This window comes from Dermacentor andersoni, chromosome 3 (genome assembly GCF_023375885.2).
Source record: "Dermacentor andersoni chromosome 3, qqDerAnde1_hic_scaffold, whole genome shotgun sequence".
Taxonomy (NCBI): Eukaryota; Metazoa; Arthropoda; class Arachnida; order Ixodida; family Ixodidae; genus Dermacentor; species Dermacentor andersoni.
In genome coordinates, this window is record NC_092816.1 from 116677253 (window position 1) to 116749341 (window position 72089).

The window sequence follows — 72089 nt, forward strand, 5'->3', positions numbered from 1 at the left end:
TGAGTGTCAAGTAATTTCTTTTGATGCAGCGGCTATAAAGCGGTAAGGACACTACATTTTCAACAATTATTTTTTTTGCGTTAAGAGAAGGACTTAGACTTCTAAGCTCTAGAAAATATTGTGAAAGCCTCACAGTGCTCTTAATATTTTATTATAATAACTTTTCTTTAGCCAGTTTCGGTGTCTTCCGTGGAGGATACAGTGTTTGATGTTATCACACGGTAAGCGGCCACGTAAGAGCAGGACATTGTGACGTTTTGACACTTGCTCTAGCTTACTTGGTTGCTTCATATGCCGTTACTAGTTCTGAGAAACGATGCAGCAGCATAATGGATGGCCGAGTGAGCCGCAGCGAGTGTTGAAACATCACGATGTTCAGCTTTGACATGACGACATACTATGTCAGTATGTCACAACAAAGTAGAAACGAAACCGAGAGTAGCGGTAGAAAAGGTATATATTAAATCATGCAGAGTGCTCCGAGGCCTGTCTATTTTTTTCTGTGGTTTTCAGTTACCGCGTCTTCGCTTCACGAAAAAAAAGAAGACTTGGAAAGATTGAGTCATTACCTTTTCAATTGTTCTAATGTATGTGCACTTCGCTGCTTGGCATTTTGTAACTCGTGCTTTAGTTCCACAGCCAGCTAGTGAGAATCTACTGCTCACTTTTTATACTCAAAGATATATATGTCATGTCAAAGTGCGACATATACAATTACTTTGTGGCAGTAACAGCGCCCAGTTTGCACTTTGTGATATTTCTTATTTTGCCAACACATGTGAATGTCTCTAGCCAAAGTGTCTTTAATACATCATCCCTCTCAACTTTACTCTGTGACATGTGGCTTCATTCACAGCCTAGTGATTCTCTTTACGTTAGATCACATGCGAAGTCCTAAACTATCCATGTTAGCATCACAATCTATTTAAATTAACGTGTGGTAAATATCATATGTAACCGGCAGCAAAGTGGAGCTATCTGTGTTCGCCAGGGGCCTCTCATAATTTTAAAATTGGGCTCAGTCCGAGTTGTGATATCTGTATGGCTTGTGTAGTTCACCAATTGCGCTGGTTAGTCACTGCAGCAAATTTTATGTTGATGCCAAGACTTGTTCTGTGCTTTGCAACGTGGAACTTTCGGAAACATTTTTGACAAAAGAATTCATCTCTATACCTGTCCTAATAATGTCATGTAACAAATGTGACTTATTTATGTGTTTTAGCAACTTATATGCATACCGCAATACATACCTTAATGAAATGTTGCCTGACATAAATTGTTATTTAATTTAAATTCCATAGTTGGAGCAAACTATATGTACGTGATGCGCACTTCAGCGCTTAAATGTGAAGTCAGTCACTCAGTAGCAGGATAATTTTAATACTTTGTGCTTAAGCATGCGGCGTAGGTGCAAACGTTTCTGCAGTATTGTTTGATGCCCCAAGCAAATTAACGGTTCCATTATTTTTAAAGTATCCTGCATGATATCTCGTATCTCTTGCGTTTAGTCATCAGTGAGTTCTACGTCAAGCTATGTCATCTGCAATGACATTAAAGCGTACTTTGTAAAGTTTTCAGCTAACAGGTTTTTGTGGTAACCTGCCGTGGTGGTGTAGTGGATACGGTGCTGTGCTGCTAAGCCCGAGGCTGCAGGGTCACATCCCAGCAACGGCGCCCACATTTCCACGGGGGTGAAATGCAAGAAGGCGTACCTTGCATTGGGTGCACGTTAAAGAACCTCAGGTGGTCAAAAATTATTCCGGAGTCCACGCAATACTGTGTGCGTCATAATCACATCGTGTTTTTGGCGCGTAACACCTCCAAATATTTGTAATTTTAACACATCCATAGTTTTTAGTCAAGATCTATAAAATATATTGTGCCACTGAAGTTTAATATCTGATTTATCGTACCTCTGATGTGCAGTGATCCTCGTCGAGCAAGATTTTGTGCCACATTTTTACCGTTCGTGTTTGTACCCTATTTTGTTCTCTTAATTCACTACGTGCTACAATTTCGTTTACAGTATACCTGTTTATTTCTGTGATGTAGTTTATGATGAGTTTTCTCGCCGTTACCTTTTCTTGTGAAATTATACCATGTGTTCAATCACCCATGTTTGTAGTTTCTTTGTGGTCAAGCGTTGAGCTACTGCCCATCTAGTCGCAATACACCATGTATTCAATACTTTATGTCTTTATGAAGTTATGCTTTACTGTGTGGCTGTTCACCTTTTGCTGTTGCTGGTTTTTACTAATAAAAAGAGGTCTATATGTTTTAGCCTGCTGATGCCTTATTCATGGCATAAATGGTTATTGACATGTTGAACAAGTTTGCGCAAGCCAACTGTGCCCACATATATACCTGAAATGGGACAGGAGCTCTAGTGATGAAGTAAGCTGCACTGTAGGCTGTAAATGTTCAATAAAGATCGGAGAAGACCGCTGCTAACTAGGAAAAAAAAATCCTATGTACTTTAGAAAAGCAGACGAAATCTATTCACATGAATGCAAATTCCAGCAACATTGAAATTTTTCCTCTCACATATATTGACGGTTACTTGTAAAATATTCCTAGTGATGACTGTATGCTGGTTAAATAAATGGCACAACACAACCCGTAAAACAAGAGACACAACAGGGTATGACAGAGCGATGACTGATATAGCCTTTACAGTAAGACAGTGATGTACAAAGATAAAAACTGGTGTTCAAGTGGTAAAAATTTACATAGAAACTTAAAAAAGAAACAATGACAACTATTCAGGTTACTGCGGTCGTTCTGGCGTGTGAATATTTGTATTTAAATAATAAATTTATCAGTCGGCAGCTTTCCTGTCGATTTGTTGTTGAGTTATACAGGGTGTATTTTCGGTGCATACGGATTTTTTTATTAAAAGAAGCTCTGAGCGTAGCGAACTTGGCATTTCTGTAGAGCAGTCTACTACGCGAGGCGACATACTTTGCCCGAGTTTCAGAACAGTCAACAAATTCGATCTAATATACTATTCTATTAGTGCTTTGAGGGCAGTTCAAATGGCAAACTTGGTGCCAGTCACATTAAAATGCACCCCCATTAATAAGAAAGGACCTTGAATATTGCGCCTCATTCACGTTATTCGTCAAGGAATTTCAACGCTCAATGCAGGCAATATCGAAAACGAGCGCACTGGGAGCACAGAAAAGGCAGCCCCGCTATCATATCAGATAGAAACCCCCTGCAACTGAAAGTGCGACAAAGTTTGAAAGTGAGCATCGCGGCACACACTGCTACGCCACGTTTCGCTTGGCAAACCTATGCCACAACATGTTTATAATTATTTGCCTTGACATGTGATCATTCAAACTTAGTCACAGGACGTTTCCCTGCGACGTAGCGGCGAGGCATGCTCGCTTTTGTAATTGCTTGGATTGAGCTTAACATTCGATAAAGAAGTGACAAGATTTAAAAATGGGGGGTGTATTAAAATTTGACTCTCTTGGAAGTTTTCTGTTTAAACAACTACCCCCGCAGCACTAATACAACAATTATTACTAATTTTGGGCAATTGTATTGAAATTCGCGTTATTAGCGGCAAAGTACGTCTACCTTGCCTAGAACCCCTTTACAAATGTTCAAAGATCCGCTATATTGACGGTCTCAGGATGTCCAACAACCACAGAACGTACTGCAGCTCGCGTGCGGTGGACATTCGGACATCACGCGGTCGTCGGTTGGACGCGGCGAAACGCGATAACAAAACTTGTAAATGTCCAAACGTTCGTTTTTGACTTCCCACGGACCAGCCAGAGATGAACAATTCCTTTGCGCCTTATAGTCCTCCTGATGTCCGCTACTACGTCCCATACATTTTTCGCGGGTCCTGCGGAAGTTCTTAATGTTGCGCAACGTGGTCCGGAGGATGTCCGAGGGCATTTTGTTGCTCATTAGGATCGAAGTGAACATTAATGAAATTAGTGTTGCAACAAACAGAACTCACTGCGCGGATTTGGATGTTTAACTTATTTAGGAGAGTTTGTATAAAATATTTTGAGGTGTTTGGTATCACGGCAAGCCCAGGCCAAAAAACAAATCTGTCTGGGAGATGAAAACTGTTTGTGAACGCGTTATAGGGGATTAATATACCCTTAAAAATGATTGTAGAGGTAATAACCCAAACCGCGTTACAAGAGAAGACATTCTAGCTTCCAGATATAAAACTTCATTTTCTACATATTTGGCTAGTACTAAACATTGTATCAAGGCTTGCCTCTCTAGAAGAACAATGGGCGAAGTTTATATGCAGATGCTACCGAGTGCAATACGCACCCAAATTCCAATGATATTGTTTGTTTGTATTGTGTTTTTCACCGTCTTCGGGGAAAAAAAACTTATAATCTATAAATGCTTCACGGATGCTCTTTTTGCCTACGTCACGTGCGTACGCACATTGTCCATCACTATGATCATCACATTTCAAGGTGAGCACGAAGAGAAAGAAGAAGAAATGATCTCGTCGAGGACGGAAGCAATTTTTATCATCGGCATACATACCGTAAGTAACGATACGTATTGCCATTCACGTCTTATCCAGACGCCTGACGTTGTCCGAGTCGCTTCTCTGGAAACGTTCGCAGATTATTTAGCACGCTTTCCGTTGAATGGGAACGTCTGTCTGTCGACGCAGGTACAGAACATCATAGGCCTACTCCGCTTCTCGTACGGGTTCCATAGAACGGGCTCAGGTAAGTGATATAGAGACCACGAGAATTTCTCCCTCGCCACGAGTGCCCGCTTAATGCGCCTGCATCTACGGTTCAGAAAAGAAAACTTATTTTAACGTCCACTGGTTACTTCAATTACAAAAAAAAAGGGGGGCCAGTTTCAGCCCGTGAACTTTCTCTTTTTTGGAGAGGGAAGACGCTTTCTCTCATGCACGTTCGACATGCAGGCATCGTTATACGAGTAGACACGGCTTCCAGTTACGCTGTTAGCATAAGACTGCTAGCTTACGATAGCATGCTGTACATTACTACGACATGTCCGCCGTACTAAGCGACAGTACCGTATCGTCGGCGCGCCTCGGCTGGAAGTAGCAAGGCCACGAGACTTACTTGTAATTTCAACGAAGTATGAGTGCAGCTCCAGGTTCCCCGGGCCGCCAATGACATATGAGACGCAGGTTCAAATGTAGGAGTTGAGACATGCAATTTGTAGGTCCAGTATCAATAATCCTGCGTCTCGGCAGTAATGTGGCCCAGTGCGTGCGAAATGCCGTCCCTAAATTTGTGTGCTAAGTTACGTACCTCCTTCGCAGCTGGTTGGCTACGCTTCGCACTAGACAACCTGGTCTCTTTTGGGCTTCGTGCGCTCTCGTCTAGCGTGCTTTTTATATGTTTGAGCATTGCGTGCAGACAGATCATCACCAGTAAGCTCTTTGGAAGCTTGTGTAGAAGCTGAGAGCTCTTCTTTTTCTTTGTTTTTTTTTCTGCAGAGAACATGGGACTCAAGCTAGACGTCTGTCTCGGAACCGAGTCCTTCGCAAACATCCTCAGCGACGTGATCATCATGTTCCTGCTCTGGCAAGAAGTACACCCCGCTTTTCGCAATGCCATAGCTTACGGAGCGGTATCGGACAGTGCTGTTGCTTGAAGCATGAAAGAGCACCTACAGTGCGTATCTGTGCTAACTCGCGTGGCTGTCTGCTCCTAGGAAAGAAAGAAAAGAAAAAAGAAGCCACCGATGTTCGTTTAATTAAACTTGAGCGTGCTAAACTGGGCAACAAGAGGAGGACAGAAGGGAAAGCTCAACATAAGCGTTAATGACAGTAACGCTATTGAAGCAACGCAGTAATATAGTACGGAAAGCCCCAAGCATGTGTACAATTTGGATCGTTCAGGGAGGATATCAGCCAGTGGCAGTGATGACAAAACACACGCGCGAACATTCTTGGAAGCTGCAAAAGAGCGACGATGATTGGCTCCAGTCCAGTTTTATACCTGTTCATCTGTATCATTTGCTGCTGCCGTCTCAAGGCTCATAAATTTGCCTTAGATCCCCCTCTACCAATTTCAGTTATGCACTTTATATTTAATTATTTATGGTATTATTTGTGCAGTGTCTTATCCAACAAGAGATATCCAACACGCGACAAAATATAACGCATTTTTACCGTTACCCTATATAAAAACTTATACGTTCATATCTTTTTTTTTTAACACGCGAAATTGTATCTCAATACGAGTTTGACATTTTTTTGAAACAATGGTACGAGAGTTTTTTGTTATGCTGTAGCAAATGCGTGCCTGTTTTGGCAACAGTTTAGAAAATATTAAACAGCCTTGAGCAATGTGTTCGTGTGCGCTCAGTCGGGCGCGAATACACACTAATCCAATCGAATTTCTTCTGCAGGGGATTACAATGGAGCCAACTTTCTTTTTTTATCTGGTCTTTATTTCTGAATGCCTATAATTTCTTTTTTTCACTTTCAGGAAAAAGCAGCTGGAGCGGACGTACGCTCTGTAAGTGCATCACATGATTTTTACATCTCCCCAAAATTACGTTTCTTGACGATCCGGTTTACGGTTTTTTTTATTTATTTCATATTTCACAACATTCCTTAGCATCGTGAGTTCGTTGGAGAGCGCAATCGAACCAGTGAACTCGTTCTAATCAGCGCAAAGCCTTAGCCACTTTGCTACCGCGGCGGCTACAGCTACACAAGTAACGTTCTAGGAGTACGTGGGTGATGCCCATTATCGAAATGGAGGTTTCTTGTTCGTTCGTTCGTTCGTTCGCTTGTTTGTTTCTTTCTTTCTTTCTTACTTTCAAATGGTCGGTTGCTTTGAGGTGATTTTTTTTGTCAATACGTTGCAGTTTTGTATCAAGGCTTTTGATCCAAATCTTGCGGTGCGTTATGTAAACCCCTAAGTTTCTTCGCAAGACACGATCAACGTTACCTTTATAGAGCTCACGGCTCGTACAGAGGCTACGGCTGAATGCTTCACGTGACATATATGGTACATTCATTAACCGTAGAAAAATACGGTCGCACTTTATTGACGATGAAGGATAAAACACTTACAGAACTGTGAGCTCACAATATATATATATATATATATATATATATATATATATATATATATATATATATTGTTGGTCAACCTTGTCTTCCTAAGGACAAGTAACGCTCATATCATTGCGATAGCGGCGACCGCCGTCGTCTAAATTGAAACTGACGAGTCAAGTCTGTCCACTCTATACTGACAATATACAGTGGACATGAAAAGTTTGCGGACCACGCGAGCGCGTACCAAGCGGCCTCTCCGCCATGCTTCCAGCACGTTAGCGGCCACCGAGAGAAAAGCGAGGTCGCAAATATTTTCCTCTTCTTGTTCTCTAGTGTGCCGCTTTTCTTGCACGGCGCGAGGCTTTTTTAAGTTTCTTTTTCTCACTCAACGCGCTTTTCGGCAGCCGTGGCGACCCCATTCTGTGTATACCGCAATATCATGGCAACTGATACCAGCCCTGAGCGACTGGCGGATATCAATCCATGTCACTGGGTCGTACGCTTTTCGTAGGATGATGAAGTAGAAAAGCATCCAGTGGCAGAAGACGCGGGAGACGTTGGCGTACAGCTAGATGTCATAATTCCCACATATAGCGCTGCCCTCCACAGCAGGTGTTTCCACGGTAGCTGGCACGGAGAGTAAGTTTGGCGCACGCTCGGGTAGGACGTAAAAGATCTCTGTCGACTTTAAAACAGCGTTCGCCGCACGCGTAATCTCGTCAACAAGGATCTTTCAATATAAATTCGCTAACTACGTTCAGTAAATGGGAATATGACAGCCGCTTCTGCCGCCGAGGAATAGCTCGATAACAGCCACAACCCAGTAAAATAGGGCCACCGACAAAAAGAAAAAAAATAAAGCAATGTAGGCATGACAGCATATGAAACTGCTTTTTTGAAATGTTTTTCGACACGCCTGATGCACTTTCGCTTTCAGGTGCGAAGCACGGAAACAATTCGAGGAAGTTTGACCTACGTGAGTATAAACTGACTCGGACCCCGACGTGTCTGGTGTCGCCTGCTTGGGGGGAAATTAAACGGCCCTTTCACTTACTGTCCTTCGTCTCTCAAAAAAATTGATACCATGGTTCCCAAATACACTCTAAGCAAGGTACATAACATGAACCACTGGTTAACATTACCAGTGGGCGTCACTCTTGTTGGTTCTGTTAGAGGAATTCAGGCTCAAAGCGTGATGAATATCTTTAAGGCACGGCGTAAGAAATAATGAGCAACGCACGGCCAGTATAATTTCAAAGGTTAACAACGACCGCCCCTTTTCTTGCATAGAATGTTATGCATGCAATTTTGAACGCGCCGGCCTTTGATTGATGGATATACTAATGTATTATTGATGGTTGGCTGGCTAATGGAACTGTTTCAAATTCCTAAAGCACTACATATAAACTGTCACCTTCATTAGGCGGTAGAGGGCAAGATACCCTTTTTACCACCACGTGGTATAAGCGTCATAAACAGGGATAAGGTGCCTCAGAAAGGCTGGCCAACGTTTCGATAGGAGGACCTAGTTTCGTTAAAGGCGGCTTCGTCATCCTCGGCATGGTAGCTATAACGGGTTAGTAGAGTGACGTCATCTGCGCTTGTTGTCAGTGGTGGCTGGTTGTAAAGGGAGAGACTGGAAAGAAAATGAACGTTGTAGACTGACATCTGGTAAGCGTGGTTTCTAAGACGAGGGGACAAGAGCGGGAGAGTGGACAGGTGGAAAGAAAAGAAAAAGGAAAGAAACACGAAGGGGGAACAAAAATGAAAAACAAGAAAAAGAAACGATGGAACCCAGCCTTTAAGACGCAAACAACAGCACAGAAGTAGACAGTGTTTGCGTCTTAAAGGTTGGGTTCCATCGTTTCTGAAAGTATGTACCAACAGGCCCAGCAACAGACTCTTCTAAGCAAAATAAGAGCACAGGAAGGTGTTGCGTCAGCGAGAGTTTAGGGAGCATTCAGGGGTGGTCGTTGGCGGCACGCTTTTGTGGCTTTAGGAGACCCGGTCAGCCGGCCAGTGCGCGAGTATAATTTTTATACCTCAGTGTGCTCCTCCATACACATCTCTCAGCTTCATTCTCAATTTTTTTTTTTATTTTACCACCACCAATTCTTAACAGTGCACCTAAATTTTGGTGCACGTACCCATTCAGTCTTACATGCCTTACTCATTCAGTCACCGCAATCAGGGGTAGCAAAACCATCGCATTTCTTGTAAAAAAATTGTTCCTTCCGTAGTGCTGACGGTGCTTATTAATTTATGGAAGAAACGAAAGCGTTAATTAGGCCGGAGGCTTGTGCTGCACCACTAGCCGATAGAGAGGCAGCGGGGCGCCGAGCACAGTAACTTATGCTTCACCCTTTATTGCTTCGTTTCGTATTGATAACAAAATGCACGATAACTTTGCTTACAGAAGGTATTTGATAACAGAATAAAATCCTGGGCAATATTTCGCAGTATTAGAAAGCGCCTGTTCTAACCTCTGCACCAAACTAATCAATTTTTTTATGTGCTGCAAGTTTTTCAGAATCTAGATCTAAAAGAAAGAAAAATATAAAGTACAAGAGAGTCAAAAATACTTCTCTACCCGATTATCCTAGAGCAACCTTTGCAACGAAAAAGATCTCCAGAGGGATTTCTTCCTGCAAGGAACATTAATAATTGCCGATACTGCCTATTGTTTAAGGCTTGTCATTCTAAACTAGCTGTACACTGTAGTCATTCTAAACTGCTAGCTGTACACTAAATAAATTGAATTTTTTTTCGATGATTTGTACGCAAGGTATAAAGTACGGATGCCTAAAAAATGCATTTCTTTTTTACACTTATCTAAATTCGTGGTTTCGCGCCACCATTTGGACATTGACCCTGTTTACATCATTTTCTTTTTATGCCAAAACAAGGGCGTGCATCTAAAGAGTAAGCTCAGTTCCAATATGCGGAGAGATGTTGCTTTCTCATATAAAATGTTGGTTGAAAAAAATATGTGAGCACCCTGTGACTGTATTTGTTGAACAGGCGATGCTCAAATGACGTGGTTTATGTGGCTGAAAATGGCCCAACCTATGTCGTTAGAGTACAACGTGCATGTAGCGCGATTGTAATAGGACCGCTAGGGTCTCGAGAATAAAAGACAACGTTGATAGCATGCATTAAAATAACTAAAGAAGCGCAACCACCGGACTTTACAACCACTGTGACATGCGAAGTTAAACTGGATGTCCGTGGCCTCGTTATATGAAACATAAACCAAAAGAGTGGATTCCTGTAGTAAAAATCCTTCATTCTTACTATTTATTATATTAGCGTAGCATTACACAGGTTACATAGATTTAGCACAACCCTTGTCAAAGTGGACATACTGGACAAAAATACCGTTTCTTTTTACGCATTCCTTAAGTCGTATGTAATTTTGCCACATTGTAGAATTCAGGCCTGTCGAAGTCGAGCAGCGAAACTTCATCGATGCCGTTTCCGCAAGATCGCTTCCGTGCATCATGATTCAAAGAACAAACTTTTGAGGAGCACAAGCACGCTATAGCATCTTCTGCATATATGGCTTGGTCTACATCAACTGTTATGGAAACAGTGAAGAAGCGAACCTTTGCAAAGTGATCCTAATTTTATTCGTAAATACCTCTCGTCAAATTAAAATTATCATTTCATTGTTGAAAAAACCCTAATTACGCGAGGAATGAAAACACCGGGCTCTACGTCATCAAAGAATGCAGATAATCAAAAAATAATGAAGGCTGTGACCTGCTTAGCGGCCCCAGTTTCCGTCATTGCGCGCGTTTCTCAAGTACTGGGCAACATTCAGGCAAATACTATTCGCTTTCTCTCGTCCGCATGCAGAAACAAATGACTCGAGTTCTCGGCTTCTTCGTTGCATGGAACGCTATTGCGGTGCATCTCTGCGCGTTTGGCAACTTGGCAGGCCTGTTGTACCCGCCCAAGTGGGTGAGTATTGTCATGCCTTCCTGGCGTCGCTGCGACACAGAAACGACGGCAAAACCTTTCGACGATCGCTTCCGAGATTTTCGGACAATCGGGCCTATTTCAATTATTCATCAAAATCTTAGCGTGGTGCGCGACCTGTACAACGAAGGTGACCTGTATAACGGATGATTACGGAGGCCCCAAATAATTATATATAAAGTCGCTTCACTGTACTTGCAACAGTTTAAAAACCCGTGTCTGTGGCTGAAAACATCCGGAAACGACTCAGCACATTGTAATAGATGCGATGGCGTCAATCCTGCGAGCACCTGCAGAAACGATTGAGTTTATGTTTAATAAGAGTGTTAGTGAGTCAGCATGGATATAGCCAAGAAAAAACTGCTAGCAGAAATTACAAAAAAGGTAATCAGCAATAAAATGTTCACTGACCATTACGATACCCTCTAATGCGAACTTGGAGCGCAGCCCTATACGTGTTTTCATTGTTATGTTTTATGATAAGGTAAACTGTTTATGTTAGGAAGAGAATGGTGTGAGTAGGCGCAGCTGGCGCGGACAATCTGTCAAACTGCAAACGGAGCGAAGTGTGGCGTGACTGTCTCGCTAATCAGGGAATCGCGAGAACCAGCCCATGGGTGACGCGTGGGCGCAATTCACAGCAGCCGCCGCAGGCGGACCTTCGCTCATGCAACGCTTTCTTTCCACATATGGTATCAGTGGACGCGCTAGCCGCATGCCTCATCGATGACACCGTCGGTTAGCAGACGACGTCGCGTTAATGTCGCACCATCTCCTACCTGTCGTCGCCGCAGAACCCATCTTGTGCGTCGTTACGCTTTTCTACGTACGCGTTCGCCACACCCTCCTCCTCCACTTTCCGTCTCGCGCTCACTTCGCTACACGGTGTAAGAACTATATAGAAAGTTGCTGACACTCTCCCCAGAACGCTCGGGAAAACGCGGCTGGCTCGCGGCCACATTATGTCCGAGTCGATTGCAGATGGTTGCAGCTCGGTCGGCGCCGTCATAAAGGGCGCTGCGAAATGCAGTCCCATTATGCAGGCAATCAAATTGAAGCTTCAACCATGGGTCGAGAATAATGGCATTTTGGGAGAACAGAATGACTTCAGAATAGGTAGGCGTTTAGATGATAACTTATTTGTTCTTACTCAATGTATTGAAATATCAAAAGTAGAAAGCAGACTGTTATATGTGACCTTTTTAGACATTACAGGAGCCTATGACAACGTAAAAAGCAGCATTTTGTGGGATATTCTGGAAGGGGAAGGCTTAGGTGACAATTGTCTACAGATTTTGATAGAGATTTACCTAGAAAATACCGTTTGCGTCGAATGGGAGGGGATGAGGAGAAACTTCATATCAACAAGGGACTGAGGCAGGGGTGACCTTTATCCCCACTGCTGTTTATGATGTACATGGTGAGGAAGGAGAGGGCGCTAGAAGGAAGTAATATCAGTTTTATTCTCTCATACAAATAGGCGGGTACAGTAGTAGAACAACACCTTCCAGGTGTATTTTGCGCAGACGATATTGTGTTGCTATCTAACGAGCAAAGTGATTTGCGACGTGTGGCTAATATCTGTGGACAGGAAGGTAACAATTGAGGTTTGAAACTTAGTGTTCGAAAATCAGGTGTTATGGTATTCAATGAAAACAATGCACCGACCGTGGCAATACAGGGCAAGGTAATACCTCGGGTAACAGATTATAATTACCTTGGCATATGAATAAACGAAGGCAATAGATATATGGAAACACAGGAAAACAATAACAATGAAGGGGAAAACAAATGCAGCCATAATGAAGCACAGAGCGCCATGGGGATTAAATAGGTACGAGGTGCTCTGAGGCATGTGGAAAGGTCTGATTGTTCCAGGACTTACTTTTGGAAATGCGGTTGTTTGCTTTAAATCAGGGGTACAATCTGGACTCAATGTGAACCAAAGGCCTGTGGGTCGCCTCGCATTGGGCGCTCACGGGAAGACTATAAATGAAGCTGTGCATGGTGATTTGGGCTGGACTGGTTTTGATTTGAGGGAAGCTCGCAGTAAAATTAAGTATGAAGAACGACTGAGAAATATGGAAGAAAGTCAATGGGCTGGAAGAGTGTTGAGGTATCTGTACAGGAAAAACAATGATTCATAGTGGAGGAAAAGAAATAGGAAGCTTACCAGCAAGTATGCGGCCTATAGGGTGGGCAACATAGCAACAAAGAACGTCGAGTGGAAAGTCAGAGAGGCCGAAATAATCTCATGGGTGGGGAAAGAAACCTGGCATGAGTAACTACTTAAGAGGAAAAAAACGAAATCAGGAAAGAAACAAATTATGATAACTCAAAGGGAAGGTCATTACTTTTCGAAGCGAGATTGGGATGCCTTAGAACACGCACCTATAAAGCGAGATAAAAGAAATCAGAAGAAGCATGCGTTTGCTGCGGTAAAGCTAGGAAAACTATGAAGCATGTTTTATTAGAATGTGAAGACATCTACCCATTAACCCACTGGCCTCCTTGAAGCCCTTGGGTTCAGCGAGAGCAGTGGAAAACTAAACATGTCCGCAATAGGGATTAGTAAGAGGCGATTGGAGGACTGGTGGAATAAAAGTAGGCAAACGACAAAAAATGCAAGCGTACAAAAGCACAGTTCGCAATAGGGGATCACAAAATTTGGTTGCGGGAGTTCATAGTGTTTTTTTTTATTTTTTTATTGTTTAACTTAGGTAGGACATTAGGCAGTATAATAGCAAGACCTTGGGGGCGCAACTTACCGCCCCGTCCCAAAGGAGTCGCTCATAACATCCATCCATCCATCCATCCATCCATCCATCCATCCCTCCATCCCTCCATCCCTCCATCCATCCATCCATCCATCCATCCATCCATCCATCCATCCATCCATCCATCCATCCATCCATCCCTCCATCCCTCCATCCATATATCCATCCAACCATTACGGTCCCAGTCTCAGCGGCAAGACGCGTGCTGCGTCTTTGGGCTTGCGTGTACGGCTGTGCTGTTTTGAAGGCCCGATTTTTGTTCGCGTGCGTTTCATGTGCTTCGGTAGTGTCACCACGGGCCTCCAACAAAGGTGGCAGTGGCATTCCGAAGAATGTGTGCAATGGGTAGGACGTGCTTCGTTCCGAACTGCAATTCTGTATGCCAGACTTGTGTGGGGCGTGTGCTCCTACTTAAGGTTACCTTCTTTTTTTAGATCCTGCAAGATTCAGTCGGTCCGATATGGATTAAAGCCAAATCAATTATATGCACGGTCTACGTTAAGTGCAATTGAAATAAAACAGGCATTTGCTTACGTTTTTACCAGTAATCTGTATTAATGATGCTGTAATCCAAGACGGCTGCCTTTTGTCCCGCCAGATGAGTTCCAATTTGAAAAGTTTTCACAGAGCCATGTGCATTCACTTCATAAGTTATCACAAGTGTGTCAGTCCATTCTCATCATAAGCTTGCGCTGTATCATTTCCCAGTTTGGTTGGGGCCACACTGTATTCGCACAACGATCCGTGAACGGTTTCCTGAGTGTGATTGGAAGCAGCGATAAGCATGAAATACAACACTTAACGTGCTGTCCCTATTTTCTTCTCATCAAGGGGTAGAACCTGGGCGAACGCTTTTTGTTTATGCTTATGTTGTTGGCTAGGTCAGGCGAACGAAACTGTGCGTACGAGCAGAATTTGAGTGAGCTTCGACTGCTGTCCGATTGATTCATGTTCACGTCATTCACGCCCTGAAAACGATACCTTCATGTTAGTGAAGCATTAGGCATAGTACACTTCTCACTTTAATGTGAAATAACGAATTTCTTTCTTGCTTTGACTTTGACTTACTCCACTGTGCACGAAAATTCAGGGGAGGCGGAGGCCGTTCCAGTCGCCGGCGTTCCCAAGTTGAGAGCGCTGACAGCGGCGCCATCTATCGGCTCGCCGCAGACCTACTAGGTGCGCCAGGACGTTAGTGAACATATTTTAAACGCTCTCGCGGGCGCAGTTTCAGCACCGCAATATATTTTCTTACACCGTGCTTCGCTATCGCTATATTTCATCCCCCTCTGCGCTCCGCATTCGTTCTTTCATGTTTCACTGTGCCTGGGATGCCAAGAGACGCCGGCGCTCAATGCTGGTACAGGGGCCTCAGTACAGGGGCCTTCTCTCAAACATGGGACGGGGTCGTCCCAGCCATAGATAACATTAAAAGATAGCAATAGGCAAAGTGCTAGATTGGGATACATATCGTATAACCTAACTGGTTCGCGCACGATAGAAGACGACTCATATTTGTCGCCGCCAAGATTTATAGGCGATCCCTTCAGCAATCGTCATTGCCACCGCTAAAAGCCCTGCTCTGCGGCGCCCTTGCCTCCTCGAAACGGCACCAATGTCGTCAACGCTCCGTGCGGCAATGCACCTATTTCGAACCTCGGATAATAGGCAGTGTTAGAAAATGCGTCCCCATACGTTTTTGCGTACGCCAAATTACTCATTTACACCCCTCTCGCACTTTTTTGCATACACTGTTTGAGCTTTATATCTCGTCGATAGGCGTTCTCTAAATTTGGGGACTTTGATGACATGCGTTTCACGAATCGTGGCTGGTTTCGCCATATCATTTCGGTTCAAATGGCCCAGGGGTGACAGCCTCTTGAGGCTCCAGTGTGTGTTTAAGCAAAGCTTTCTTTGCTTCTCTCTCGACTTTTCCACTGCTGCTGCTGCTGTCTGGCACTCCGCATCGGGGGGCGGTTCAGAGCGTGTGTACACATAACAGGAGTGCGGCAGAGAGGAAAGGCTACGCGAGAAACTCGTTTGGACCTTTGCGATGTGCCGAATGTGCACAATGCCCTCTGGAGCTGCATGGTCGTGGCCACATTGGCCTCTTGACAGCTGTTATTATCTGTGACCCCCCGCAGAAGCATTGCAGATATTGCAACGCTTACCTTTTTACTAATACGCAAATCCAGAGGATAGCTAGAGAGAATGGTAGAATGGTAGAGAAAAGGGGCGAGAGGAGGCAGAGAATGAGTAGAACTGACGCAGTGGAGAAACGAGTGAATGACAGCCTCGCCACTCTTCTTTCGCAGTTCCTATACAAGTGGGCGGGCGAGGTGATAGGGAGGAAGTGACGTGAGGATACGACAGCAGTTGCGGGCAAGCGGGATATATTTAAGCTCAAGGCAGCGTACGGTATGTTTCTGCATTTCCGATAAATTGAACACCGTGCAAATTTTCCAAGCGGACAGCTTGCGCAGGGCGTGCAGAAGCAGAGCCGCATTAAAGCACACGGTAGGGTATAGGCGACGCTAAGGAAGCAGTCACGCCTGAAATGAAGACTTCTGTACTAGCGCTGGTAGCATTGCGGCTATGTCATTGCTCGTGGTCGCGGGTTCGGTCCCGACTGCAGCAGCCACATTTCGACCTGGGCAAAAATAAAAATAAATATGTTCGTGCATTTAGGTTTAGGGTCACGTAAAAGAACATGGCGTCAAAATTAATTTGCGGCCCGCCACTACGGCATGCCTCATAATCCGATTGAGGTTTTAGCATGTGCAGTCCCATAATTGAATTAAAAAGTCACGATGCGATGCGATGCCACGATGCGATGTGTCAATTGAGGCAAGGAATGTGCTCAATCCTGTCAGAGGTAATGAAGTATGGTGCACCCTAACGCTTCAAGCAAACACCTCCCCCATGTGTTCTGTGTACTACGCAGACAAACAGCAGTGGTGCACCGAAGGTAACGTTTAATGTCGACCCACTACTCTCGTGTTGGACTAAGTCTTGAAGAAATTAAACATTCACCTTCAACATCACCGCTAATTATTGTCAATCAAAGCAAACGACACAGGAAACTTCACTTACATCGAGTCCCACAGTGCGTTGGATCCAGATATTTTTTTTCTAGCCGTTCTGTTCCTGCGGCGGTGCGAATAACTAGCGCAGGAAAGGCTGAGAGTACGTTTAGAAGGTGCCATAGAACGGAGAAGTCAGTGGTTTAAGGCAGCATTGGAGTAAATAGACAAGCGTGGGTGGTGTGAGTGCGGTTTGGGAAATCATAATCGTATCAGTAACTGGCTCGCGTAGTTTGTCTCGAAGATCTGCGGAAATGGAGTGACAGGAAAACTTGGTATGTCGAGCATAAACCACTTATGAACACAGCGTACACCTTGAAGCACGTGTTCGCTAAATTTAAATATTGGAGTATCATTTAGGAAACCAGAAGGACGAAAAACTTCCACTAGCTGCAGTGTACCTCTGCACTTTTTTGGAGGGAGCGTAAACTGTTATTTTGAAATCAGCAAGATTCGAGTCCGGCGTCATTTTAGTCGGTCTGGGCACCAGCCGCGGACGCGGTTCCGAGACCTTGTCTCGAAGTGGCTTCCTCGGCTCGCTGGACGGCCCAGAGTTGCGCTGTCAAGTTCGAGCTGAGCAGTGCGGTCTTCCTGCGCGAGCGGAGGCTGGCGGTGGAAGAGACGGAGAGGTCGGCGCTGCCCGACTTGCTTGTTAAGTCCCGACACTCCCATAGCATGTGATAAAGTGTGGCAACTTCGCCACACAATGTGCATGTGTTTGTAGTGTACATGCCTGGATACATGGAGTGCATGAGTCTGGGGTTTCTGTAAAAATCCATTTGTAATTGTTTGAAGTGTGCTGCTTGTGTCCTGTCTAACCTAGCGTGAGGGAATGGGTATACGCGTCTTTGTAACTGGTAGTGTGTCGTGATGTCGTGGAACCTGGTCGTATGATTCTCGCACGCCCAGACGTTAGCAGTACCCCGCGGGGGCTCATCCTCCGATGATGCTCGGTGAGTTAGGCCTCGAGCAACGCGGTGAGCCGCTTCGTTGGGGGTGCTCGATCCAGTGTGTGCCGGGATCCATAGAAAATGCCTTCGGTTATCGAAGTCGGCCTCTCCCTGGTGTATGGGATGTCGCTGAAGTATGTGCTACGCCTCTTGCGAGATGCGCCTATTTGTCAAACTGCGAATTGCCGTTTGCAAATCGCGGATCACGTATGTAGCTTTCGTTTGTGTGAGGGCCAGTACTATGGCCGCGTCCTCTGCCGCTTCGGCATGTGCTGTGTTCACAGTGACGCTCGTGAGGTGGTTGCCTCGGTGGCTAGTAACTGGCACCACGAAACTCTTCCTGTCTGGATAACGGGCTACGTCGGTGAAGACCGCCTCCTTGTCGTTGGAGTAACTTTTGTTCATGTGTAGTGCCCTGGCTTTACGCCTCCCCGTGTGGTGCTTGGGGTGCATGTTGCGAGGCAATGGGACTCATAAAGCATTTCTGCAGATAACTACTTAGTTAATAGGGCTGGCAATTTGTTGAGTAGAATGTCGACTGGTATAAACGTGCATGTTCTTTAAGTCTACCAAGTTGTCAAAATATCAGCACGCTCCGTTGTTTGGTTATTCATCCAGGTGCTCATTTTCGGTGACGTCTGTATTTGAGTCCATGCTTAGCTTCTAGTTTTCTCCTCTTTTTAGCATTTCTACTCAAAGTTACAGCTGAGATGGAAAAGTTCTTTTTTTCTTTACAGCGTATAGACTTCTCCTATGATAACGCGATTGACGTGTTTAAGAATTTGCACACTTAATTTTGTCACACTGACCCCACTTTAACAGCACCTGCCACCATGACGGCTGGTGTGCGACAGTATATTGGAAGCAGTTTCGCCGCTTTCAGACGAAATGTGTTGTTCATTTTTGTACGGCAATAGAAATATGACATGTGCGCGAGATACGAGGGCCAATAGGAACGTTTTTGTCCTTATTTCTTATTAGCCAAAATAAGGTACATAAATGTAATTACAAATGTATGTACTGTTATACATACCTTACACTATTCTTCCACATAGTCCCCACACCGGTTCAGACATTTTCCCCATCGCAGCAGTAAATTTGAAATACCTTTGTGGTAGAATTCGTCCGGCGGGCTCGGGAACCACAGTTGGACTGCTGTCTTGGCTTCATCGTTGCACGTGAATCGCTGTCCTGCCAGGAACTTCTTCAGCTGGCCGAAAATGTGTAAATCACTAGGGGCGAGGTCCGGACTGTATGGTGGGTGGTCCAGACTGTCCCAATGAAATGGCCGGAGCTTATTGCACGCACGCGCGCGGCAACGCAAGCGGCCTCCCCAAACGCTCATTGCCATGCAAGTATTCATGTCTGTTTGCGAACTCACAACAGCACCACCTCACACTTATCAAAGTGAGGCACTTTTCACAATACGTGAGCTTCACCATACCTGAGAATTTCGATGGACGTTCGTCCTTTGCTCCATAGAAAACGAATCACACTCCGTTGCACGTACGCCGTGGACGTGTCAAGCCGAAGCGCCATCTTCAACAACTGACAGCAGCGCCATGCTACGGAGCTACCGACAGATGAGGCCGGGCTGGTCCATGAGAAATGTTTACGTCGCAATTACAGCAGTAATTTGCAAGAGAATAAATAATCAGGGCAAAGGCTTTGCGATTCGTCCTCGTATACCTCAAACTTGCGGTGCATAGAGCCTTTCATAATAGCTAGAGAAAGGGCTTATTTTCTTCGATATGACGCTTTTCTTTTGCCTATACATAAGAATCTCCTTATAACAAAGTTGAAGTAGTAGCCAAAATTTTTTCGTTATATCCATTATTGGCACTTACTGCAATGTATTCGCAATGGGGTGCACAATTGTAAACACGGAAATAAGAAGACAGTCTTGAGGCCTGCGGAACCGCTACACGGCGACGCATGAGATGAAATCTGAATTAAACAACATAAGAATCTTCGGCGTGTGAAACATGAGACTCCTTAGCGCCTGACGCGACAGCCTTTAGATAGCTACCTTCTGTTCTATTGTGGTGGTCTTTCGCGTCTCCTTTCCGCTTAACTCGTGGAAGTCGAGTAGCACGTGGCGCATAACACAGCGCTCCGCTGTGTGATCGACCAGGCACGCTAACTTTAGCTCGTGGTCTCCGAGAGTGCACCAGCGCCAATGCAATCTCGGAGGCCACGCCCAGCTGTCAGCCCGCGTGGCATGGCGCAGAGAGAGGGAGAAGTGAATGCATAGCCTGGTAATCCCCTCGCATATTTCGCCGAGGAAATCTTGAAGGCCAAAACCAGCTGCCTACGCTGCGCGCTGTTCTCAAAGAGAGAAGTCAATGCACTAATCTTTCGCACCGCCGCGCGTAGACGCACAATATGGCGCGACTCGTGCAGGCGTGCGTGTGACCCCGCAGATTGCGCCAGATTGCGAAACACCAGTGTTGCTCACAGCGTGTTCGACGCGTCGCCGCGGCAGTTCTGAACTGCCGTGACGAACGAATGCCGAACCCTGTGGAAAATTATGAACTCGGCGCGGAAGGGTCGGGTATTGTTTGGTTTTCGGAGAGGAACATAGTTCGTTATATGCATTGTAAGGACAATTTCACTTCGATAAAACGAGGTTTTAAATGTACGGATCTCCATTGGCTTTTCAAGTGCAATTACGTTTGCTTCGTTATATCTATTATTCGGTTATATCCCGTGCGTTAGAACGAGGCTCGACGTTATATCTAAATCCTGTATGTTCCGCCATGACGTTCTACTTAGTTGCTACCGTACGAGCGTGTACCAGGCTGACTACAAGTATTCGATGCACGGAAAACATAAAAAATAAGCTTCGTCGCCGTGCTGAGAGTAAGCAGGGAATGAGAGTGGCTTATGGCGGTGTTCACAGCGCACATTTTGATTTTCAGTTGAACAAGTTCGCTGCGATAAAAATGAAATTTTGCTAATTTAATACTTCGGAGACCCCTTCAGTGGAGGTGCATGATATATGTAGCATATGACATTGAGCTAGATATTAGCGATGGTCGAGCTCCCTGAGCTACGAGTACGTCACCAATCATAAAGTTTCAGTATTCATACGCTTGTGCGATATTCTCTCACATTATCGTTCTTGCATGCATTGTTTCTAGTACACCAACGTGAATGCAAACGAGCTATCGGCAAGAGAGAAGGCAAGTACTGCATGCATTAGTGAATTCTTCATTGCGTGAAAAAACAGTGCGCCATGCACACTACCTGAGAGCCCTTTCTAAAGAGAGATTGCCAATGCTTTAACAAACAGGTGAAGATTGTGGCGTTTTGGGCACCGCTGATCATCTTCCTTGCGTTTTGGAAGGTAAGCGCGACTGTTACATTTTGGGCGCATTATGAAACATAAGTAGAACTGTTGAAGGCTGCGGTAGAAAATCTATGCCCGCGAACTTGAAATTAATTATTATTGGACAGTCGCGCGCATGTTCTACACTGTTTCATTGTTTATCCGTCACACTCAAGCACTTAAAGCTGTTTATTCTGATATCGCTGGCATAAGTTTGCAGAGACGGAACAAATTGTTTATCAATAGAAATCTAACACTTTCATGACAATCCTATGTGAAGAAAGAGGGCAACACTCTCTCTTGTCAGATTATTTTGATGATGGTGCATTTTTTTACTGAGAAGTTTATTACCATAGCGAGTATGTATTGCATTTAATTTGCGAATCTAGGGGTGCTTGAGCAAACGTTAACCATTCATTCATAGTATGACAGCAAGTACCTTAGATTCACAAATAATCGTATTCCCTCTTCTCAGCTGTGTGGAGGCCACGTATTTTCAAGTATGCATCTGAGAGTTCCGAATAAAGTTCGCAAATTATTAAATTCTTTTTCCTCATAAGTTTCGATAAGGTGGAGGAGAGTTGCCTCAGATATCTTGACTAGCCAGTGCTAGGGACATGGCAGTGGAAATACAAAGTGCACACAGTGAGGCATAAAATAAGCTCCATGGAACATGGCGAAGGAAGCACTTGTGCCTCTCTTCGTTCTGAACTAGAAAATAAAGGTAAGCAACTAGTACAAAATTTTCTGTTCTAAACCCTGCTTGCGCTGTCAATAAAGGAGCTAAATGTCTGTTCTAAATTGACGAACACCCTAAGTATTGAAATTGTGCTCCTCAATACATAACCTTACATTTTAGTTCATCATCATCATCATCAGCAGATGCCTGGTTACGCCCACTGCAGGACAAAGGCCTTTCCCATACTTCTCCAAGTACCCCGGTCATGTACTGATAGTGGCCATGTTGTCCCCGCAATCTTCTTAATCTCATCCACCCACCTATCTTTCTGCCGCCCCCTGCTACGCTTTCCTTCTCTTGGAATCCACTCCGTAACCCTTAATGACCATCGGTTATCTTCCCTCCACATTACACGTCCTGTCCATGCTCATATCTTTTTCTTGATTTCAACTTAGATGAAATTAACTCGCGTTTGTTCCCCCACCCAATATGCCCTTTTCTTATCCCTTAACGTTGCACCCATCATTCTTTCCTTAGCTCGTTGCGTCGTCCTCAATTGGAGTAGAGCCCTTTTCGTAAGCCTCCAGGTTTCTGCCCCGTAAGTGAGTACTGGTAAGACACAGCTGTTATACACTTTTCTCTTGAGGGATAATGACAATCTGCTGTTCATGATCTCAGAATGCCTGCCAAACGCACCCCAGCCCATTTTATGCTTCTGATTATTTCAGTCTCACGATCCGGTTCCGCGGTCACTACCTGTCCTAAGTCTAAGTATTCCCTTACCACTTCCAGTGCCTCGCTACCTATTGTAAACTGCTGTTCTCTTCCGAGGTTGTGAAGCATTATTTTAGTTTTCTGCACATTAATGTTTAGACCCACCCTTCTGTTTTGCCTCTCTAGGTCAGTGAGCATGCAATGCAATTGGTCCCCTGAGTTACTAAGCAAGGCAATATCATCAGCGAATCGCAAGTTACTAAGGTATTCTCGATTAACACTTATCCCCAATTCTTTCCACTCCAGGTCTCTGAATACCTCCTGTAAACACGCTGTGAATTTGCATCGGAGAAATCGTATCTCCCTGCCCGACTCCTTTCTTTATTGGGATTTTGTTGCTTTCTTTATGGAGGACTACGGTGGCTGTGGAGCCGCTATAGATATCTTTCAGTATTTTTACATACGGCTCGTCTACACCCTGATTGCGTAATGCCTCCATGAGTGCTGAGGTTTCGACTGAATCAAACGCTTTTTCCTAATCAATGAAAGCTATATATAAGGGTTGGTTACATTCCGCACATTTCTCTATCACCTGATTGATAGTGTGAATATGGTCTATTTTTCAGTAGCCTTTACGAAACCCTGCCTGGTCCTTTGGTTGACAGAAGTCTAAGGTGTTCCTGATTCTATTGGCGATTAACTTAGTAAATACTTTGTAGGCAACGGAGAGTAAGCTGATCGGTCTATAATTTTTGAAGTCCTTGGCGTCCCCTTTCTTATTGATGAGGATTATGTTAGCGTTCTTCCGAGATTCCAGTACGCTCGAAGTCATGAGGCATTGCGTATACAGGGTGGCCAGTTTTTCCAGAACAATCTGCCCATCATCCTTCAACAAATCTGCTGTTACCTGATCCTCACCAGCTGTCTTTCCCCTTTGCATAGCTCCCAAGCCTTTCTTTACTTATTCCGGCGTTACTTGTAGGATTTCAAATTCCTATGGCTGCCTGTCCGGAAGCATGGATTCTTAGGACCCTCTGCTGCGTCGCAGGTCTGACCGCTGCCGTGGTCAGTTGCTTCGCAGCTGCTGGGGACTTAGGGGCCGGGGTTTGATTGTTGTGTTCATATAGGAGATTGTGGCCAAGTACTGCACCAGGGTGGCCAATCCTGCTCCGGTGAGGGAGTGCGTTACCGGTTCTGGTCACCGGGATCTAGCCGCACTGCAGGCCTTTTTGTGCAATTTTATCAACATGCGTATTTTTTTTAATCCGGTGGAAAATTGCGCGGCACCGGGATTCGAACCATGGTCCTCTTGCACGCGGGGCGGATGCTCTACCGCACCCCGCTGCCACATTTTCGTTATGTAAGGTTAGATATTGACAAGCATGACTTCCATATTTAGGATATTCGTCAGCTTAGAACGAACAGTTAAAATTGCGTTCCATTTTCAAAATCGCATTATAGGCAACTCGTTTTTTTGTTTATATGCCAAGCAGCTTAATACACTGGTCTGTAAGGACGTCTTTATGCCTTTCCTAAAGCTCTGTTACCCGCCATGGTTGCTCAGTGGCTATGGTGTTGGGCTACTGAGCACGGGATCGAATGCCGGCCGCGGCGGCCCCATTTCGATGGGGGCGCGACATGTGAAAACACCCGTGTACTTAGATTTAGGTGCACGTTAAAGAACCCCAGGTGGTCTAAATTTCCGGAGTCCTCCACTACGGCGTGCCTCATAATGAGAAAGTGGTTTTGGCACGTTAAACCCCATAATTTGTTTTATGGCTGTGTTTTAGGTTCTTCTAATATACTCTCACAATAACAGGCCGTATGCTTCAGTAGCAGGCTTTGCATGCGCTAGTTAATAAGCTGTACAGTTTTTTTTTTCTTTTACAGGAACAGGTGCTTCTGAAATTTTAGTTTATTCGCGAATGACACGAAATGCCCCACATCCCACATAAGGGCTATCTGCAGTTGATGATATACTCGGCGAATAACACCATAGATTTATTGAGGGACGCGATCGCCAACGGTAAAACGGAAGACTGGTGATTGAATCAGTCTTTTGATGTTGACAAGAAACAGAAGCTTTCTGAACTAAGTTTGCTCTAGACGTACCACTTGTCTACGATTTCAGTTGTGCTATTTTAGCAACCGAGATGTCCCTTCAATTCTTAAATGGAGTCGTATTAGGTGTCATTGATACTTTCCGTCTACCAAATAAAACGCACACTACGTGCTGAATTGACACTTTAGGCAGTTCATCAGGAATCCGAAAGAACGTGTGACACCGTTATAAAAAAAATGTAGGCGCGAAGAAAGTTCGCCTAAATCACCGCTTTCGATTTTTCTTCCAGCTGTACTACACGAGTCTTATCTACGAGTTCTACTTGTACTACAAGGCTACCAAGGGCAGGCCTTTCGACTTCGCTACCACGCAGATAGGCAGCGTGTCCCACGCGTCCGTCGCCACTGAGGATCGCAGAACCTTGAGCCCTAGCAAGACGCTCAATCTGTTCAGCGGCCCAGTGCGGCGACATTCCATAGCCTCCGAGAACCGCGCCACCGTCCATTCGAAAGGAAGGCGCGCGTCCCGCGCTGACGGACCACGGCGACTCTCAGCCGCTGCCGACGAGCGAACCGACACAGGAGCCATAGAAATGGCGCGGAGGCACAGCGTCAGCTCGCGGAGACAGTCCGTCGTCGCTGACAGTACCGCTGCCGGGGGTGCCGCAAAGCGACGAATGTCCTATGGCGGCGGTGCGCGACGGCAATCCGTTCGGGAGGACCAAACGTCCCCCCCTGTCGCAGCCCCAATCTCGAAGCGAGGGACAGCAGGCGGTTCGCGACGTCAGCCCACTGACACCGCGGACGGTGGAGCTGAATTTGCCCAAAAAATTCTTTCACCCGAAGATAACGATCCGGGTCAGCGTCCGCCTCCGAAAAACCTCGCAGCCACTGGCCCTTCGGCAAGAGCCAGGAAACACGGCAGTCATGCTCGGAAGTCCGTGTCCGGCGAAGACCGCTCGGACGTTGGCGCACCAGGCAGGCGGCGACGGAGCACTGGCCGTCAGCATTCCAATGCGCCAGAAGGCGAACTCATGGGAGCCGTGGCAGGGTCAGCTAAAAAGACCCGCGAACGAACTCGGCGGCAGTCAGGCGCCGAGGACGATCGTCCGTAACGTCAGCCCGAAGGAAGACCGGCACCTTACATGTGACCGGACCGTCCCTTATACTTAAGCATGTGGCTGTATTGTTTCTCTTTTTTTTTTTTTGCATTCCGTCGGCCTTTCAATGAGTAATTTGAAAGGCTCAACACACTGGTTATCTTATGATGTCGCGGCTCTTAATGCTCATACACATGTTTGCTTCTCACTTTACCGTTTTCTTTCGAAGAAATGTTTCCTTCTTCCGAATGGAAAAACATGTAAGCAGTCGATGGGATAAAAAATAGTCGCTATAGCGGAAGTGACAGTGCAACTCGAGCTTCGTCATTCTCGGTTGTTTGGAAGCACAAACACACACCGCGAAGAAGAACGAGACAGAACGAGCGTAATCTTGAATTACATTTTATTTACGCAAGGAATAAATACGTGAGAAAAACATAAAAAAAGGAGGAAAAGGAAGACAAGGGAAAAATTATACTAAGTGCACGTGCCGTCCGGACAGGACATTTCTCGCTCTGACAGATATATTGAATGCTTCAGCTATTGCCTAGTTCGCGAGTCCTGTTTGATAACTGTTTACCAAGAATTATCGCGCACCTCTATCCTGTATCGCAATCAGGACTCGCGAACTATAGAGAAAAGGCTGGAGCTTTTTTTTATCAAAAAAAAAAAAAAAGAAACAGTGACACTTGCGTGAGTTCACCTTCGACGTCTCTGTTAGAGTGAGAAATTTCATTTCTGGACGCGACGTGTTTTATTACGATTTTCCATTCCGTTTTGTATCTAATTCTCCATGTTTTTAGACGTATTTATTCTTTGTGTGAATACAATTTAGTTCCAGTCTACGCTCGTTGCGTCAGGCTCTCCTTTCCTTTGTGCATTTTTGCTTCCAAACAACCGTAAATCTATACCAACTCGCCCGGTTAACCATGTTCATTCATTACGCCCACTCTTTACTTCAATTGGCACGGTATCCACGCTAACTAGCTATGCATTAACGTGCAAAGTGCTCAGCCATTCCAACTCGATGATCGCGTTAGACGGTGGTCGGCGCTTTTTTTGCACCATTGTTGAGCTCTGGGTGACCACTAGGCAGCCAAATCATGTCACACCGCATGGAAAAGGCTGTGATTACCTAATGGATCAAAATTAATCGGCTCGGTGTCCCCAGCACCCACCAGTGGTGCAAAAAAGCGCCGGCTGTAATGCAGGCCGGATGTTGAGATGTGATTGATCAGCACGTGCTTACAGATAGTGCTGAGCTGTCCACTCTTCTCAGTGCGAAATTTTCTTTGCTTCATTATTGTATTTGAGATATGGAGCTGTTTCCCAGGTGTTGCACCTGTTATACAATGGAGAGCACGTGAATATAATGGTGCCACGTGGTGCCCTTACGGTCGAACGTCATCTTTAATGACGTCATATGAAGTGCGCATTTGCGCACAGGAACGTGTATATACAAAAACTGGTGCTACTTTGTTCCTCATCCGCGCCTCAATAGAGCTCAAGCATTAACGCTCCGTCTACTACAAACGAATACCTATCCGAATCCGTCGCTCTTACATAAAATATATCCGAATACTTACACCAACGCTACCTGCCACGATTGTGGAGATATAGCCACATTAGACCATATGCTCTGGCGGTGTGCCCGGTCACGCTCTATCATCGCTAACAGCTCGGCCAGATGGGAGGCGGTCCTCCTCAGCCCTCTTCTGGCTGACCAACTCTGGGCTGTCCAGCAGGCCCACGATGCGGCCGAAAGGCTCGGCCTTCCGGTTCCCACGTGGGAGCGGCCCGCTTCGTGAAGACTCACGATCTGCAGGACTTCTTTAAAGTTTCACCATACCATACCATACCAACTAATTATGGGACAGCACGAAATGCCACCTCCTGACATCCGCCCGCACCCAGTATTAGAACGTAACTCGTGCAATCAATGCACGAGGGTGGTGTGTGGGACCGTCAATTTCCCTTCAGTGGATGGTGTTATGCAGCATCTACGGCGACATTTAAAGTGGCTGTAAAGAAAAAGATAAGCGTTGAATATCTGTGTCCTCTCGTTCATATTGTTCTGGGAGCTACGCCTACTTGTTCCTACTAAGGAACAAGCCGGGTCTCCGTTCTAATACATTAATTACTTACTCTCTTCACTTTCGTCCTTTTCATCAGGTTTCTAATAATAATTCTTACGCACGATGATAAAAAATACTAGAATAAATGTAATATATAGACCCCAATATTTATAAATTTATCCCGTGACTGTGCCGCCATCGCGGCGGCGGGTTGACAATACCATGGTAAAAAGGGGTAAAAGCCGCCGTGCAAAGTTCATTTGTGTTCCATCCAAGTCTTAAATCAATTCTTATCAAAAAGCGGTTCTTCGGAACCAGAGTACATTCGACTAAATTAGGTGGATTCATATCTGTACGGAATGTTCCAACAAAATATGTGCGGCGGTATTTACCGCATCACATTGATGGTGAGTCGAAGGACTGTAATGGTAAGTGTTGTTCAATATGGGCGTTCAGGCGAAGCCGATAGTATGCCGTCCCAAGGTGCGCTAGAAGTCGAACTGGAACGCTTGATTTTAAAGTGAGTGGAGGAAGTGGTACAGATAAAGCAGGCAATTTCACAGGTGATCCTTTCCCTGTGGGCGTTCTTTTCACTATTGCTTACGCGTTGCATTTGGTAAAATGAACTGACCAGAATGTTTATCAATGTCCATCTCGGCAGGTCGCTTGATCCGTTTTATTTCATTTTTGCGTGTGTCATGTTCGTAAGGAACCAAATGAAACATACCTTGTTGCTTTGCTGAAAATTGTTCACCCGTGTAATAAATAAAAGAAAGAAGTGGGTGTGTATAGCCTAGGGGGTAAAATAGTCAACTTCTGAGCGCGGTGTCGTAGGTGCGAAACTCGCCCCTGCCAACGTTGTTCCTTCGAAATTTATTAACTTTTGTACTAATTTATTTGTAGTAATTTGCTTTACGTGACGGACGGACGGGCTTCCCCGCTGGTTAGGCATACAAATGCTTACGCGTTTATAATGTGTAGCGTGTGTAACTAATGTGGTACTACAATTGCGAAGTCAAAGCGTAGGTCAAACAGTCTACTTAGCGAAACTCGAACGACTAGCTTCACCTTTGAGGTACCCACTCGCAAATTATTGTACAAAATAAATAGGGGCTACAGTTACTATACGAATACCTCGTCTAGCAGTTCATACGATGTTTACTGCAAAGCGAATGCATAAATGTGTATGTTAGAAGGGTTTGAGGATGGCTATATCAAAATTGATGCTTGTCTCTCAATTTCAACTCACTAGTATACTGTACTTCTTTAATAGGCCGCTTCATTTCCGCAATGGCAAATTTTTAAGCTGAGTTATTAGAACTTCAATTGGGGAGTCATTTAAATTTGCTACCTGAACATTGTAGTTAATTATTTTCGCCATCTAACAAAAATCTGTCTGAAAATGAAGAACATCGGTGCCTGCCAGCATAGAGTTCCCTACGAAAATTACTAGAGGGAACTCTGGCGCTAGTGTCTATGGGAGCTGCAATGGAGGCGGTTGTCCCAGCATGGGAAGTACATGGATTTGCCTAAACTTCGTCCTTTTGGCTTCAAACGGCTTTGTGACTTTGCAAACTCGTCATTTGCAACAGTATATTGCGCAATACGTAATTAAATAAACATCATAAAAATTGCCTGACGGCAGGATTCGAACACAGGAACTCTAGCACAGAAGCCTGATATTGAAACTATCAAACCGCGGACGCATGTATATCGACAAACGAATGAAACGCCCTTACGAGTTTATCGCGGGCATGCCAGTGCCTTGAGACGCTTGGCGCGTTTCGATTTGGCCACCTGGACAAGCTCAATCGTTGCAATTAATAGCAATTGTACGCGTTCCGGGCGTCTTCTGCACTTTGAAGAATATAGATTGCGCTGAAATATACGACTATAAGATTTATATAGAGTAATATACAAAGCCACAAGAACGTCTGAATCCACAAGCACGAAGATCAGACTTCCCATCATTCCCACGGTAGGACAACGACTGCAGCGCCAGAGTTCCCTCTAGTAATTTTGGTAGGAAACTCTATGCCTGCCAGAGGGTAATTCTAAAATTGTGTACAATCTAGAAAAAGGAAAGGTGGCATAAACTCGCACAAAACACACATTGAAATAATACTGAACGAACCACGGTAGTAACACAGTAGTCAAAGTTAAATTATCAGTGATTTTCATAAGGAGGATATGCTAGCTATGCAAATGATAATTGCACCAGTGGTTTATGTGTTTGACGGACGCACGTATTGTGGATATATAATAAAACAAAATTATTTTTTATATAAACATTATTGTATATGCCCATAGTAGAGAAACTTCACAATAGTATTCGAGGATGGCAAAATGCTTCTGTTCCAAAATATTCATTGTAAATTTGACGCGTGATACGTAATTTCGCATTAATAGCCGGATTCGCTATTCAAATAATGAACCGCCTCTCCCCGCTTCTACAAATCACTAAAAGAAATAGGAATACAAAAAAGCGGCAGCTGGAGAAACAGGTTGCGTTTGAATTTCCGCGTAGCAGAAATACGTATATTTGTATATTTTAATTACCATCAAATATTATCATGTCTGTAGTTTTTCTGCGTAAGTGGTAATTTACTCATCTTTTAACACATTTCACTTTAAGAAATTCAACTAGGTCAATAATGCACTTAGGCCAGGTGGGGGGCCCGAAAACAAACGGCAGCTGGAAGGCTTTGTGTTTGAGTTCCCGCGTAACAAACATTTGTTCTATCGTATATTCAAATTAGAATCCGATGTTGTCATGTCTGCTGGCTCTATGTCGTACTTTAGGAATTTTGTGAAGTATCTTACTTTGAGAAATTCAATTACTTCGATAAGGCACTCGCGCTAAGCGGCGAGCGTACAAGAATTACGATCTATGCTGTGTTAACGGCACCGCGACCTAACGGCCGTGGCCACAAGGGACTAGGAACAAGCTTGCTTACTTACATACTTACCTAATTACTTACTTACTTACTTACTTACTTACTTACTTACTTACTTACTTACTTACTTACTTCTTACTTACTTACTTACTTACTTACTTGCTTATACCCCTGTCAAGCGGGCAAGTTAAGTGCACTTACGGCGAGTGCACTCGGTTTTTAAGTGCGCTTTCTCAAATCTTAACGTCGCAGCGGAGTGTACTCTTAGACGAGTGCACTCAAGTCGGAGTGCGTTCACGGAACGCACTTTGCTGGCCGAGTGCGTAGCCTCGCCGCCAACGGTTTGAAGGAGTGCCTAGCCTCCCCGCCAACGCTTTCAACGACGCAAAATGTAATGCATAGAAAAAGGACACAGAAGTTCATTTCAGCTATTGAACAGCTTTTAACAGTATAATTTGCGTTTAGCGAGAAGCGAAACAGCACAATGAAGAAACGAATTTATCATGTACGCAACTAACGGCTCCAGAATGATGCGGCACTGCGGCGCCGCCATGTTCATTCAGTTCGTGTTTATTTTGGTGTGAAAGCGCGCTGACCACGCCGGTCGTGCTTTGAGCCGTGTGCGTGGCATTTTGCAGTGTACCTAAATATCGAACTTGCACCGCTTTGGGTGACCGCTCTTGGAAGCTCGCCGTCGCCTGTCCTCTGAAATTGTGCGCCGAGTGTGTCGTGAATATGGCAGCTCAAAATGAGGATCAACTGCCGCCTCGCTGCACGCTGCCATCTTGTTTTGGATTGGCTAGGCATTCGTCTTGGCCAGAATCGACTTGCAACACACTTATAATAAAAAACATCTTCGTTTTTTGTCGAGACAAATAGATGAAGTTTGTTTTTGTATATAATTCTACTTAAAACAATCGCTTTTTAGCAGCCTTCTCTTGTTAATTTATATCTTTAAAAAACGCGCTCTTAATCTGTCGCCATTTTTTTTTTTTTTTTACTGCGAGTGCACTCTGTTTTCCTTAAGAAGCGCGTTGCCTAAAGTATGACTCAAGGTCCCGAAGTGCACTCCCCGTGTGTGCACTTAACTTGCCCGTTTGACAGAGGTATTACTTACTTACTTACTTACTTACTTACTTACTTACTTACTTACTTACTTACTTACTTACTTACTTACTTACTTACTTACTTACAGACACTCCTCAAAGGGCAGCTGGAAAAGGGCTTTGTCTTTGAATTGCCGTGTAAGAGATGTATGTTTTCTCGTATATTCGAATAACAGTACGAAGCTCTCATGTCTGCAGAGTCTGTGTAATTAGTAGTTGACACATTTGCTCACGCAATAAAGTTTTAAGCCTTAAATTAGTTAAATAAGGCACTTGCACTTGGCGGACGGCATAGAAGAATGAGGATGTGTATGCTGCCCTTCCGTACGCGTGCGTGCGCGCGTGACGTTATTTCTCTTGTGCTGGTGATGCTTGTGTAATGTCGACTAGCGTCATTTGGGGTGGCTACGCTTGTCTAACGTTCGCACCAGCTTCGCTGTACATCTACTTTCACAGAGTGTATAGAGGCGGACTTTCTTGCTTTCTTTTTCTTTCCTGCGTTTTTTTTTTCTTTTTTTGCTTTCATTCTTACGTTGTATCGTGTTTGTCACTCGTTTAATTTCCATGCCCTTTATTTTCTCGTTCTGCGTCTTGAAATATGATAAGAGCGGTGTGGAATGCGCGTACCGCCTCTGCCGTGGTTTGCGCGAGTACCCAAACGGTCCAAGGGCATCGACACCTTTCGTGTCGACTCTGAACTGTTGATTTTAATCGACTTTGTTTTATTTTGCATTAGAGTCGTGTCGTGAAGCGCTCGCACTAGCACACGGCTGAGTGTGGTACAGCGATGTGAGCGGCGCATTAACTGGGCAAGTGCCGGCACGAACCGAGAGTCACACGACGACGCGATTGCGCGCGTGAACTTCAAGTGCGTAGGGAGCGGGGTCTCCTTTAGGTGCGCGTGCAAGATTGCTGTGTTGGGTTGTGAATGTTATTCTGACAACATTCTCGTCGTCTAGGTGGTGTCACAAAGTGCGTGCCGGCGTGTCCCCCTCGACATGGCCGCCATTGCAACCGCAGCCAGAGCGCCACTTGGGCCATGGTCAGTGGTGTAGCCAGAAATTTCGTTCGAGGGGGGGGGGGGGGTGCTCACTTTCCAGCTCGGCCTCCTTATTATAAAATTCATCGAGGTACCGAATACATGAATAATAACTGCATTGCCAATACCAAAGGTGCTGCAAACGAATTTTTGAACGGGAACGCACCGCCCAGACGAAGTATATAACTTTTTTCCGAGAATGATACACTCGTATGTCTCAAATATTGTGCCCGAAATAACTGATACCAATGCTTCGATGTTTTCTCTCTATTTTATAAGTCAAGAAAATATCACACGAACTTTATAACTATATCAGTTTGAAACCAGCAAAGCAGTGCATGCCGCTGATATAAAAAAAATGTAAAGGCCATGAAATGTACAAGTGAGTGCTCGTCCGATGAAGAAAAATTGTGTCTGTTTGGTAGTGCTCACCCAGCCAACTACTCGAATGGTTCTGCAAGCACCCAGGAAATTCAAATTAGAGAAGTAATTGAAATGAGGTATTGCTCCTGGCTTGATGCTGTTGCTGAGGTCCGGGAAAACTTAAGGAATATGCAGGAGTGACAGCCCGTCACCAAATGTGTTGCAGACTCAACCCTGGTCGATGATTTCGCGATAGTGGTCGAAAAGGCGTTGTCAAATGCTACGGAACGACTAACATCAACGCTGTCGGAGACTAGAGCTCAAGGGTTGATATCCCAAATGATTCGGCCTTTCACTTCTAAAGCGAGTTCTAATGCTAGCTCGCAGAATCCCACTGATCTCCTTACATCGAACGCTGAGCAGCTGATCAATCCTTTGCCAGTTATAGAAAACGCTGAAGATACAACGTCATCAACTTTAATTCAAAAGAGCGACAGCGGATGTTTTTCCCGATCAGTGTCGGAAAACGGAAAACAACCAAGATGTAGAAACGCACAAGATCACATAAATATAATTAAACGATCTCTGTCCCGCACCCAAAACCAAACAGTTGGTGAACGATAGTCTTTGCAAGACAGGTGCTAATTATAATTCTTCCCGCTCTGTCCCTCAATCAAAACCCACAAAGTATATTAAAGAAAGACTTCGGAAGGCATATTTTTAAAAGAGAGCATTTTAAGAGCAAGCGGTTACTAAAGTAGACATTTATTCATTTTAATTTATCTTATGATATTATAGTGGAACTACCGTTCCATTATTTCTGCAGGTGCAGATGAAATATCTTTGTTCACAACCTGCTCCCTCATTATTCTTTTGCAGAATGCTGGACTCAAGTGGCCAAGATTTCCAAATAAGAAATTATCGCTGTTTTTCATTGGATGGTCCATCGAGAGGCAGAAAATTGGTGACTAAAATATGCCACAAAGCAAAAATAGCCTATGAGTATATGCCTACGGAGTGCGGGATGCTAGCAATAGGTGTAACTTGCATTCCTGGTTGTTCCCTATTTTTCTTAGTTAATACGTATTTTCCCACAGATGTTCAGGACATTCGTAGACTTGATACCTTGTCAAATTCTGTAGGAAAAATGTGATAGCCGGAGACTTCAATTCGCATCATGTGTCTTGGGGTTTCAAAATGGATTCATGTGGAAAGCAATTGTCGGATGGCGCAAATATTCAAAGTTCTTGTTGGTTAAATACAAGAACAGTTAGGTTTATTCAAGTTCTTTCTAAGTCAGCATTGGATTTTGCTAACATTTGCCATTTCGCTATTTCTGTCACTGCCTGGTCTACGATCGACTCTGCCTCAAACAGTGATCCCCTCCTTATGAGGTTTGATATTGTAAGCCCTCTTCTTTCTTTTTAAGTCTCCGGCGCACACTTTTGTCAATTGCCATAAATTTTAGAGTGTCTTGAAAATGTTCCTGAACACCCTGATAGCGGTGCTGGATGACACCAAAGCCAGGAGGCCCAGCTCTGCACTAAAAATTTCCTTTAAAAAGTGTCAATTTAATGTTAACATAGATAAATGTACTACCTCCCCTTGGTGTATTTCTGAGTGTACGCAGGATTATTGATGGCAAAAACCCTTAGAAGAAGCTATTTTACAATCAATGGTCCAGTAACTGGAGTGACTATAAGTTCGCAGCTGCTACATTCAAGAGAAAAGTATCGAATGCTAAAGAGGAGTATGTTGAAAAAAAATAATGACTTCTCCTCTAAACCCAGCAACAAATAAGCTCTGTTCAGATTCCTTCGATACAAGTAATTCATACGGACACCAGCGAACATTGCGTCGACAATGATTTCACCACGCGAGATGTCTGCTTTTTTTAGAATTCACAGGAAAGGGCTTAGCCAAACGCTTAACATCACGTTTGCCGAATTGGCCATTAATGCCTCCCATCACAGGTGGCTTGGGGGAAGTCACGTTGTCAGAGCTTCCAATATTGTTAGATCTCTACCGGCCTTAGCCTCAGTTCCTTACGGCATTTCTAATGCCAGGTTAAAAATTTTGCTTGCAATGTCTCCGGAACACCTGCTGAACACGGTGAATTATTCTGTCTTAAAGATGCTTCGATTTCTAGCAAACAGAGGACTGTGAAAATAATTCAGCTACTTAAAAAACAAGGAGCTTGCTACAATCTTGACATTATTAGACCTATTTCTCTTACGTCATATATGGTAAAGCTTATTAAAATAGTTTTATATGAGTGCACATAGATCATATACCTCAAACTTTGTTACTGAGCTCTGGTCTCTCCATTTGGTGTGCGTATGTAGACTTGGAAAGTCGCATCCAGCTTGCTGGGCATAGAAAAAAAATTTTTGTTGTACTGCCTCGTGACATAGCCAAAGCTCATGATAGCTTAGGATACTCAGTATACTTCTGGACAGACGGCAGTACTACACTTTTGCAGAGATATACGCAAACATGAATTTTCCAGTCTCTAAGAAGCAGAAATTTTTTTTTTTTTCAAAACGGCTTTTGTTAAAGAAATTTAGACCAGACAAGAGGGGTGGCTCCGGGGCTGTTCCTTTTCTTGTACTATTCCCTTGTTGATGAGTTCAGTTCCACTACGCCAGGATGTGAATATGTATGTATCTGCAAACGACATGCATTTTTCGCGACAGCAAAAGACAACAATTCCCTTTACCTCTATGCGCAATTGTACCACTGCATTCTGGAAACGAGAACCCCGCAGGGGCGTCTGCGAAAGCAGGCGTTTGGTGTGTTGCGACACCACGTACCCGAGCACACGAGGGTTGGACCCTCCCGCGTGTAGCCGTGCGCGGCTTAGCCATGTCCGGGGAAAGGGGGATCCTGGAGGTTGAGCCGATACCGGGTGGATGCCAGGCCCCCCGGCGGAGGCAACACACCTCTTTGGCCTCTGCCTCACGTAGACGGCACCCCCGGACTGACCCACCCGGGGGAAATCGGCAGTCGCCTCTTCCTGTCTCTCTCTCTCCTCAAACCTTCACTTTTATGCGAAGCATATTACGAGAGCTCAACCCAGCTCCTCAGGCGCGGCGTTGTCGCCTTCAATACCACGTGACACCGTGACGTCACGACAGAGGAGAAACGGGGCTCCAACTCGCGCCGTCGCTCGCGGCGTCGCGGCAGTATATAAGCAGCTGCGCTTGCCTCTGCTAGACACTCACGAGGTGAGATGCCTCCTGGAGACAGAGCTGTTCGTTGGAATGAGAAGCGAAGGTTGCGGCGTGCTACAGAGACTGATTTTCTAGGCGGCTTTGGCTCAACTCTTGCAAGATGGGCTGGGTGGGAATCGAACCAGGGTCTCCGGAGTGTGAGACGGAGACGCTACCACGACGCTTCAAAGCGGTACAAAAGCGCCTCGAGTGAATGCGGTTTTGCCTTAGAAACGAGCTGTTTCTAAGGCTCAGGCGTGCGTCGCTTGCTCAGGCGCACGTTTCGTTGCCGCGCCGAACGCTGCGTTGCTCGACGCTCACCGCGTCCAATGGGGGCGCGTAGTCGCTGCGTCGTAGCCCATTGTCTTACACCCCTTGGCGGGTCGACGGGAACGCTGTCGCGTTCCACTCTTGAAGGCGAAGCAGAGTAACGCATGAGTTGTTTCTTCGTCTAGCCGAACCAAATATAGCCAAGCAACAGCAGTTCACCAGGCTAAACAGTGGTTCAACAACTAAAATAAAGGCTAGTATGCTTCGCATCCTGGGCTTAACCTTAGCTAAGCAACAGCCATTTTTTTTGTCTTTCCTGTCTTCTTCTCTCTTCCAGTTACTTCCTTTCTCCACGACGGCAAGGGTTAACCTTGTGTGGCTATCCTACCTTGTGTACACCATATTTGGTTATAGCGACGGCGTACGACTGGCGTCGTGGAGACTTGTACACAAGCTCTGCCGCGTCCCCGCGTTGGGCTCCGTGGTGGGCGGTCGGCGCTGTTGCCGAACATACACATTTTTCTCATGGCAGCGCAAGCCTCTATTCTCTATGATCGGCGTCTGAAAAGATGCCGCACCGAAGCAACGTTCTAGTTCTCTTTTCAGAGCAACGCTCTATCATTTCCCAAGTTCTATGTACTGCACAGCGAAAACAACATACCAGTGAGAAAGCTCTCTCCCTTCCTTGGGGCCAAGTGCCTAAAAGAAAACATCGGACCTTCATACAAAGCCTCAAAATGTTTAGCGGGGACCTCCTCCTAGAACTAAATGACAAAGAACAAGCGCAAAAGCTCACAGAACTTAGCAGTATTGGTAGCGCAACAGTGACAATTTCACCGCACAGAACACTTAATACAAGCAGGGGTGTGATATCAGAGGAAGACTTTATTGGCTTGAGCGACGAAGAACTACTGGAAGGTTTCCAGGAACAAAATGTTACTAAAGTCCAAAGAATTATCAACCGTAGGAATGACTAAGAAATTCCCACAAAACATGTTATACTCACCTTCGGAACAAGTGTAATGCCTACCTCGCTGGATGCAGGTTATGTAAAGGTAAATGTTAGACCATATATCCCGAACCCCAGACGATGTTTCAAGTGCCAAAGGTTTGGACATGCTTCGCATGCATGTCGAGGACGAACAACTTGTGCTAAATGCAGTTCGAACGATCACCAAACTGACAATTGCACCTCTTCGCCACTTTGTGTCAACTGCAAGGGAGATCATCCCGCTTACTTGCGGTCCTGCCCTTGCTGGAAAAAAGAAAAAGAAGTAATTGCTCTAACAGCCAAAGAAAAAATCTCGTTCTATGAAGCCAGAAAGCGGCTATCGTACCTTCCGCGAAGAAGTTACGCCGATCTGACGCAGATGGGGGCAGCGTCACAGAGGCTTCAGGAGTCCTCCGAGCCCACGCGCAGTGGTCCCGCAGTGACCCCTCCCGCCCCCGTGATGGAAGCAGCCGACGCTGCTCCGTCCTCTTCAAACGCCCGGCAGACACCAGTCCCGCAGGGCCCTAAGATCAAGCGAACCCCAAGGCCCGAGACACGTGTCTCGGCGCCTAACTCTCGATCCTCCAGCGCCTCAGAGAGAGCGATGGAGGTCGACGCAAAAACCCCGGTGTCATTGACACCAAAGGACAAGCGCTCTCTTGGGCGTGACAAGAAGGACAAAATCCCAATAACCACTCAGAATAAGAAGGCGATAACCTAAAGGTTATCGCTCATTTGTACAAGCTTGTTAAAATCCATGTCACCTACCATCTCACCTCTTATTCTTTCCGTAGTGGCAGTTCTTAACTTTCAATTTCAAAATGGCTTTTATTATCCATTGGAATTATAGAGGTCTCATACACAATCTAGGTGACATCAAAGATATCATCAACATCTTTTCACCAGTTGCTGTATGTCTTCAGGAAACAAATCTAGGTGCAAGAAATTGTCAATTTCTCAAAGGTTTCACCGTCGTCCGAAGGGACCGCGAATGTTCCACCCGTTTGTCAGGCGGAGTGGCTATAGTCGTGCAGGGCGGCACTCCTGCCCGAAATGTCCAATTGAATACATCCTTAGAAGCCGTAGCTGTCACCATTCTATCTTAGAAAACCATCACCATTTGCTCACTGTATATTCCACCCCACACCCACTTCACTACTAAACAATTAGAAAATTTAGCAGATCAATTACCGGAACCATTTGTTCTAGTCGGGGATTTTAATGCTCATTGTACTTTTTCGGGCAGTGTCAAAACTGACCAAAGAGGACAGCTAGTTGAAAATTTTATCTTATCCAATGATATCTGCCTTTTAAATTCAGGTGCCCCGACATACTTTTCACCAACTGCCCGCAGGTTTAGCTGTTTAGATTTAGCTTTTTGTGCACCATCACTTTTTTATGATTTTAAGTGGGAGGCCCTCGACACGTCCTATGGTAGTGATCACTTTCCAGCAGTCATTAAACTCCTAACATCACCACCAACTTTAACCACTAGGCCACGCCGATGGAAACTAAAGCTCGCTAACTGGCCGTTCTTTACGGAAAATTCGAAACTGGAAGATGTCTTTTCGCCAGACCTAAGCGTTCATGAACATAAAAAAAATTCACTGAGGTAATAATCTCAGCGGCAGAAAAGGCTATACCCCAGTCCTCGGGTATTGTGAGCAAAACGCTAAACCCCTAACCTAACCTAACCTAACCTAACCTAAGCTAACCTAACCTAACCTAACCTAACCTAACCTAACCTAACCTAACCTAACCTAACCAACGCTAATAACGAATAGGGGCCCACCCTTGCTGAAGGGGAGCCTCAAGTCGCCAGCGCCAAGAAGATGAAGACGACGGAGACCTCGTAACCGCGAAACTCTTGAAAGACTCAAAAGTTTTCACTCACTCACTCACTCACCAACGCTAAAAAAGAACAAAATAAGGCCTGGGGAATCCTACGCAGGTACCCCACCTATTGCAACCACTTAAACTTCAAACAAGCCAAAGCCAAAGCACGATTCATTAGGAGACAGGCTGAAAAATCATCGTGGCACAAATACATATCTTCAATCAACAGTACAGTAAGATCAAAACGAATGTGGGACCAGGTCAGAAAATTTAAAGGAGAGTACTCATCGTACACAATTCCACTACTTACATTTCCAGGCACACAAATAACAATACAAGAACAGGCAGATATACTTGGCGGACATTTCCGTGATGTATCCAGTTCACGGAATTAAACAAACGAATTTTTACAATGCAAACAGTCTGCTGAAAAACAGAAGCTGCCCACTACTGGCGCGTCAAGTGAACCGTACAATTTCCCCCTGACACAACAAGAAATAAACAAGCGTCCTTTCTGCATAGAAAACAATTGCGCCAGGTCACGACCGTATTCACTACGCCATGGTGGCTCATCTATCTCAGGCATCTGTAGACGCTCTCCTTAAATTTTTCAACATAATCTGGGAATCTGGTATAATGCCCGAAGAGTGGAAAAAAGCAATAGTTGTTCCATTTCTGAAAGCCGGTAAATCCCCAACATCCGCAAGCAGCTACAGACCCATTGCCCTCACAAGCTGTTTGGCAAAATCATATGAAAGCATTATCAATATAAGACTCTCATTTATTTTAGAATCAAGAAACCTCATGGACCCCCACCAGTGTGGGTATAAACAGGGTTGTTCAAACACTGACCATCTTGTCCGTCTTGAACATGAAATTCGACATGCATTTTTACACAAACAACACCGTCTTGCAGTTTTCTTCGATCTAGAGAAGGCCTATGATAATACATGGAGATATGGAATTTTAAGAGACCTGGCGGATCTCGGCACCCGTGGTAAAATTCTGAATTGCCTAGCTGATTTTATGTCAAATAGAACATTTCAGGTACGTCTGGGTTCAGTATATTCTCATACATTTAAACAAGAAAATGGTGTTCCACAAGGCTGTGTTCTCAGCACGACATCCTTTATAGTAAAAATGAACTCAGTTAATAAGATCATACCGTCATCTCTTATGCACTCTTTATACGTAGACGATCTCCAAGTGGCTTGCCGCACCTCAAATTTGCCAACCTGTGAAAGGCAGCTTCAAATGACAATAAATAAACTTACACAATGGGCTAACAAAAATGGTTTCCGTTTCTCCACACAGAAAACAGCTACTGTTTTGTTCTCACAGAAACGAGGGCTACACAGCGATCCAGTCCTAAAATTGAACGACACCATACTGCCGGTGAAACAAGCTCATAAGTATTTAGGAGTAACCTTTGAACACCAAACTTAATGTCCTAACTGACATAAAAGCACTAAAGATTAAAGCAAATAAAGCTCTCAATATCCTTAAAGTTTTGTCTCATAAGCACTGGGGTTCCGGCCGAACGTGCCTTTTACGAATTTGCCGGCCTCTTGTGCGTAGGCTCGTGTGCGTAGACCACGGCTCCGTGGTTTACGGCTCAGCCAGACAGTCCTACATCCAACGACTTGATCCTGTACATAACCTTGGACTGCGACTGGCAAGTGGTGCCTACAGAACGTCACCTGTCCAAAGTTTATATGTTGAGTGTAATGAACCCTCATTACATCAGCGCAGAGCTTTACTCACTTTTTCCTACGTACTAAGAATTCAGTCATCACCACAACACATATCCTACAATATCCTCACACAATGCACCTCACGCCTACACTATACAAATAAACCGAACTTGATTAAACCGCTTGTCCTGCGATGTGAGGAATATGTTCGGGATTATGACATTCCTTGCGAAGTCCTCCAGGTTGCCAGAAAGCCACAGGGTTTGCCCCCATGGTACGATTTTGAAGCGCTATGTGACTCGACATTGACACATTTAAAGAAGAAAGACACCCCACGCGAACACATCACACAAGAATTCCGTACACTTCAGGACAAATATCAATATAACGTGCAATATTACACTGATGGCTCTAAAACGAAAGCGCACGTGGGTGTGGGGGTCGTAACGGAAAATTGGGAAAAAAGTATTCGATTGCCACAACACGCCTCTGTTTTCACGGGCGAAGGTTTCGCTATATGGGTTGTTGTAAAAAAGAGTATCGCTGATAAACACAAAAATGCAGTTATATACACAGATTCTTTAAGCACACTAAAGGCTCTACATCTTAAATCTGAGTGTGAACCCCTGATTGGAGACATTTTAAACATGGTGGCTTTTAACGAATACGGGAGGTCAATTCGTTTCTGCTGGGTCCCAAGCCATGTTGGGATACCGGGTAACGAAGCCGCTGATAGATATGCATTGATGGCAGCGCACAAAGACATTACAAACACAGCGCTCCCATATAAAGATAGCATCCGTGCAATTAGAAAAGCCTTAACGGTAAGATGGCAACGAAAATGGGACCGTTGTGCCGACAACAAGCTAAATCTCACGAAACCCATAGTTGGCGAGTGGAAGTCATGCTATCATCAGGAGCGGTTCATCGAAGTAGTTTTATGCCAACTACGCATTGGGCACACACACCTCACACACAATTACTTACTTACGAAAGAAGACACACCAACATGCGAGAAATGTCAACAGCCACTAACAGTTATGCACACATTACTCACATGTACGGAGACTGAAACACACAGACGAACACTTTTGCACAAATTATATCAACTACACATACCTTTACACCCTGCTCTAATTTTAGGTGATGATCCACTAGTACCATTATGTGACGTCCGTAAATTTCTAGATGACACTGGCATTTTACATAAAATATAGAGCCTTTTCCTTCATAAACTGGATTTTAAAACACCTCGTGTTTGGCGCAGCATAGCCTCAGCCACTTTTGCGCCATTAAACCCCATTTAACTAACTAACTAACTAGAGACGAGACATCAAATCTTCATGTCACTAAACGTAAACAAAAGTGCAGTCCTTGTCTTTGCGCTTTCTGGGCTGATACAATTCTCATTAGAATATCATCAGAAAACCATACGACAGGTAGAGTCGCTTAAGTACTTGGATATCACATATGACGGAAAACTTAACTGGTGTTCTCATATAAAAATTATTGCAACGAAAGGGACAGGGGCCGTAGGTTTATTACGTAGAATTAGTAACCGGCGTTCTGGTATGCGAAGTGACACACTAATTATAATTTACTTTATGTATCTAGGACGGATTCTAAGTTTTGGCTATCTTTTGTTCTCAATAAGTGCAAAACATAAAATAAGACCATGGTTCTTTCAGTGCGAGACGCTCTTTGACTAAGTTTAGGTCATTCTAAATTTGTTCCAAATAATGCTCTGTACCGGGAAGCACGCCTACCTTCTCTTCACATGAGATTCTGCATGCTTACAGTTCAAACCTACTTAAGAACTTATGACTACCTCTACGATGTACAAAATAATAAAGCATTTATTAGCAGACGAAATTCATTTCTTGAGAATATGTGGCCCCGGTTGCATACCCCACATGTTCTATGCAGGCACAATAAGCACCTTTAAATGTTGGCCCTAGGGAAATCATTCTCTTTGATAGGTCCACGTTGTCGCTCAAAATTGAATTTGCCGACATTTTTTTTTCCATTAACGCAACATTGCTGCCCCCAAGATATCAGAATGCCCATTCGCAACAGTATTTGGCCAACTTCCGATTGACTTATAAATGTAACAGTGACTGATGCTTCTTCTTGGAAAAGGTCATGCGTGGAAATCTACTCCCCATACCTCGATTGATTCTTTTCACTTCGCCTGCCAGGTTACACACCGATTTTTCAGGCCAACCTTCTGGCAGTAGTTGCAAAAGTTGCCCTCTCATGCGACAAAAATCGCTATCGTCACAGATTCTCCTTCTGCATGCAGCGCGCTTAACGCGTCTACAAATTCGACAGATTTGAACACGTTTTATACATTAGCTCCACCACACATCAGTTTAGTGCATTTTGTATAGGTAACTGGGCATCGAGACACTCGTCTTAATGAAATAGCGGATTATGAACCGCGAGCTTCTTTAGAGGGTCCGCTGATATCTGTGTTTCCGGCAACTCCGCATATCACTGTAGCCATATATAGGCAGGTTTATTCACCGAAGAAAACAAAAGTTTGTCATTAGCAAAATCTGCACAGTTTATGCATCTAATTTATTCTTAGAACCAACAATGTTCTCCTAACCGACAATTCGAATTATGATTTACAAGGCTGTGTTGCGGTATACCTCTACTTAAATTTTACCTGCAGAAATGTGGTCTGCTGTTAAACCATTCATGCTACCGCTGCCATGAACTCCACTTCGTCCTCATTACACGTTGCAAAAACCGCGCGTGCCAAGTCCCTTTCCTGCGGTGACCTTGAAGACGTGGAAGACTGGCTGGCTGACTTCGAGTGCGTAGCGGAGTTCAATGAATGGGACGATGAATCGAATCTCCGAAACGTCTACTTCAGCCTTCGGGACGGTGCTCGCACGTGGTTCCTGAACCGCAAAGGTGTTCTGACATCATGGCGTGAGTTCTGTCGCAGACTCTTGGACACCTACGCCAGCTCCGATCGCCGGGAACGAGCTGAATGGGCCCTCCAATCTTGTATTCAGAAACCCAATGAGAGTGTGGCTATGTACATGGAAGACATGGTACGTCCCTTCAGGTGAGCAGACCCTAACATGTCTGAAGACAAGAAGCTGCGTCACTTGATGCGAGGCGTGAAAGGGCAGTTTTTGGTGGACTCGTTCGTAGCCCACCCAAAATGGTTGCAGAGTTTTTTTACTGAAGCCGTCACCATGGAGAAGGTCCTGCACCAGCGCTCGCACCAGTATGATGGGCAAGTGAATCTCTCCTGTGCTATCAGTGGACTAGGAGCTCTCACGACAGACGTCGAGTCACTTCGCGAGATAATTTGATCGATAGTCCGCGGCGAGCTCCGGCAGCTTCATCAGGTGCAGCAGCCTTCAGCCAACCTAATAGGTAGCGTTGAGCATGACGAAGTGTAGCATACGCTCGGCGTACCCCGTTACGAAGCATCACTTCAGGCAGCTCCGCCACTTTAGGCTGCTCCACCACTTCAGGCGTTTACAACTTCAACTGAACCACGCCGCACAGCATACGCTGACGTTTTAAGAGGCACCGTTCCGTCGCCGGTGACACCTTCTACCGTGAAGGAATACCAATGTGCGACTTATGCCGACGCATTCGGGCTCCATATCCCTCCATCAGCGCCGCTACCTGCCGTCAGGTACACCATGCTTCTTTCAGCGCTGGCGGTTTCTTATTTTGGAAACGCTCGACCAGCCGTACGTGAATCGGACATTTGGCACATGCCCGACCGATGACCGCTTTGTTACCACTGTGGGAAGGCACGTCATGTCTACCGAGAGTCCAGTGCATGCGCCTTGGACTCCAGGGGTTTCCTGTTAATTCACCTCGACCGCGTTTCGGACAACGGCCATCTGAGATTGAAGATTTTATCGGCCGACAGCGTGCGCCACGTCATCAAGCCGCCAGTCACGATCCCCGTCACCACGACCATTCTATTCGAGAGGTCAGCGACCTTTCGAGGCCAGGCCACTGACACTCGGCGTGCGCAATACCTCTAATAGACGCGACCTCAGACAGATGGGGACTTGACGACACCGGTGTCTCAGGCTGGAGACAACTTTTCAATCGACGTACCTGTGTTGATCGACGTTCAAAATGTCAGTGCTTTAATAGACACTGGCGCTGACTACTCTATTATCAGCGGAAAACTGGCAAGCAATTTAGAGAAAGTTGGTGCGCCTTGGACAGGGGCGTACGTACGGACAGCTGGAGGACATGTCAAACCACTTTGTGTGTGCACTTCTCGTGTACAAATTCAAAATTCTACGTTTCCGATCAGTTACTTTGTTCCCCGAGGATGCTCCCCTGAATTGATACTTGGAATCGATTTTCTTCGAGAGTATGGCACCATCATAGACCTCTCCCGACGCTGCATGTCGTTCTCTTAAAAGAAAGCGACGACGCGAGACGCCTGCCGCCAGAGTCGCTCTTCGAATTTCAGATGATAGCGTCACGGTACCACCTCGTGCTAGTGTAATGATTCCGGTAACATCAGAGGGCACATGCGAAGGCAAAGTACTCGCAGAGTACAATGTATCCCTTCTACCACCCCTCGGAATTAGCGTGGCTCGGGGAATCATTGACGTTAAGCATGGCCAAGCTGACGTCTCAATCGCCAACTTCACAAATGAACACCAACATCTCTTCCTTGGCACTACCGTCGCTTACGCAGAAGCCTTGGAGGACTTCATTGAGTGCTTCGCGTGTGAAGACAGCGGCAGCGATGAATAAAGCGTTACAAATATCGACATCAACAACGAGCTATCGGAGGACAATAAAGAGGCACTGCGAGGACTGTGGTGTGAATTCAAGGCCTGCTTCGCTCGATCGTCTAAACTCAGTCAGACGCCAATCACACAGCACAGGATAATTACGACGATTCACGTCCTATTCACCAGCAGCCGTATCGTGTTTCGCAGAAAGAACGTGAAGCAATGCAATAACGAGTCATGGAGATGATGGACGATGGTGTCAGCCAACCTTCGAACAGTCAGTGCTTGATACCGGTTGTCCTGGTAAAGAAGGAAGGCACTCTCCGCTTCGGTGTTGATTACAGAAAACCGAACAACGTCACGAGGGAAGACGTCTATCCGTTGCCGCCCATAAATGATTCTCTCTCTCGACCGGCTACAGCGAGCGAAGTATTTTTCCTCCTTTACTTTAAAAGTGGGTACTAGCAGTTTGAGGTAGACGAGCGCGACCGGGAGAAAACAGCCTTTCTCACCCCGGATGGAGTTTACAATTTCCGATTACTTCCGTTTGGGTTGTGCTCTTCTCCGGCAACATTCCAACGGATGATGGACACTGTGCTAGCTGACCTAATATGGCAAACCTGTCTCGTCTACCTCGATGATGTGGCCGTATATTCAGACAGCTTCTCCGGACATCTTAAGCGACTGCGGCAAGTGCTCGAGGCAATCCGATCGTCTAACCTAAGCTTAAAGCCTCAGAAATGTAATTTCGGTTATGGAGAACTGAAGTTCCTTGGAAATGACGTGAGTGCGAAAGGCGTCCGTTCCAATCCAGAGAAAACTTCCGCTGTAGCTGCTTCCCCGACTCCTATGGACAAGAAAAACGCTCGACGTTTCCTCGGAGTGTGCGCGTACTACCGACGCTTTACACGCAATTTTTCTCAAATTGCCGAACCACTTACTCGTCTCACTAGAGACGACACGCCGTTCATCTGGAGCTGCAAACAGGAAGCTGCTTTCACTGAGCTTCGACACTGCCTGGCATCGCCCCCTGTTCTTGGGCATTTCGACGAGGAAGCCGAAACGGAAATTCATACCGACGCCAGTAAAGTCGGTCTGGGTGCGGTGCGCGCACAGTGGCAGGAAAACGGCGGAAGGGTCATAGCTTACGCCAGTCGCACCCTATTGCGACCTGAGTCCAATTACACTACCACAGAGAAAGTGTGTCTTGCCGTTGTATGGGCACTTGCAAAGTTCCGACCTTATCTCTAAGGCCGCCCATTCCGGGTCGTGACGGATCATCCCTTCTTATACTGGCTGGCAAACCTAAGAGACCCTTCTGGACGAGTGGCACGGTGGAACTTGCGCCTGGAAGAATATGCCATGACCACGGTGTACAAGTCAGGCCGCACATACGAACATGCCGACACATTGTCGCGCATGCCAGTTGCACCTGCCGATCAACACACCGAAGATGACAGCGCTTTTCTCGGCGCCATAAGCGATGCCGACATATCTACACAGCAGCGAGCAGATTGTGAATTTCGACCTATCATTGAACACCTTGAAGGCCGCAATGTACTTCTACCCCGACAAATAGCTCGCGGATTAACTTCGTTTCCTTAAATGATATTGCGCGACAAAAAAACGACACGAACGTGAGAGAAAACGACACACCAAGCACAAACTTTCAACTAAGTTTATTGTGCCACTGCGTCGAGTTTATACATGGGAGGCAGTGTAGACCGCGCATGCGCTTACAAGAAAATGAAGTGCGAATTCATGTAACATAGTTACGAGTCATGTGATGCCGCGTCCAAGAAACTTAATTATTTTTCCGTGAGAGGAAGAGACGGGAAGCTAACACGCTTATCACCCGATTTCGCAATCATCTGCGCTTCAGATATTTCACGGATGAGCTGCGTGCTGCCACGGGAAACAATCGTACATTGATCCTCAAGAGGTTTGCATCCATGATCGCGACAGTGGATCGCCAAGAAACCACCAGAGCCGTTTTTAACATTGTTGCTGTGTTCGCGGAGCCGATCATTGAGGCAACGCCCAGTTTGTCCTATATATCTCTTCCCACATGAAAGCGGGAGGTTCTACACCACCCGGTGGACACACTCGACAAACTTTTTGCGGTGATGCTTTCTGCACTTATCTGAAGGGACGGCATTTGGATCCGTCAGCCTGCAAAGCCTGCCGAGCTTGTTGGGAGCAGAAAAAACAACTCTTACATTCGCCCTTTGGGCCACGTTTTTCAAGTTATGGGATATCCCGTGCATGTAAGGTATGACACTTACTTTAGGGCGTATGCCGGGAGGGGCATCAGCCACCGACTTCTGCGTGCTGGATCGCGCTTCTCTTAGAATGCGTTCCGCGCATTTTAAGTCCGTCTAAATGAAGCATTTTTTAGGGATGATAACCTTTAACAGGTGCGTTTGGGTCCATAGCCTTTGAAATGTCAGTCCAGTATAATGTCAATCTGTTTACGACAGCGATGAAGCTTGAAAGCAAGCAACGTAAAAGAGCTGAAATACCACGCTGCTATGCCGCCAAGTGAAATGTGAAATTTGCTTTATTTTTATGCATTCATCGTTTTATCTGTATTGCTGTAACAAAAGTAGAAGCTCTCCTTTTTATGCATGCCTCGATGCTGTTAACCTTTAAATATTTGCCATACCATTTGCGTGAAAGCACTTTCTGCATTTTGAAGAAGTAATGTCTATGACGTTTCATTTCTTGAGCTGCAGCGACTGATACAAAACAGTGCCCTCAGGGTCAAGAGAAAAAGTCAAGTAATGAAATTGAAATCAAAGCTCGGCAGTGTGCGAACCATCGTCTTAAACATAATAAATATAAATGCAAAGAAAAAGCTCCTTCCTGGTACGCACAAGCCATCAAATTCAAATGTTTTTCATGCCATTCAACCTCAACATGCTCATGTTTACTCAATTGGTATATTTTAACAATTTCATGAACGTACAAATGACGTGTAGGTTTCCCCAACGTAAATAAATTTGAGCCCTGGTATTTCACGATAAACATGTTTTCACGGCATATTGACGGCTATTAAAGGGAAGCTGAAAGGTTTTCCAGAAAAAGTGAGTGAAGAGCAGTACGGCGTGGTTTTCAACCCTCTGAATTCGTATATCGCATCGAAATTGAGTGAAAGAAAGCGCAAACATATTTTATTTCGACGAAAATTGCAGCAGCAGACACGCCCTGCTCGCGCGCCTCGTTTCTGCCTGTGATTGGTCGGGCGCCTCGTGACGTCAACAATGGTTCGTCTTGCAGACAACGAGTGAACGCGACAGCCATCGTCTCGCTTGCAGCGCTGTCGCTGTCGCGTGCAAGATCCCTTGTAAGGGGTTTATACTTGTACATACTACACGTACGTACATACTTGTACATACTACATGTACGAGCCGATTGCGGATAGCCGGCCTCTCCAAGAAGCAAAAAATGCTGGTGCAAGCACTGTTTTCCACGCGAACGAAGGCGAAGTGTTAGTATCTCCTTGTGTTGGAAATGTTCTTTGGCGAGTATGTTTTTTCCTAAGCTGCATTCAGCGTTCCAGTGAGTACGTTTTGGGGCAAACAACTGTTGTGTTATGTTCCTGCATGCCTCCTCGTAGAACGTAAGCGGTGATGCGATCTTCAGCATTTGTGCGCTGCCCCAAAGCTGTCGGCAATCTACACAGACGATTTAAACGCGGGAAAAGTTTACCGGCTGTTGTAGCACGTGTAGTATAGAACCTTCATCAGCGCGCCATCTGCACGCTACTCGTAACCGGCGAATTCCGTCGGCTACGTGAGATGGTCGGTTTCTTAAGTGTGCGAGAGAAGAGGGAATGCAGCGTCTTGGCGTGACCAGGCTTTGCAACACATGCAAACTTTACGCCTGCACAGCGTTATGGTAGCTGCATGCAGGCTGTTTCACAACACACGTGCGAATAGAAAATTCGTGGCGCTTGGCGATGAAACCTGCGTCAAGGGTGGGCGATACACATTCACCTTCCGTTCAGCGTGCTAACAATTTTTTTTTTTTAGGAGAACCCAAAGCACGCATTATTGATAAACTCCGGTAGTAATCGTCACGGAAGTGGTTAGAGCACAACACTTGTTCTTGAGCGCTTGAAGTTGTTTCGCTTCACAGCAGCCTCCCACTTAGCTGAAAGCTTCTTGTCTTGCAGGAACTAATGGAACATTGGAACATCGTCGCGGCCGCTGGTGTTCGTGCAAGCGTAGGCTGCACAGAACGCCGGAATGATCGGCCTACAAGTTCAATTGATGCTGCGCACGTCAACTACTGCTCCTATATACACACAAATAAAGGAATGTAGGGTCGAGTGAAGCAGATTAGGACGGCACGCACGCAGAAATAAGCCCGGTCAGGCACGGTCGCGGAGACTGAGAAGGAGCGGAACACCAGTGTTGACGTCACTAAGCCGCGGTTTTCGGTCTCCGCTCGCATCGTCAGCGTCAGCAGCAGCGCACGGCGCTCGACGGGGGGCGGAGCTATAGCGCAATTTTAACTGACCATTGCGTCGCTCCTAAGTGGAAAATCCCCCCCAAAATTTTACCTTCATGGTTTATAAGGTTCCCGCATCCACATATGAGCGTCTTATTGAATTCGACAGACTCTTCAGCTTCCCTTTAAGCAGAAGCACTGCCAGAAAGAGTGAATAAATAATCGATATTTTTATGGCGCAACCCTGTGCCTACAAAACAAAACAGCAAACAGAGAGATCGATACTGACCTGCACAGTCGATGGTAATCAGATGCGACCAAACCGGCTTAAGTTGTTTCGGCATGAATACACGCTTCAGCGTACATGCTGGAGCAATCTTTGGTATTCACATCAATTCGAGATTGTAAAGAACCTTGCCGTGCGAGCTTTTTAGACCAGTTCGCAAGCTCTGCTCCAGATCTCAAGGACTTTTGAATTGTTCGATCGCCTTTGAAAGCTGTAGCGCATGACATCACGTATCTGTTTAAATTTTACAGCATTTATTTTTTATTACTTTCTTTCTCTTTTTATTTTTTACCCCGTTCCCCCAATACAAGCTAGCAAGCCGGTAGTTACACTGGCTAAACTTCCTATTGTTCCTTCCTTCTCTTTCTCTCCTGTTTTGCGTGACCTCAAATAGATGACAAAGATAAGCTTTTGAATACGTGAAGGATGTATTCCATCAGTCAATATTATAGAGGTAATAGTCTGAAGTCTTCATTTGAGGGAGCCAAGAAGACCACCCCTGTGACAATATGCACGGCCGAGGAAGATCGCCGCGCAAACGAACCCAAACCTGAATTTAGGCATTGGAATAGCTTACATGTGTTTACTGCACTTCATACACAACGCTGCTCATATAGATTCTTCCTAAAATGTCTAGGGGAACTGTGACTCATTGGACTGTTCTATAGCATTATGGGAATAATTGTTAGCACATCAATATTTCAAAACTTTCGATGGATTCGTAGAGGAAGCAAACTGAAGGTTTTTGTTTTTTACTGTTTTCAGCTGTTTACCTGTATTGCATGCAAGCTCAGACATATTTCATTACTGTGATCTAGTGTTTCAGATAGACAATCACATAACATTCTTCTGTGGTGCTTTTTTGATTCCGCAAATACGTCTCGACATTCAAGTATGCGTTTCACTAAAGTTGAATTATTGTTGTGTCCTAGCGCGCACCACTGGTCATCCTTGCCCATGTAATGCCGAAACGCCTCCGCATCGGGAACCATAACGCGTTCGGCGTCGCTTCATTGGTGTCATTTCACATTCCTAATATCTTACTTTTGTCATCCTGTGGTCGTCACTCTTTCTACACTGACCCAGTTCCAAACTTGGCTAATAGCTCGGGCCACTAGGCATGCGCTAGTGGTCGTGATACCGTCGAGGCCATTACATCACCGTCATTACTGCTTTGTCATTCGACACTCGTCATCCTGTCATTGTCGCCCCATCGTCGTGATGCTATCGCGACGCATTGTTTGTCAGACCACCATACTGATACCGCCGTGGTCGTTCATTCCTCGTCATTCAAGCTTCGTGATATGGCTCTCATCATGCTGTCGTCGTCACGCGTTCCACTCCGACCGAGTGGTCCAAGTAGTCTATCGGCTTGGCCCACTAGTTATGTGCTCCTGGCTGTAATGCGGTTTTCGCCGCTCCACTGTATTCATTTTAGCTTCGTGATATCAAGCTCTCGTCATGCCGTCGTCATCACGCATTCTACCCTGACTCTGTGGCCCAAGTTGTCCGATAGCTTGGGACGCTCAGTGTGTGCTCCTTATCGTGATACTGTTATGGTCGTTATATTGTCGTCATTCCAGCTTCGTAACATCATCATAATCATTTATTGGCTCTTAAAGACCCCTGGAATGGGCCTTACGTAAGGGGGGCAGAACATCAAACACAACAACGTAGATCACTGTCAAACATTGGCACAATCAGTGATCAGCAGGATATATACAGAAGAAAAGAAAAGAAAAAAGTACACAAATAAAACTTTAAATAAGCATTAACAGCAACACTAAAGTAATCAGAGGCAAACAGAACAGAAGCAGGCAACAATTCTCCACATCATGTTTTCAAATAGGATGTCAGCAACTGCCGGAACTAATATGGGTCGCATTCTATTACAATATGGTCTGGTAATGTATTCCATTCTTCAATTGCAAGAGGCAGGAATGACTTGTTAACTGCGTTAGAGGAGACGTGTAGACGTACAATGCTCATGGAGTTGAAGAGACGGCGTGATGTTCGGATAGGTGGAAGCAGAAGAGAGTCCCGAAGCGAAGGAAAACAGAAGTATAGCTTTTGAAATAATGACAAACGGGCGATTTTTCGTCTGTGCGTTAGAGGCTCGATGTCAAGCGATAATGTTATGTTGGTAACACTGGAGTGGGTGTGGTAGTCGGATGAAATATATCGAGCTGCACGGTGTTGAATTGCCTCTAGGCTATCGGTTAGGGTAAGCTTGATGTGGATTCGAAATTGGGGAGCCAAATTCTAGTTTGATTCGGACACAAGTTTTGTAAGCTAGACTGCGAATAAAGGGAGGGGAGAAGCTAAGGTGCCGTCTGATGAACCCAAGTAATTTCGATGCATGAGCTGCAATCTTCGTGATGTGTTCGGACCACGTGTGCTTGCTGGTGATGTGAATTCCAAGGTAACGGTAAGATTCAACTTGGGAAAGGGTGGTTGAGTACAACGAATATGCGTAGCTGAGGTTCGTGCGCTTGCATGTTACTGGCATGTATTCTCACTTAAATACATTCAGCTTCATTAGGCATGTGGAACACCAGTCTGCAATTCTAAGTCATTTTGAAGCAACAACTCATCATTGTATGTGGTTATGCGGCGTTTCAAGACGCAGTCATCTGCGAAAAGACGAATGTTCGATGAAATGCTGGAAGCAAGATCGTTCATAAAGATTAAAAAACAAAAGTGGGCCGAGCACCGAGCCTTGCGGGACACCAGAAAGAACGTCAGTTGTGGGCGAATGATCATTATCGATAACACTTAATTTATAACGACCGGATAGAAAACAACGAATCCACGTTAATATCAGTGGATCAGGACACAAGCATGACAGTTTGGCTAAAAGGCGCTAATGGGGTACACGATCGAAAGCTTTCGAGAAGTCGAGATATATGGCGTCCGTCTGAAATGACTAAAATTAAGTGAAGGTCAGTTGTTAAATGGAAAAGTTGTGTTTCGCATGAGTAACCGTATCTGAAGCCGTGCTGGTTGGGAAAAAAGAAGCTGTTGGAATCAAGGTGAGATGCAACTTGTCAATAAATTATACGCTCTAGTAGTTTGCAAGCAATGCATGTTAGTGAAACCGGTTGGTAGCTAGAAGGATCAGAACGGTTACCTGCTTTAAAAACCGGTACCACCTTGCTCAGCTTGCAGTCGTCTGGAATTGACCGGTAGCAGTCGATTGCACGAATATTATTTGGAGAAGCTGGCTTGACATGCATTTGGTGCATTTCAGTATCTTAGACGATATATTATTCGGTCCCGGGGCGCTTCAAACTTTAAGCATTTCAATAAGATTTATAATACATTGTGTAGTGATGATAACGGGTGGCACCTGCGAAAGCGGAAACTTAGATAGGGGAAGGATGTTTAAGGTCTGTTCATTAGAAAAAGCTGAGGAAAAGTAAGAATTCATTACATCGCTGCGTTTGTCTGGTGGAACTTCAGAACAGTTACCGCTAACCAATGAGACATTATGTGATGACCTAATGCCGGGAGTTAAAGGTTTCCAGAATTTGTTTGAATTGGAGCGAATAATGTTCAGTAGATCCCGATGATCAAATTTTCTTTTTCAGCATCGCAAAAGTTTTGTGCAATCGCAAAGACAAAAGAAATAGCTTTCCCAACGGAAACCGCTAGCCGAATGTTTTACTGCCCGGAAGAGTCGTTTCTTTTTATTTGAAAGTTTTCTGAGGGCATTAGAAAACCAGGGTCTGCTGGCATCGCCTCGAATGCAAACAAGGGGTACATATCGCTTAAAGAGTGATAACAATCTTTATTTGAAAACCAGCCAATTTTCATTTACTGTTCTGGAAGTGGAGGACATGCGGAAATAATGAAGAAACTTGTCCAGCTTGGTGATAATATTCTGAATGTCAGCCTTCTTATGGTCTCGGATATATTTGACAGATGGTTGACGAGTAGGGATGGGCACGGACAGTTTGAACAATAAGGACCAATGATCGCTGAAAGCGGGAATGCATGATAATGACTGAATGGATTCAGGATTCGAAGCAAGAACAAGGTCAACAGTATTGTTTTGGCGGGTTGGCATGTCAACTGTTTGTGTAAGATTGAAGGTAAAACTAAACTAATAAACACCTTCGATTGGCCACTGTGCGCCGATAAGTCAAGCCAGTTAATGTCAGGGAAGTAGAAATCGTACATTTGTCGTGCCGTTGGCGTCACGACTTCTACCCCGACGCAGTGCCAAAGTTTTCCAATAGCTAAGGGCCGCTAGGTGTGTGCTGCTGGTGGTGATGCTGCTGTGGTCATTGCATCACGGTCATTCCAGCATTGTCTTGCAACACTCATCATGCCTTGGCCTTCACGCCATCATCGTCATGCAGTTGTCATGCATTCGATGTCACACCGCCGTAGCGATGCCGTCGTGATCGTTCAATCATCGTCATTCGAGCTCTGTGGCCTAACTCTCATTATCCTGCTGTCATCACGCCTCCTACTCTGACATGCTTGTGTCGTTTGACTGCTACTTATTTTTAGAGCTCCAGGTTTGTGGCCTTGCAACTGACAACTTTTCGGACACCAGAGAAGGGTAGCTTTGTCTTTCTTGAGCTTGTCGTCTGATAATTTGTCCCTAATCTCTTCATTCGTGGCTTAAAATGAAATTTTCGCAATACCAGTTTAAGCTTTCCTTGCGCAAATGCATTAGTTTCTCCTGAAGCCAAATTCGAAGGTACTGTGAAATTGTGATCATTGTAATAAAAGTGGTCCACAAAGTGCAAAATATTTGTTCGTATTTGCACCGAAGTATCTCTGACAGGAAACAATAAACCTAAGCAAGGTGGCTTGCAAAAAAGAAATTGATCGGGCTTGCATAACACATCAGCTGCTTCAGGCAACGCTCAACCTATTGAAGCCCTGAAAATTGATTGAACAAAAAAGGATGTTGGAGAGGCATCGTTGGAACAAGTGGTTTTGTCAAAGAGTGCTCCAACAACATCCCTTGTTGGACCGCTGTTGATCACTTCAAGCATCCTTCTTCCTTTGAACTTGTCTTGTACAGATTTATTTTGTAATTGATTAATTCTCTTTTGCTGTCACTGCCTGAACCATTGTGCTGTCGCGCAAGCTCCCATCTCGCATCACCTGCCGACAACTTTAAAGCGTTTATGTACTGCAAAAAGATACATCAAAGTATCTGAGCCATATCCAGCTCCATCCTGTCGAAACAATGCTGAATCTAGTGATTTCTGGACAGTGTCCTGACCGTAATTATTACCTGCAGATATGCCTAAGGGATTTTCCTAATTATTGCTTCTATAGTGTAAAACCTGCCGGTTTCCAGATGATCGTTGATGCTGGCATGAATTTTGTAATTAGCGGAATTGTCTCCTTGTAGCAAACGAACCGTCATATTTTTGCAATAAGTCGCACCAGTTTAAGTTTTTTAACTCATAATGAGCACATGTCTGAGTTTGATGGATTAAACCTACAATGGCAGGGCAAGCTCTCTCTCGCTCAGCAACTCCCGCTCGGATCGACAAAAGTACCGTTCAGCTATATCTCTCGGACCGCTGTACGGGAGACCAAATTTAGCTCCGACTGCATCATACCTGAGACGACAACGGCGCCATTTGTGCAAACTACATGAGTACTATCGACTAATGGGTGATTTTTTCCACACAACGATACCCAGGTATGGCGCATGACATTTATGAACGCATGAAAAACCGATAATTTATAGTTACGATACAGCTAGTGGACGTCATGTGGTCTACCCTAGCAGTGGTGCTCGCTCCCTACTCGTGGGAGACCCGCCGTAGGTGGGCACTGATTGGCATCCCTCTGTCTTGCTGCGCTCGTCTCTTTACTCCATTTATTAACCGTACGTGTCGAATTTGGGGGCGCTCTCTGCGAGCAACCGTGAAATTGCTTCAACAACTTTCGCACTTGTAAGCTCTATATCTCATGAGTAGCACACGTCTCAGTTTGATGAATAATGCCTGCAATGGCTGACAATGGCAGTAGGGTTCCAACGGCATAACCGACAATATTATTACCTGTTTTTGTTTGATGCCGTCGGGACAAGTTTTTATCAGGGCGGCCGGTAAGCAAGCTGCACGAGGTCAAAACGTTGCGCTGTCACAAATGTCGAATCTCTTTATCACTTGTGGCAATACAATCGGACCAGATGGCAGCGAACGAGTTTGAAACCGAAAAAGGCGAACCATGCCTTCCTGTTTATTTTCGGCAGTAAGCAAATACAGTAAGCTTGTCCTTCCTGCGTGGAGTGAGCCTAACCGACTCTGCAGGCATTTTTACTAAAGTTGTTCTCTCTCTCTCTCTCAATAAGCAAATACACGCAGCAGACAGAAAATTCGAGCTCATCTAAACACTTATGAGTTTTAATTTCGAAAGCAATAACGCCCAATTAAACACCGCTGAGTGGTCCTTATAATTATGAACTGCTCACCAGAAAGCGAGGACGCCGAGACGCTTGGCCAACGCCTCCTAGACAACGGAAGCCGGTGCACTGCCATCCGTGACGTCATGCTACTTTGCCCGATTGCCGTACAATCTAATGCAGACACCCCGAGTAAGCCACGGTGATCTTGATCTCACCGCTTTCAATAAGCCTCGCCTGGCAGTGGCAAGTCCGTCCGAAATAGCATTGTCATAAAACAGAGTTCTCAGGCCTACTATATAGGAAGCGCTGGTTATGTCCATTCGGTTAGACACTCAGACTCTGAACGGGAGGTCCCAAGTTCGAAACTTACTACTGCGAACGTTTTCCGCTTGGTATTAGGTTGGTTATGCACTTATTTACCTTTATGGCGATTACCAAAGCAACCTTAGGACGCAGGCGAAGCTTTGGTGAGAAAAGGAACGCGTGGATATCGCAAGCTTCCGTGAGTGAGGCTGACGTGGAGCCGCGGCGGTTTCTTTTCCTCTCGCGCAACACTTGGCGGGCCAGCGCTCAGAAATGTCTTTTCTTTCGCCCGCTCTACTCCGTCGAGCTGCGCAGGTGACGTGGCGTCGCAGCCAGGGGAAATTAGGTTTCATTTCTCTGCTAGAGACGCCGTATTTTTCTCTCATTGGGCCCTTTGATGCTTTGTGCTCTTGAAGACACACAGGAAGAGGCCATACCACTTTCACGGTCCGACGCAGCCAGCAGACTTCAAGTGCTTGCACGGGAGATCACGCTCTCTCTATGGTGCACACCAAGCAGCCAGACCAACCGCAGCAATCATCAACACGACCTGCCCTCCTTGGTGCATCTATGTATGCCAACCGGACTCCGCCGAAGTGAGGCCACACTGCTTTATCGCTTATGGCTAGGGGTGGCCTTCACGAAATCTTACTCGTTTCGCATTGGAATGGCCGACAACGCTCTCTGCAATGCCTGTCTTTGCGAGGAGACGCTGGAACACATTCTGTGCGACTGTCCTGAATATAATGTTCAGAGACAGTCCATGGCGTCCGTTCTAGCGCACCTTGACAATAGACCATTGTCAGTTGCAACCATTTTCACATATCGCCGACTGAAGACATCGCAGCTGAAGGCGACGAAGGGGCTACTTCGGTTTATGAAGGATACGGGCTTGGACAAGCGGCTGTGACAGTGATGTCACGTACCGCACAAGAGTGACAGACTGTAACCAACGATGTGTGTGCCGTGTTATGTGCCCTCTATCTCTTCTCCCCATCTTTCATCCCCCCCATCCCGCTCCCATGTGTAGGGTAGCAAACCGGTTAGGCAAAACTGGTTAACCTCCCTGCCTTCCTTCTCCACTTTTTCCTTCCTTCCTTCCTTCCCATCAAACGCTCACCCTTGAAGCCGAAGGCGTCTCGAGTTTCTAATAGCGGCCATGGGCGGTTTGAAGGTGCTCGTGGCCAAATTATGGAAACATTGGCCTGCATGAGCAAACCGCAAGCGTTCCTGTTATTTCCTCTTGGAGTCCGCAGAGTGGAATGTAATCCATTCTTCATCCTTCAGGCAGCTCACTAGTAGACGCTGCTAAAAAGACCTGCTACACAACCCATGTGGTTAGAACAGCCAAGCAAGGTTTTTATTATATTGAAGTCTAGCTTTGCGTATTACTTCGGCATGTATTGACGCCTTTCTTTCAGCAACGCCTCGAATAGAATTGTCGAAAATGGCAGTGCCTGCTGTGGAGTGCCATTAAGTTATCTGTGTGAGTTGCTTGTTTATATGGCTGAGTACTATGCGGTGACTATTTCCTCAACGCAAAACGAGGTCTGTTGCATCCCTAGAACTTGGCATAAGTGCTATTTAAGGTCACGAGGTTCGGCTGGGTAGTCTGCCAGATGTGGTTGGCATAAAGGGTCATGATGCTGCTCTAAAAAGAGCTCACTTCATGCTTCATTCTACCCTCCCCGTTTCTTAGGGGAAGAAACCGTAGGTACTGATCTAAACTATGTGAAGCGGAATGCGTCCCGTTCCTTTCACTATGAGAAATCAGGTTTGCGGAAGCCCGTAAACTAGAGGAAGGTTCATGAAAGCAAAAGTTGTCATCCACTCGATTGTAGCGCGAAGCGGCACTTCGTGACAGTTGTCCCCTTCATAGACCTTCCTCCACATTGCAGGTTTCATCAGAACTGGTTTTCAATATTCAGTGTCCCTGTGCCTTGAGTTGTTGATCGATTCTGCCTGGTTTAGCAACCTATCCGCCTTATGGTTGGCCTAAATGTAGAACGACATTTCAGAAATCGCGTTGGTCCTGGATTCGATCCCTGGACCAAGACCAATTTGCCATCAACTGTGAAGCTATCTTCCTGAGAAGCCTGTATTTTATTCCTCAGTAGCTTCGTGCTATAAAGATTACAATTTATTTTCGTGCCATTTTTTGCATGCATCCGTACAAGAACAGGGGTGTTAGTTAACTGCGGTGTTTATTAATCCAAATACAGTTCAAGCACCTGTGCACTCAAGTCGACGCGCTTATCGCGACAGTCAATGCGAGAGAACAGCGAGTAGTTTATCAAGCCTGAAGTTGAATTCATAATTTTGTTGCGGTTTTATGTATCTAATCATAATTATTAGGGAAGTAGTACTTGCGTTATCGTCTAGGTTCCATGGGAATTCAGCATTAAATGTGAGATTTCATCCGCGTCTCCCCTAACTGTACCTCATGAGCACGCTCTGAATTGGAGTTTCTGCAGCCTTTGAACCAAACTCAACAGCTGAAGTGCTTCATTTTTGTTGTTTGCTTAAAGAGCTGCGTTTATTGAGATCCACGGTTACACAGGATGTCGTTATCGATGCATTCAGATCACACTGTATTGAAGAACAAGCGCCACGAATTTAGTACAGAAGTCATTCATTGCGAGGTATCCTGCACACTTAGGGTAACAGGAATAAAAGATAACGTCATGACGATTTCCAGCCCGCCCTCTTCAGGCCATACGCGCAGCAATTTCGACCCCGCTAGAACCCTTCACAGGACGTAAATAGTACCTTCAGTTTGCGCTTCCTTAGTTGTGAACTTGAAGAAAAGTTTTGGAACTACTTCGGCCCTCTCCATGATAAAAGTTGGTAGCTGGGCGAGTTGGTACGCATCTGCTTGAAACGGAATTTCGACATCGAGAGATGAAAACCAAGCCAGTAACGCAGCCCCGTCAATATACGCACACGGGGTGGCTATATCGGACGCTTGGACGGGCGCGACTTCACACAGGAGACCCCAGCATAAGCTGACTTTCACGTATGGGTGCTCACATCTTGAGCTGACTGCAACACAGACTGACGCACTTAAATAGCAACGCGTCAAAGCTCGTAAAGCCGCAGGCACAAAATACTTAAAGCATTTTAAACATTTGGGGTGTCCATTGATCGCTGGAGCTCGAAGCTTAATACGATTTAAACACTTATTGACGCGAACAACCACGGGGACGCCTCAGTGCGCAAACGCTTATCGGCACTGAAACGAACACCGGCTACTGTGCCTAATTGAGTGTGAGGAGAAGCTTAGATGTTCGAGGAAGCTTATAGTTTTAGTCACTTCTTGATGCAAGATATTACTTGCCGTTTTATACGACACGCGCGCGGATTCCTGCTTAAGAATAGGCTGCAGCGATGTCAAAACGAATTATGCATTATAATGTGCGAAACAATTCCCAGTTTCAACGTGGCGAATGCACTTGTTTTCTCTCGTAGCGTTTACTAACGTTATAACTTGTGAGTCACACCTAAGTGATCGCTCGTTTGTTTTTATTTCAGCTTCAGTAGTTATAGTAGCAAATAGATCAAAATGGCTCTTAACGCATCCCTGAAAGAGTCAATGAAGGTCTCCTCGTTATATTTATCTTTTCGGAGACGTTGGCGCTTGTGAGTTCGAACGCCAGACGAATTTGTCCGGGCCCCTCTGTGTGGGCCAATATATATTCGCTTCAATTTCTTCGCATTTCAAGCATTCTTAGAACACCTATGCGAGTTTTTAGTGAGCTATGCAGTCTCATTTCAGTTTGAGCGGAATATCACGCACCAAGACAGAAAACGTGTCCGTTTAGCGAAGCAATATTTAGTGATAGTAACCTTCGACGGACGTGTTTGTGTCCCGAGTGCGGGATAATTTTCGTCAGTTTCCGACAGCGATGAAGCTTGAAAGCAAGCCACTTCGAGCAGCTGCAGCAGGGCGCTGCTATGGCGCCAAGTGAAATGTGAAATCTGCTTTATTTTTACGCATTCCTTATTTTATCTGTATTTCTGTAGCTAGCGTAGAAGCTTTCCTCTTTATGAATGCCTCCATTTTGTTTACACAGCTGTGAAATATTTTGCATCATATTTGGGAGAAAACCCTTTTTGCATTTCGAAGAAGTAATGTCTATCGCCTTTCATTTCTTGAGCTGCAGCGACTGTTCCCACACAGTGCCCTCATGGCCAACAGACTAACTGAAATAAAGAAATCGAAATAAAACGTCTGTCGTGAAGAGTACCTGGGGCTCTCATTTCCTCCCACGTACTGACATCGTCGTGTTCGTAGGTGGCGGATGCGTCGAGCCGGCGTAAACACGGGAGAGAGGAACTACGTGCCCTCCCGTTCGTTGCTCTCGTGACGCGCGCACCCCTTTCCCCCTCCACCCTTCTCGCCGGAAAAGGAGAGGTATCGACGGGAGATGAGGACGTTGTCCTCGCAGAAGGTAAAACGGTATAAAAGCGCGCCACCACGGGCGACACTCCGGCTCTGACGCCCGACTCCTAACCTACCGTACTGCATTACCTGCCGCAACCCGTGAGTGACCTCGTTTGCCTGACTATCCCAGGCAACGAGGCAAGCGTATTTAGTACTCATTACAGAGAGGACTTCCCTTTGCCAGTGTTCTTTATTTCTTGCAGCAATAAACGTTGTTGCAGTGGACACCGCTTGTTGCCTCATTCGTTCGAACCCGATATAGCTGCTATGACTTCATCCCTTGATATTGAGAATCAATCTCGAGGCGGCTGCTTAGATATCGCAGGGACTTTGGCGCTTATCTCAAATGAAGGGCAGCAACGTTCTACGTCATTCAATTCCCGTAAAGGGTCGACAGTGGGCGAAAGGGCTACGCGTTTGTCCTGAAATGGGCACACTAGGAGCCGCCAGGCCGATGTTTTCATTTCATCTTCATAACTGAAGTATCCACGAGACCTAGAAATAAATCACGTCGGTGTCAAAACCATTCGGCTTCACTGTGGCACCCGCGTTATGAGAAATAAAAGGCGTAACTATACCGTAGGAGACAGAAAGAGAGATCATTGTGCAATACAAAAGAAGAGGAACAGAGTGTTCTTAAGTATAAAGTAAAATAGAGGAGACATTCGAGAGTTCTATAAAAGCCTGCACATGCTGATTTGCATATGCAAAGTAAACTCCACTGCAGATGTTTCAAGTTCTTGTCTACTCACTATGCGTTCTTTTATAAGGCCATCCGTTTACGTCACCCTTCCCACATCATTAGCAAGTCGCACGAAAGGCGAAAACACCGCCTACGTGTCACACCTGCTACTAAAGACGTTACGCGAAAACAGACGCTAAAGCGTGCCGGGAAACGTCGCCGTTTTGAGCTAAAAGGGAGAACAAGGAGGAGTAACTTATACGCCAAGGGTGAGTGTGGCTCGAGTGTTGGCGACGGTGAGTGTGGATCCACAGTTTCGAAATATTCTATTAGAAATTGCCTGCTTAGAGAGTTCGGGTTGTGTGGTGCCAAGATAATAGGAAGGATTACTGCTGAATCTCGTTCAATGAAATCAACTCATCGACATCACACGCATCATTTTCTTCGTACGGTGGGCCATGGCTACGCTGTGCTCGCTGTTAGATCCCATGACTTCCGGCGCTTAGCTCTTTCAGTAATCAGGCCAGTCGGAGCTCTCGAAGGCACGTAGACTAAAAATGAGCTCTGAAGTGGACGACTGACCCTGTTCAGCTGGCCGTGGAAACGTATTCTGGCCCATACTTTATGATGGCACTTTCAAGAAAATGTGAAAACCTTAAAAGCTGGATAACGGTGAGAGGGCCTAGAGCGCCGGTGAACCCTGGACACTTCTTTCTCGTAGTCTCGATACGCGCAACTAAACTTTTTGTTGCAACGGCTAAGAAAATGCAAGGAAAAATACTCCACTGATTACGATAAACATTAATGCGAAGTTTGAGCGCAGCTCTATACGTGTATTCATTTCGCGTGTCAATGTCTTGTAAATATGATTATACAGGTACATGGTTTATATGAGAAAGCGAACGCTGTGAGTACCACGCTTTGTCCTTCGTTGCGGTAAGGTGTGTCACCGGTGCCAGGGGCGACAACACCTAAGACAGCGTCACATCGATCCTTGCTCGTAGTCACTCGCAATCGTACCTTGCAGGAGCAGTGATCCACGTCACACACGCTGGTACCATAGAATAAAGCACCAACTTTAGAGAAAGGAAACTGTACCTTCCGCAGTGTTACGAAAATAAGAAGCGGAGGCGCGTGGAACTGGCCGCCCGACATGGCGCTGCTCATACAGGAAGCGGAAATGCCTTATTTAGTTAAAATCGAATATGACCAATTTCTGTCGGTAGCGTACGCCGGTACGCGCCGTGGTCGTCCTCCTGGCTTTGCAGCTTGCTTCACTGACTTGAATGTCACGTAGTTGGTGCGTTCCGATTGCCAGGAGGCCAAAGAGACTCTACTGACGCCCATACAAACATGCCACAAATCAGTGAACGACTTTATTGCCAGAAGACATACAGTGCACCTTCTCGTACAAGAGCAGGAATAATATTTGCATATCGAGATACGCTGAAACCATCAACCCGAGCTCGTAAACTGCTCACTTTCGGCATTGCACAGGACGGCCTGGTCACGAGCGACAACCAGCATCGCAAGCAAAGCAGATTGGATATTGTCCCACCTGCTGACACCGACCGTCGCCGTTGAATATTAGCAACCTGCATTGCGAAGCAATCGGGTGACTCGGGTACCTGCTGCTGCGGCCAACACAGAGACATGGACTACCCTGCATTTTAACGTTGCCTGCTTTCCAACCTACATATTTCTTCTTGTTTTTTCGGGGTCACTCACACTTGTGTCACAATGTGTCGCTCACACTTGTGGCCCCACTTTCACTCGATATGGACATGGTCGGTTTAATTCGTGGGCATCACCTCCGGCAGCAACTTTTGCGGGCCTTTGCGCTTACGTGGCTATCACTTTTATACACTTCGGCCCATGTAATCACGTATGCTGGTATCCGTTCACGCCACAAAACGGCCGATGAAGGCTCACAAGCATTATTTGCCCCAAGACTGCAGCAGTGAAGGACGAACGGGGAGCACCAATTACGGTGCGTGTAAATTGGAAGTACTTATCGCTGTGTGCAATGCAGGAGCAGATGCTTACCACGAGAGTCTGTTGCCCAGTGCGGCTTACCAGGCCTCCACCTCCGAGAAACATAACTCGGCGACCGTGATCAAGTGAGACTCAGCATTCAATCACCGCGTAAGGTTCAGACAATGCACTGTACGTTGGCTAATATCCACATGACAACAGTGAGCATTCATGCACTACGGGTCGCTTACGCCACATTCGACCATTCGACTTAAGGCAGAGGGCTTCCCTTCGTCGCACATGGTGGTCTGGTAACAAGCGACAACCAGCAGCGAAAGCCCATTGGACAGAGCGTCCCACCGACGGTGAAGATGAGCAACTTGCGTTGCGAAGCAATCGGGTGACGCAAGCATCTGCTGCTGCAGCCAACACACCGACATGGACTACTCGGTATTTTAGCGTTACGTGCTTTCTAACCTCCACGTTTCTTTTAGTTCTTTCGCGTGCCCCTAATGCGTAACTCACACTTGGTGCTCCACATTGTCTCAATATGGGCTTGGTTGGTTCTGTGGGGATCACTATTTTGCAGCCACTTTTGCAGGCTTTTCCACCCATGTGGCTATAAACTTCATACACATAGGGCCATGTGATCACGTTTCCTAGTATCTGTTGACGCCAAATAATGGCCGAAGAGGGCCACAAGCAAAATTTGCCCATGGCTGCAGCAGTAAAGGAGGGAACACAGAGCGCCCCTCTTAGTGCACGTAAATTCGGAGTTTTTGTCGCTTTGTGGACTGCAGGAGCAGGTGCTTACCTCTAGAGACTGTTTTCCCATGCAACTGATCCGGCTCGCACGTATGAGAAACGTAACATGGCGACCAGGGGCCATATTCTGTAACGGTGCGCTTTAGAACTGGTTCGCTCTCTCGAGCACTATTGGTCAGCGCTTCGTTGTCGGGATCCCTGGTGGGCGTGACTACACTTTTTTTGTCGCCACACAGGTTGTCAATCATCTGGAAAGGAACATGTCCGCTACGAGATGAACCGTGGAGAAGTGGTTCACTCGAGGATCGCGCGCGAGGGCGAGCATCATCTTGACTCGCGCTGGCCGGTGCGACGAGAGGGCGCCGATAGTGGCTTATTTCGTTGTGTTGCATCACAAACGCAGGCTAAAGACAACGACGTGACGACAGGCAGCGGCGCGACGCGTTCGACGTGAGCGAAGGCGAGTTCCGATGTCACGTTAGGCGCCCCAAAAACAGAATGCGATGCATTCGCAGCGAGCTAGAATATCATGGACCACTATATTTAGTAGCGTTGACCTGGCGGCGTAAGTGTCCTGCGCGCTACGTCCTTTTTTTTTTTGCTACAGGTTGTTTTCAGCAGTGCATCTTGAATGTAGAAGGTATCGAGTTGTGGTAACCGTCAGTCAGTCGCATCATTACCGCCGTCGCCAGGGGCATAACGGTTGAGGGACAATAAAGGGGCGCGAGATTTCTCTCCACGCTGCAGGAGAAAGCCTCCGTCAAGAGCGCTTCCTTGACCGCGGCAAGATTCTCTAAGTTGTGGGATGTGTGGACGGAACTCTCATAAGGAATCGCGCACATTAAGAAGCACAGCCATGGCTAAACGAAATCCTATTTGAGCCGTGCTCTACACGCAGAGAACCTCTTTGATTGTTCAACGTATGGCGCACCATCTAGCGACAAATAAATAAATAAATAAACGCAAATAACGTAAGCTACCACCTGCCCGCGTCGGAAGCTCAGTTTTTACTGGATACTAAATGTGCAAGTGTTGTATACCAAAAAAAAAGCTTTTTTTTTTTACCGAATTAGCAACATCCTTCAATTAGTATATCGTCTCCAAAGTACAAAAAAAAATGGTGACGTGATTTCGCGGCAGAACGCCGCTCGTTCATCGGTCTCCCTTGCGCCGCGACATTCCGCTCTTTCTCCTAGTGACGTCACTTTGACGCAATAGCAACTCCGAACCAGCTCCAAAGCGAACCGTTACGGAATACGGCCACAGCACCAAGTGGGACAGCATCGAAACCAGATTCCGCAATCAATCACTTCAATGTAGCTTGCGCAAGAACACAGGCTATCGACAAGAAAAGCAACCCAGAACGAGACTAGGAATTAAATATGGGAAAGAGAAAGCTTGTATTCAAGAAAGAGGCCACTTTACCCTGTAAGCACTGAAGACCAAAAACATTAGGAAAGTCAAATGCTCCACAGCACACCCATCGCAAGCCAAGAACCTCCAACCAATCGGGGTCTGTCCGCCGCAATTTCACTGCAAATAATAAATGAGTTTTCACCGCCACCACATAGCACACGCTGCAAAAGTTAATGCAAGACACACGTCGCTGCCGCAATAGCTATTTCAGGAGAGTAATTTCGCATCACAACGTTGACTATAAGATGCTGCTACAGATATTTTGTGCTACTAGACCGTGACTGATATTAAGTATGAGCAAAGAATCGGTTGACCTTTATGTTTGGAAGAGGAAGGGGATGATCTCGAACCAGAATGGGGAATGTAAAGCTTGCATTCATTGAAAAAAAAATTATACTTGGCCCAAATGAAATTTCACAAGGCCAGCATTAAGAAACGGCAAGCTGACGGAACTCTTTTGGCTAGCGTCGTCCGTTCTTGTTCAGAGGTTGCAGGTGCATCTGAGCACGCAGAGGAGTTTTCCCTTTCTTTTCGTTTTTTTTTTGTTTACCTGGAGGACTCGGCCAATATCCGTGCTGGTAGAATGATGGCTCAAGCTCTTTTCACTCATGATACAGTACTCCGTATACTCTATAACTTATCAAAATATTTCTGTATCGGCTTCTTTGTTGGTGGTGTAAAAGTTTTGCGAATTCGGATTCAGCCCCTTCCTGTTGGTGTAGATGTCGGCTCCGGTGATGAGGATCAAGATGTGCTTGGTGCATACTCTGTTGAAGCAGAACAGTAACACATGAGATGCAGCACAGATTAGCCAAACACTTGTAGTGTTTTTTTTTGTGAGTTTGAAGCAATCATGCTGAACTGTAGACATGTACAAACATTCATATCATATGCTACAAACAAATGACATGCATCTCAAGCCTAGCAAGCCAATACAGCATATATCAAGCATATATTTTTCTGAACCTGGTTTTGCTTACCTTGTAGGAGAAGCAAAAGTACTCACAATGGCCTTGTTGTAGCAGGCAGTAGCTTCTCCTTAGTGCGTGGAGCGTGCTGATTTACACTCTTACCGTCCTCTTTACTGCATGTCTGGAACAGAAATTTTGACTGCATCAGAAATGGAAGAAAGAAAATTGTGTAATATGAAATGCAAAAAGGGGATACGTATATACTGTAATGGCTTGTGACTGCAGGACACGTGCAGATGTACACTTTTTGTTCGAGGGAGGTCAAGCAGCATGTGAAATAAATACTGTTACTGTCCAAAAAATTGATGTCTGCTTAATACAATGCATTTCAATAGTTTAAGTATTATTAGTATCACAAATGAGAATATGAGTGCGCTCATTTATACATGATATCACAATGCTGGTTCGACAAGTAAATGCATGAACGACATGAAGCTATTAGAAATAAGGCACTGTTTTGCTGCACGAACATGATGCACCGCTTTGCTACTGCAAAAAAGAAATGCCCTCAGGTAAACCAAACTGAACAGCAAGAATATTTGGAACGAACAGGTACGAAATATGGGTGAATTAGCATGCGTGCAATTGTTTTAGACGTTAAAATCAGTGGTTTCACTCCAAATTAGGAAAGGGTTGTTGGGTTATTCGGTTTTCTGGAAGAAAGAATCTGCCGGCGGACTAATATATATATATATATATATAGTTATGGCTGCGCAAATCACGCTGGCCCCGGTAGCAAAATGAAGAAAGAGAGTACGTCGCACGTTGAATAAGCACAGTATACTTGACTGACGTTTCGGCTGGTGGACCAGCCTTTGTCAAAGTAACATGTAAATGCATTTGGGCTTCCTTTGAAACCCGTGATACATCAGATAAAGTTGTGCGCAATAATAACAACAAGAGAAAAAAGCAACATAAATATAGCAATATCACTGGTGATAGCGATGTCACACACGTGGAGCACAGTGCAGAAATGAATCGTTCGTTTACTCAATATTAGAATGTAAACCACTTGAAATCAACAATAAAAATATTACAATAAAAAGAAACCTGAAGATGATACGGCACCGAGCGATAGTACATTCAGGGTACAGGTGAAACGCACTGCTCAGTAGTTATAGCGAGCAGCATAAATGACCAGGGCTTTTATTGGCATGCGTACGATGAAATTCAGTGTGGTGTGCAGACTATGGACAAGTCTGCATAGTCTGTACATGGACAAGTCTGTAGTCTGGACAAGTCTGCGCGCCGCATTCGCTTCGGTGCTTCGCTCGGGTTACGCCGACGCCACCGACACTCGCAGCAGGAACGGGCTATTAAGAGCAGCGTTGTTATATGCGCCATCAGCGTGTTCTGTTGACTGGATCGCGCAGATATGTGGGTATTTAAGCAGGTGGTTCTTCAAAAAAAGTCCAGTTGTTAGAGAGCGTCCTTGTGTTGCTCCTTTTCTTCGTCCCTGCTTGTTTTCTGCACAAACACCTTTTTAAAAATAAATCTGTTCAAACTAGGCCGACTCGCAGTTATGCTTGAATCCTGAAGTATTGAAGAAAGGAATTTCGATCTGTTATAATCGACCGAACAGCTTGTTTACCTTCTTCTCGACTCAAACCAGCGGCCAAAAGCACTGCATGAGTCCATGCTTACATTGATGACGTCTCATGCAAAAGAAGGAAGCCCAAAGTATCCCTAACGATGGTAATTCAGGTTACGACGTCTATCACGACAATGCTGTCGGTCTATCAGTATAGGTATCTGAGCGGTCACTGCTATAATCATGTGTGTTTCACTAATTTATTATTTTAGCAAAAATATTCACTTAAAGCTTATTGTTATTATCATGAAGGTCCGTGCCACAGCTTTGGCCAAGAATGTGGCACTTTATCTGTTGTGTCTTGTCCCATGAGTTCATTTTATCCTTGCTATACTCGTGATCATTTTCATGTGCGGCGAAGCTACAACTGAAATCCGTATGAATTCAGTCAATTTTATGCTCTTTTTAATGATCTCTATGTAACTGAATTACCCCTTACTTGCGCTATGCTTTCTACACTTGCATTTGGCTATGCAGCCATTCACATATATATATATATATATATATATGTTCTATGCTTTAATTTCTCCGAATTTCAAGAATTTTTAGGCCACCTATGCAAGTTTTAGTCAGCGACGTAGCCGCGAAGCAAGCGACGTGCAACAGCTGCAGCACGGCGCTGCTCTGCCACAAAGGGAAATTAGACACTTGTGTTGTTTTATTTGCTTTACTTTGCCGACATGTATTACGTACTATTCACGTATGTACATTTCAGTGAATGGCTATATATATATATATATATATATATATATATATATATATATATATATATATATATATATATATATATATATATATATATATGTGTGTGTGTGTGTGTGTGTGTGTGTGTTTGTGCTTCAATATGCTTGAAATCAATGTAATTGGATTTATTATTTAAAGCACTCTTACGCCACCTATGCAAGTTTCTAGTCAGCTATGCTGTCTCATTTCAGTTTCAGCGGAATATCATGCTCCAGGAGAGAACGCCATGTCCGTTTGAGGCCAGCAATATTTAGTGATGGTAATATTTAACGGGCGCGTTTGGGTCCCTAGCCTCTGAAAGGTGAGTCCAGGACAATGTCCGCGAATTAGCGACAGCGATGAAGCTTGAAAGCAAGTGAAGTCGAACAGATGTAGTACTACGCTGCTATGCCGCCAAGAAAAGTGTGAAATTTGCATTATTTTTATGCATTAATCGTTTTATCTGTATTGCTGTAGCAAGCGTAGCAGCTGTCCTTCTCTATTGTGTTACCCTTTGGAAATTTTCTATCCCATTTGCGTCAAGGCCCTTACGGTATTTCAAAGAGGTAATGTCTATGGCCTTTCATTTCATGAGCTGCACCGACTGTTCCCACACAATGCCCTCAGGGCGAAGATATTAATTGAAATAGGGAAACCGAAATGAAAGTGCGACGGTATGTGAACGAACTTCCTAAACATAACAAATATAAATTCAAAGGAAAAGCTCCTTTACCAATTTTCCATGCGCTTCGACGTTAACCTGTTAATGTTTAGTAAATGGGTATATTTTAAGAATTTAATGAACATAGCAATGATATGTACGTTTCCCTAACGTAAATAAATTAGAGCCCTGGTATTTCACGACAAACATGTTTTCACGGCTTATAGGCGGTTATTAAGCAGAAGCGCTACCATAAAGAGGGAATAAATAATCGATATTTTTACTGCGCATACTTGTGCCTGAAAAAGACAAGAGCAAACAGAGAGAACGATACTGTCCTGCACAGTCAGTGGTAGTCAGATGTGGCCACACGGGCTTGAGTCGTTTCGGCATGTATACACGCTTCAGCAGGACATGCTTCAGCAATCTTTGGTATTCACGTTAATTCGGCATCGTAAAGCATCATGCAATGTGAGCTTTTTTGTCCAGTTAACACGCTCTGCTCCTGATCTTAAGGGCTTTTGAATTGTTCAATCGCCTTTGAAAGCTGTGGCTCATGACATCACGTATCTGTTTAATTTTTTAACCATTTATTTTTTATTCCTTTCTTCTTTCACCATTTATTTTTTTACCCCTTTTTCCAACACAACATAGCCAGCAGGTAGTGACACTGGCTAACCTTCCTATCGTTCCTTCCTTTTTTCTCTCCCTGTTTCGCCCGATCTCAAATAGATGAGAAAGAAAAAAAGCTTTAGAATACGGGAAGGATGTACTCCGCCAACCACTCTTATAGAGGTAATAGTCGAATGTCTTCACCTGAGGGAGCCAAAAATATCACACGCCTGGCAATATGCACGGCTTAGGAAGATCGCCGCCCAAACGAATCCAAACCAGAATTTAGGCACAGGAAAGGCTTGCATTTGTTTTACTGCACATCATACACAACGGTGCCCGTATAGATTATTCCTAAAATATCTACGGAGAACTGCGAATCTCTGGGTCGTTCTATATCACTATCGGAATGATTATAAGTACGTCAATTTTTCAAAAATTGGGATTGATTTCTATAGGAAGAAAACTGCAGGTTCTTGTTTTTTGCTGTTTTCAAGGGTTTACCTGTATCGAGTGCAACCTGACATAATTCCTCACAGTAGTCAACTGTCTCGGTTAGACAATCACGTAACGTGCTCTTATGCTTTTTTTAATTCCCTAAATACGTCTCGGCAATCGAGTGTGCGTGACACTAAACTTGAATTGCTTTTGCGTCCTTGTGCACACCACTGGTCACGCTTGTACAGAATTTAACACTGTAATGCCAAAACGGCTCCGCATCGAGAACAATGACGCATTCGGGGTCGCTTGACTGTTGTTATTTAAGCTTCCTGGTGTCTTACTTTTCTGATGCTGTCGTGTTCGCGCTTTCTACCCTGTCCAAGTTCCAAACTTGTCTAATAGCTTGGGCCGGTAGGCATGTGTCATTATATGAC

General features: G+C 45.2%; 2 long non-coding RNA genes across 2 annotated transcripts; both read left to right on the forward strand.

The window, feature by feature from the left end:
• Positions 1–4456: 4456 nt before the first annotated feature.
• On the forward strand, positions 4457–5685 carry LOC140216395 (uncharacterized). The gene is made up of 3 exons (XR_011893054.1): positions 4457–4534; positions 4667–4724; positions 5474–5685. It is a non-coding gene; the product is annotated as an uncharacterized lncRNA (long non-coding RNA).
• A 15447-nt stretch (positions 5686–21132) lies between these two features.
• Positions 21133–25932, forward strand: LOC126538292 (uncharacterized). The gene is made up of 2 exons (XR_011893055.1): positions 21133–21188; positions 24915–25932. It is a non-coding gene; the product is annotated as an uncharacterized lncRNA (long non-coding RNA).
• Positions 25933–72089: the final 46157 nt, after the last annotated feature.